At 48.1% G+C, this 72089-nt stretch overlaps 1 long non-coding RNA gene and 1 pseudogene across 2 annotated transcripts; both read right to left on the reverse strand.

The window, feature by feature from the left end:
• LOC138382565 (zinc finger protein 195-like) overlaps positions 1-4004 on the reverse strand; it is a 20884-nt pseudogene extending 16880 nt beyond the window's left edge.
• A 15522-nt stretch (positions 4005-19526) lies between these two features.
• On the reverse strand, positions 19527-25794 carry LOC138382566 (uncharacterized). 2 transcript variants are annotated; one of them, XR_011233462.1, is made up of 4 exons: positions 25634-25794; positions 24905-25056; positions 22543-22754; positions 19527-19677 (listed from the first exon to the last, which is right to left on the reverse strand). It is a non-coding gene; the product is annotated as an uncharacterized lncRNA (long non-coding RNA). The 2 variants fall into 2 exon arrangements; XR_011233461.1 differs by lacking the exon at positions 25634-25794 and having other exon boundaries at positions 24905-25088.
• Between the last annotated feature and the right edge of the window lie 46295 nt (positions 25795-72089).

A 72089-nucleotide genomic window follows, 5' to 3' on the forward strand; every position in this document is an offset into this window, starting at 1 on the left:
AACAACAAACATGTAATTTAGTGATTACTTCCATGAAAATAAATCATTTAGTAAACAATCATATGTGAACATTTCTAGGAGTTTTCAAGTGCCATCTCACAGGATTGAGCATTAAACTCTAACTTTCAGATAATAAAAAACAGAATAGAGTTAACCACTGTCACAAATCCTCCATTCTGCAAAAAAGAGGAAATGATGTTTTCATGAATCTGTTTAATTCACCAATTTATGTACCACACTTTCTTGTGGAAATCTATTCATCTTTATGCAGCCACAATGTAAAATGAACTTTGTCTTTTTTTTTTTTTTTAGCATTCCAAAGCTAAGCTCCAGGATTCCATTTGAAATCACCCCCATCAGCCTGAGCAAGAGCAAGACCTTGTCTCTACTGAAAAAAAAAAAAAAAAAAAAATAGAAAGAAATTAGCTGGACAAGTAAAAATATATAAGAAAAATTAGCCAGGCATGGTGGCACATGCCTGTAGTCCCAGCTACTCAGGAGGCTGAGGCAGTAGGATTGCTTGAGCCCAGGAGTTTGAAGTTGCTGTAAGCTAGGCTGGCGCCATGGCACTCTAGCCTGGGCAACAGAGTGAGACTCTGTCTCAAAACAAAAAAAAAAAAAAAAAAAAAAAGAAAAGAAAAGAAATCACCCCCAAAAAAGAACAGATCTCAGAAATTTATTACACTCATTCTGGGGTGGGGGGGAAGGTAAATAAGATTTTTTTCTGAAATGGAATATATGACTACATATTTAATTCCCTTTTCTGAATTCCACTTCTGCCTTGCCTTTTGAGAATTTTTTTAAATTTTTCAAGCTGTATGGAAGAATTGCATTTTACAGGTAATGTAAAACTGGAGCTGAAATTGAGCAACAAAGCTTTTCAAGGCAACAAATTCAGGGAGTGGCACTGCTGACTAGAACACACGGACATGTCTGACTCAAGTGTCAAAGGTCATCCTATCCCTTGGGACTCCCACCCCACCCTTCTCACTGAAGTGCTCAATGACCACCCTCCCCACAGAAACTGCACTGTGCCTTCCAGTGGGCATGAAGTGTGTATTGCTTTGCAGGTTTTTGTACCAGCTTGCTGGGGTGCATTATCCTCATCATTTGGGAAAGCTTTTCTCCCTTCACATGTCTGAGAGAAGCCAGAAGGAGAGAATGATTTGTGCATTTTCCCTTGAATACCAGCATCTGATGGGCTGACAAGCAATGTGTCTCCAAGAAATGAAAACTGAAGCTGGGACAATAAAATCTTAAAGTACCAATGGGTTAGCTTTTTAGGTGAAGTGTATACCAGGAGACTCCTCTCAAATTCAAGGGCATTCAACTCTTTCCCTGAAAGTCTCCACCTCCATATCTCTGGCTGTCTGTCCTCTTGGAAGAGATTACCCAGAGACAGATATTCACTGGACATTCCAAAAAATATGGCTGCTATGGGAATCTTGGGTGATCCCCAGACAAGTGTGAAGCCCAGGACCAGGAAAAGATAGGAGAGTGGCCAAGAACACATCATCCTGTAAAGTTTCCAAAGGGGAAACCTCAACACGAAGACAGCCTGGCAAGATGTGTACGCCTAAGGATGATAAAAGGAGGAGAGGCAAAAAGACTTTTTACAGCACAGTGTCATGAGATTATCATCTGCTTTCTTTTCATGTGAAATGTTCAGAAACAGCAAACAAATATTTTTAAAACAATCACCCACTGTTATGTAAAGAAATGACAAACAACTAAATACTGCATCTGTTTGAAACAGGCCATAAAGGAAAAACAGTCAATGTGAATTGCATGAGAACTTGGCATTTGGAAATGTGGGAAAGAAACAGAAAATTTGGGATTTTACTGCTTGACCTAAGAGTTAGGCTGAGGGAACTAGGTGGTAGATTCAGACCCAGCTTGCCATACATTAGAAAGTGCAGGGAAAACCAGTGCCACTGTGGAGTGTTAATGTAAGTAGAAGGCAATCAGGCTGAAATGGTTCTAGTGCCCTGCATTCCTTCCTAAGGAAACCAAAATCTAACTCAAATTTATTTCTTATACATTACCAATGTAGGGGCCAAGAAAAAAAGCTTTCCCTTCATTCTTTGAAGGTTCCCTGAATACCAACTGACAAAAGGCAGATTAATAAGAGAAAAGGTATACAAATTTATTAAGATGTGTGGGGAAATCACAAAGGGATTACCTCAACCTCCCACTGTGGTACCCTTAAATATCATTTTTTATGAAAGAGGGAGGAGATGGGGAATGTAGGCCATCCTTTGAGAAGCAAAATGATTATTAGGGAGAGTGAACAGACCAGGGAAAAGAAATTCACTTGTAAATGATTATTTCTGGAATTTGAATGAACCCCGAGTAGCAGGCATTATGTTGAGAAAAAAAACTATTCAGGAGTGGTAGTATTATCTATCTGTACTAGATAATGAGGTAACAGGAAGGCAACAGAAGGCAACTGTGTTTATTCTGGCAAGAAGTTTTGTTTGTTAGATAAAGAAATTTCAGAGTCCATCTCTGCTCTTGGGGTAGGGGTAAAAAAACAAAGTTAGAAGAATCTTAATTTTCAGGCTTATTTCTGAAGCTTTCTAATGTTAAAAAGCACTCAGCTTTTGAATGCCTAAGCTACATTTTTTTCTGAAGAATTATTTGCTGTACCCCAACATTAACTTAGAGAGAAAAAAAATGTGAGCTAAAATAAAATTTTAAGGCTCGTCCCCCCGACGGGCTGATTAAATGGACCCCCTCATGGCCAAAGGAATATCCTAAAGCTAAATTGCCTTCCAGGAGGAAGGAGATCAGATGTCCCCCTCCCTTCTTGGGGACATCCTTTGTAACCCATTAACAGGCCTAAGGGTATGCAAGGCAAATCTACAGGTCCTCAATTTGCACAACAAATATATGTTCTGTGGCTTATCTCTGATAAACAGCAACCATGTTAAAACATTCCAAGCCTTTAGGCAAAGCTTCAAGTCCTTAAACAATTACAAGCCAAAGAATGTCCAAACCCACCAATAACCTATAAGCCCCCGCTTCAAGATGGCCCACCTAAACCGATGTATGCCTCCCACGTATTGATTTATGATTTTACCTGTAACCCCTGTCTCCCTGAAATGTATAAAACCAAACTGTAACCCAGCCACAGCGAGTCCACTTGCTCAAGGCCTCTTGGGCGTGGCTCCAGGTCATGGTCCTCAAATTTGGCTCAGAATAAGTCTCTTTAAAATTATTTTACACAGTCTGGCTTTTTTTCCGTTGACAAAAATTTAGGCTTAACCAACCACAAACAGGCAATTATCCTGATTACAAAAACAGGAAATTTCCACCTGGATAGTCCAAATAAGGTAAATACATAACTGTAAGCAATCAGTTACAGAATTTGGTTTGCTTCCTCATGCACCTTGTAAGAGCCTTTCCTTCAAGCCCTCAACCCCAGGGGATCCTAAAAGTACAAACTGGCTGGGGGACTTACGATTCATGAATTGCTATTTGCTCAATTAAAATAAACTCTTTTCCACTTCAATGATGCCTTACTTTGTTTTTAACAAGAGAAAGGAGGGATGGGGACCCCACGGATCACAGCTCCTTCCACGCACGACCCTCCCCCCCCAAATCAGGATCCTCCTCTGATGACCCTCCCATCATCATCTCACAGTGAGGGAGAGACGCGGGGCTGTGGGCGCAGATCTGCCCAGACAGGGCTCCAGGCAGGGCAAAGTAACCGCTCAGAGATGATCCAGTACGCCCGGGTCCCAGCTGCCCGCCCAACCCCACCCTGTGGCCAGAGGGAATGAGGATGATGGTGTGCCAGTGGTGAAATTCCGTCTTAAGGCTCCAGAGCTGAGACAGGGAGGATCGGGTCCCACCACAGCCACTTCAGACCAGCTCCAACTAGACCCCTCTCAGCCCCCACAGCCACCCAGCCCCCACACTCACCATTTTCAAGCTTCTGGGGTGTCCTGGTGTTCTCCCTATGGATCTCCCAGTATCTGCAAGTCATAGGATGACAGAGGTTGCGGAAGAGACACCTGGGAGCTCCTGGAGACGCAACAGTGGAAAGAAAACCCCAGGTGGGTTCCCGGAGCAACAGACAAAGGCCGAACCAGATCCTGGAAGCCGCCTTCTTCTTTCTGGCCGAGCATCTGATTGGGCAGTTCTCAATGCAGCGTCTCTGATTGGATAGGGCCCAAGGCCCCACCCCTCTAGCCATGAGCGACAGGAGATGCGATCAGACAAAGGGCTGCACGAGGCCAGAGCAACAGATTCTTGGTTGGAGCTCTTTTTAGGCAGGGCTTTCTCCCTGCTCTGGGACCTCACCCTGCCTGGGGCTCATTTGTATTTAACCTTGAATGTAAATTGTATCCATTTATGAAATATATATATATATAGTAAATATATGTTATTCACAAATGGAAACCTCATAATGAAAATTATTTTAAAGGTTGAGATTTTGCAAGCTTCTTGGCCTCTAGTTTTTTGAGCAGACAGCCTGAGCATTGAAAATAGAGGCACTCCTCTAAGGCAGCAATATTAAATTGAATAAAATGTGAGCTACATTTTTCACTTAAAATTCTCTAGTAGCCACATAAAAGAAAAAGAAACAAGTAAAATTGATTGCAATAGTTTAACCCAAAATAACCAAAATGTTACTGTTTTTATATTTGGTAAATAAAAAAATTATTAATGAAGTTTTGTTTTGGTTTTTTTTTTTTTGGTACTGTATCTTGGAAACTCAGTGTATGTTTTAAGTGTGCAGCACATCTCTGTTCAGACCTGCCAAATTCCAGGGACTCAGTAGCCTCCTGTGACCAGTGGCTGCCAAATTGAAGTTCAGCTCTGAGGGCTCTGATTCCCCTGACCTCAGAGCGGTGAAGGGCCTGAACCATGCTTTTTTGCGAAAGGCAAGGGAACGCCCTCTCTCTACCATCAACTCTCCTCAGGCCCACGGGTGGGAGAGACTGTGCACCAAGAGAGCGGGGTCTGCAAGCAGGAAGTGTCGACAGGTAGACCACCACTTGCACCTGCTGCTTGGTGGGGGCCCATCCCTCTTCCAGAAATCATACACTGAACAAAAAATAAGGGGGCCCCAGGAGGAGAGAACCCTAAAATTGTGGTTACATAACTGCAAATACACTACAAAGTGTGAAATATATACTTAAAGCATGTGATTACTGTGACTGGGCAGGTTGATTGTGAAACTCAAGCTTTTGAGAGGTGTCTGAAGTCTGATAAGTGTATTCAGGGCGTCCAGGGATTAGTGGACCCCACATACTGATCTGAGGACCGGGCCTTGAGTCTCCAACAAGGGCACTGGCAGCGGCAACAAAACTAGTTCCTCCTCTTCCTGTGGCCTGCACAAAGCAGCAGGGAGCTCAGGGCTGGGCTGGGAAGCAGGGCTGTGGAGCCCAGGAGCAGCAGCAGGTAAGGGCCTGGCCAGCATCTGCCCTTCACTTGAGCAGGACTTCAGCACCTAAGTGTGGGCCTGGCACATCACACAGGGGAAAACCTGATGGTCTTGTCGCCACAGAGCACATGCTCTCAGGCTTGGGACATTTCTACTTTAACTTATAGAAGACACACTGCTCTAACTCACAGATTGTTAGGAACATGTAATCGAGGTAAGAATGACAGTTCTCAGTAACACCCACAGACATAATCTTGCACAAAGATTGTGGTAGCACCATTGTCTGTACTCGGAGGGATAGATAGAGCGCTCTCTTTCAAACTGTAGTGCTGCACTGTCTTCTACACATTCACCTGCAATTGTCACACCCCCATCTGATGATGGAACTCAGAATCCATCACTACAATGTGCAGGAAGATGTTTGTCTTTTTTTTTTTTTTTATGGAATTGGGCTGATGTGCTGTATCTTAGATATTTTTATAAAAAGATGTATGTACTTTTTCTAAATATTACAATAGAAATGTAAACGTCTTGCACAATAGTAGAGATAATTGTATAATAAAACCCCTCACAAGTAGTACCAATCAAGAAGCTTCCAAAATTTTTATTATTTTGCCATCATTTTCAAGGACCAGTATCAGTCATCCTAGTGGCATTTTATTTTATTTTTTATTTTATTTTTTATTTTTATTTTTGTTAAGAATGCCAGCATTCCAACCTAGTGGCATTTTAAAGTAAATATAGGCCGGGCGCAGTGGCTCACGCCTGTAATCCTAGCACTCTGGGAGGCCGAGGTGGGCGGATCGTTTGAGCTCAGGAGTTCGAGACCAGCCTGAGCAAGAGCGAGACCCCCCATCTCTACTAAAAATAGAAAGAAATTATATGGACAACTAAAAATATATATAGAAAAATTAGCCGGGCATGGTGGCACATGCCTGTAGTCCCAGCTACTCGGGAGGCTGAGGCAGGAGGATTGCTTGAGCCCAGGAGTTTGAGGTTGCTGTGAGCTAGGCTGACACCACGGCACTCCCTCTAGCCTGGGCAACAATGTGAGACTCTGTCTCAAAAATAAATAAATAAATAAATAAAGTAAATATAACAGGCCAAATTATTTAGTTTATAGTAATTTCCGTAACCATATCTAATGAATCAGGAAAATCTAATGCAAATACTGCTATCCTACCTAAAAATTAAAAATAATTTCTTTTTTTTTTTTTTTTTTTTTTTTTTTGAGACAGAGTCTCACTCTGTTGCCCAGGCTAGAGTGAGTGCCGTGGCGTCAGCCTAGCTCACAGCAACCTCAAACTCCTGAGCTCAAGCAATCCTCCTGTCTCAGCCTCCCGAGTAGCTGGGACTACAGGCATGCACCACCATGCCCGGCTAATTTTTTCTATATATATTTTTAGCTGTCCATATAATTTCTTTCTATTTTTAGTAGAGATGGGGTCTCGCTCTTGCTCAGGCTGATCTCGAACTCCTGAGCTCAAACGATCCGCCCACCTCGGCCTCCCAGAGTGCTAGGATTACAGGCGTGAGCCACCACGCCCGGCCTAAAAATAATTTCTTGATATTAAATAAAAACTTGGTTTCAGTAATTTTTATGATTGACATTCTAGGGGTCTACAACCACCATAGACTTTGCATGATACACCTTAAGGCTCTTCATACAAACTATATTTAGCCTAAAGACTCAAGTGACAAAATTGAATATATGTATTGGAGATAAAAGGCCACAGATAGACCATGATTACTGACAAAATTGTCAATTGAATGGACAAGTATTCCAAAGCACTTTATTCTGAAAACAGCTACAAGACAGAAAAAAAGATATATACCCTTGAAAATAATGTATATAAAGAAAGATGAAAATTTTGCTCAGTTTTCAGAGGAAGAGGAAGAGAACGCAGTGTCTGACCAAAATGTTGGTTCCACTGGACATGGAGAGAGGAAAAGAGAGAGAGAGAGTGCCAGTGATAGAGTGAGATTGTTTCAGAGAGAACAGCCTCAAATTTTAAAATGTTAGGAAGAAGCAGAATGTGGTATTCTAGGAATTGGTGGCCAATGTCCTCTTACCATATAACAGAGAACACTTAGGTTGATGAGAAAGAGAAGACACTACCTAATGGAGAAAATGAAGGAAACAAAGTGTTAGAAAAAATGGTGACTTTTTATTTGGATCAGATCTCATAACAGAATGTGCAAAGATTACTTAATGTTATAGCTAAATCTTGTCATGGGGTCAAGCCTTCAGGTGAAGATGGCCAATCATGTCACACTAATCCCCAGGAACTGTGGGATTGAAACAGTGCACAGGCTCACCTGGGCAAGCTGGCTTACACATGGCCACGTAACTGTGTTTCCCCTTCTCATGGGCTGTAGAGTTATGATCTCATTCTCTCTCATACCGTTAGGCTAACATGTTTACTCAATTAAAATGTGAATGTTCTTCATGCTTGGGCTAATGGCATTAATAAGTAGGAAAAATAATAAATTTAGAGAAGAGAAACCAGCAGGAGCCCAGTCAGGAGACTGATGAAGGCACCACTGTGAGAGCCATTGTGGCCCAGACCAGCGTGGACCCAGTGGTAATAGTGAGAAGTGGTCACATGTTGTGTATATGCTGAAGTACTTGCTACTAGGTGGGTTGTAGAATGTGAGATAAAGATAATAGTCCAGGATTAATCAAGTCATTTGGTCTGTGCTAATAAAAACGTGAACTTGGAGGGGCGCAGTGGCTCACACCTGTAATCCTAGCACTCTGGGAGGCCAAGGTGGGAGGATCACTCGAGGTCAAGAGTTTGAGACCAGCTGAGCAAGAGTGAGACCCCATCTCTACTGAAAATAGAAAGAAATTATATGGACAGCTAAATAATATCTATAGAAAAAAATTAGCCGGGCATGGTGGCATGTGCCTGTAGTCCCAGCTACTCGGGAGGCTGAGGCAGTAGGATTGCTTAAGCCCAGGAGTTTGAGGTTGCTGTGAGCTAGGCTGACGCCACGGCACTCACTCTAGCCCGGGCAACAGAGCGAGACTCTGTCTCAAAAAGGAAAAAAAAAAAAAAAACATGAACTTGTTGGTCTGCTCTAGATAAACATTTAGGCATTGCTAATATTAAAAAGCTTTGATTTTCATGTTGTAAAGGAGGGAATGTTGATTTGAAAGTTTCAGTATTCTTAAGGTGTAATTAAAATTAAATGAGGTCATAATGATGGGGCCCTAATCCAATAGGACCAGTCCTTATAAGAAGGGGAAGAGACACAGACACATGTGTGCACAGATAAATGTCATGTGAAGAGGCAGCAAGAGGGGCCATCTGCAGCCAAGGGGAGAGACCTGAGGAGAAACCAAACCTGCAGACACTTCATGGTAGACTTTCAGCTTCCAGAACTTTGAGAAATGTTTCTTTTGTTTAGGCCATCCAGTCTATGGTATTTTTTCATAAAACTGTTGTTCAGAAGGAGGTATTTTTTAATGGAAGCCCTTGCAGCCTAATACATAAAGCTAAGCCTATGTATATTCAACATTCAATATGAAGCTAAAGTAATCAAGATAGTATGATATTGGTATAAAGATAAGCAAATCAACCAATAGAATCTGATATAGAATCCAGAAACAAACTCTCACATATATGGGCCCCTGATTTTTGACAAAGGTGCAAAGGCAAATAGTTGAAGAAGAATAGGCTTTTCAATACATGATACTAAAACAACTGGATAACAGCGTTCCAAAAAGTGAACTTGGATCCATACCTCACACCACATAGAGAAATTAAATCAAAATGAATCAGACATAAATTTGGAGCCTAAAAGTGTAAAATATCAAGAAAGTAGTTATTTTTAATAGCCTCAAACTAGACACAACCCAAATGTCCATTAACAGATGAGTGGATAAAATGTATTATATTTCAATGTATAGTGTAATACAATACACATTGTAATACCACTCAGCAATAAAAAGAAATTAATTATTAACGCATGGAAAAACACAGATTAATCTCAAAATACTGTTGAGTGAAAGAAATTAGACCAAAAAGAGTACTTACTATATAATACTTCCATTTTGTAAAATCCTTCTAAAAAAAAAACTAATCTATAACAATGGCAAGCAGGTCAGTGACTGGGCAGGGCAGTAAGTGGAGAGCTGGGAGGCTGGAATCATGAGGGACGTTAGAAAATTTTGGGAGGATGGATATAGTCACCATCGTAATTGTAGTTATGGTTTTACAGGTGTCTACGTATCAAATTTTGTCAAGCTTATCAAATTATACGTTTTAAATGTGTACAGTTGATTGTATGTCAATTATACCATAGTAAAAATGAAGAAAACCGGCACTCTAAAGTAGAACAAAAAAAACAAAAGAAGGCCAGGAAAAGTGGCTCACGCCTGTAATCCTAGCACTCTGGGAGGCCGAGGCAGGCGGATTGTTTGAGCTCAGGAGTTCGAGACCAGCCTGAGCAAGAGCAAGACCCCGTCTCTACTAAAAATAGAAAGAAATTTTCTGGACAACTAAAAATAGATATAGAAAAAATTAGCCGGGCATGGTGGCGCATGCCTGTAGTCCCAGCTACTCGGGAGACTGAGGCAGGAGAATCCCTTAAGCCCAGGAGTTTGAGGTTGCTGTGAGCTAGGCTGACGCCACGACACTCTAGCCCGGGAAACAGAGTGAGACTCTGTCTCAACAACAAAAAAATAAAAAATAAATAAAAAAATAAAAGAAGAAAAAACTATATGTGAAAGTATCTTCTCTGCATATGATCTCCATAATTAATGAAAAACTAAAATAAATTAGTAGAACAAACACAATATTCTGTATTGATTTTAACATCTAGGAAAAAAGTCATCAATAATATAAGCTTAAGAGGGCCAGCATCTCTTCTTGGGGGGGTCTGATGAAGAATTATGCTACAGACTATGAGCAACAACGATGAAATATTCCTGGGACCCAGACTTTTATCTGTTGTTAGGCTTAACATCAAGTTCATTACAGTCACATTCTAAAACAATTACACCAGCGTTACACAGGAACTAAGGTTAAAATAAGATAGCAAGAGAAGTGGGCCATCATTCAATTCCTAAGGAGAAGCTACTACTTCCTAGCACATGGTAGATAAATAAACATTTTGGATTGAATAATGTAAGAACTCTAGCATTGAAACTTCACTTTCTATATGATCATAAGAAAGAACAATGAAGACAACCTTTAGCAGGCCAGAAAGAAACAATGCTATATGCATAGTTAAAAATCCTACTTAATATAGTGCATTATAACTGGATACCAGAGACATGTGAAAGAAGAAAAAAAAATCAGAAACTAGTTTCGTTTGAAGCAAAGCATCCAAAAATAACTGTAGTTTGCAAACTGCAGGAAAATCCACATAATTACTTACATTTAAAGATTCAATTTTATTTGAATATATTTTTGTAAATTCTCTTATAACGGCTATGTACAGCATAGAGACTTTCATTTTTACATGTCAGCATAGTAGAGTGTAGAATCTCTGATGGGTGTTCTGTTACAGTCTGAACTTCATTTTATATTATGACTAAAAAAATATGGTGTTCCAAGCAGATTTCTAAATTTTCACCCTTATTTTCATTGTATTATTCCAATACTTGTATCGCTGGTATCTCTGTGATTCCAATTTCACTTCAATGTTAAATGATCATAGATTCATTTAAAATATTTATCGAGCATGTAACAAATGAAAAGTAGTCTCCTAGATAATAAAGAAACAGTAGTAATGAAACAGACACACTTCCACCCCCATAAAATTTACAGTCTGGCAGAAAAAGCTGAAAGACTACAGGGTGGGACAGGTCTCAGTCAGAATGGATAAATATAGAGAGATGTAGCCCTAAATATAGGAAAGGCCTCATTCAGGTGTTAGATCCGGTTCCCCTCGGCCCCAGGAACAGAGAGGCAGAGTCACCGAGGCTGCACAAAGGCAAAGGAGTTTTTTGGCTAGTTTGAGCTAGGGTCCAAATTCCAGAGCACCAACACAGTGGCCTCTCCACGAACTAGGACCCCGCCCTGGGGTAAAGGTTAAGCTTTTATACTTTTCTGTATGCTAGTTTTCACACGACACGTTAGTCTGCACACGACACATTAGTCTGTACATGACACACTAGTCTGAACACAACACACTAGTCTGCACTTTATCCCCCTTCAGTTTATTTGTTCTTTTTTTAGAAGTGGCTGATCGCGTTGGCTTCTGGTTTGTTGACTCTAAGCTTAGGGCTTTTCGCGCTGGCGCCAGTTGTAGTTAACGTCATCCAGGGGAAGAGGAGGGTCTCCAACGGGGGAGGGGGGGGCTGTTGTTGCATACCTTCTAGTTTTTGGTTACAAGCGATACTGGGAACACACGCCCTGCACAAGCCGTTCATGCGCTGATCATGTCTTGCTCTTCTTATCTACTAAGTTGGTTGGAGGACACCTGGATTCTCCAGCCCTTTATCAGGAAGTAACTTGCCGTTACCTCCCTGGGGCTTTGCTTTCCTTTACTTTAGTGAAGCCTGCCATATGCTAAGCACCAAGCCAGCAAGCCATATATACAGAAGCAGAACTAGGCTTCTCACATCCAGGAAGCCTAGCCTATCATGGAGTTACCTTTGCTCTTATCCCTGTTTTTCATTCTGATTAACTATATTTATCAAACAACTAAAAGCAAGCATAGTCACAGAAGCGAATAGCATCAGTTAGAATCAAAGAGAGCACACATTTTCCTACTATCAATTCCTGTTCTTCTTCAACTGGACTAAAGATTCCACTGAGTCCTTAGCATCAATTTCCAAAGCATTTAGATATAATAACAATGCAATTCTACATAATTTAATTAAACAAATATATTATCTGCTATTTAAATAATTGAACTGATGTCAGAATAATTTATTTTCGGATAATTATATTCATGGTTCACTTGTTAAAAATCTATGACACTTCTGTCGCGTATTTTGCAGAATATTGATAATCCTTTTATCAGAACTGACTAGTACCAAAGGACTGACAATGGCATAGACATTGCCCAAAAGACCGTGGACACCACGGATTACTGAGTCATGCACCCAGGATAGGACTAAGGAGGATGAGATGCTGAAGTCCACCCAGTACATGACCACAAAGCAGCTCACCAGCAGCAGGATGGTCTGGGTGGCCCTTTGCTCTGGGGAGGCTCTTGGAGAGAGGCTGGTGCTGTGAAGGTGCTGGGACCTTCTTTTATGCCTGAATAAGAGAAGCACCATGTATGCACTTGAGAGCAGCATGATTCCCACAAGGAAGACATGCCTGGATAACATGAGGGTGAATATAAGGCCCCTAATGATGGACTTCACTGGGGAAATTAAGCAGCGTTTATTGAACAGCAGCATATCAGTCTGCGTCACATTGGAGGAAGCCATAGTGTAGAAGATTACATAACCATTGCAGGACAAACTGAGGGACCATAACGAGGCAACAATATGGAAAGTATAATTCGTAAACTTATGTTTAAATCTTGCCAAGCAGGAGGTGCTGGGGCTGATGGTGATGGCTTGGAGCACACTCAGGAGGGAGGTGGTGCGGATGGAGAGGCCCCTCATCACCCTGTTCATGTAGAAAAGCACCTTACACTTGAAGCCATCTTGAAAATTCAGTGATTCAAAGAGGTTTGGTGACACCAAGAACACTACAGTAAGAAGCAACATGATGTGGACAAGAGCCAAGTGACTGGTGGTCATGTCAGTGTGCTTAGGCCTGTGATCCAGAAGGACTGTGAAGATGCAGAAGAAAAGGAGGAAGGTGTTGGCTGAGATTCCAGTACCAGCTTGGAAAAGAAATGTGCTCCTTAATGACCTCATAATTGGGAAATGTGTTCATCTTAATGGCAAAAAGGAAATGTGTATTATGTATCTGGGGAAAAAAAGCAATAGATTTTCCATCATCCACATTGTTTCATAGTCAAAATTATTAATATCACAACAGTCATTTTAATTCCACTCATTAGTCTTGATTAACCCTTTCTCACAAAAATTCTTAAAAATACAGCCTGAACTTTATACACAAAATTATTGATTTAATATATCAAACACTCACACATTCACTGTCACACCTGCATACGGTGCACATTAGCTAGACTCCTACGGTACCTGGGGCCATTTAGAAAGTATTTCTTTACTTTCTACATTTCTGTATTTAGTTTGCAGCATCCAGGTCAGTAATGTGGTATAAAAATAAATCATGGGTGTTTGTACAATTGAGCTGAAAAAAAATTATGCAAATGGAAAAGAAGTACCAAAAACATCTTGAAAAATAATGTTCCATTGATTTGACCTCACAGCACACCACTGACATTTTTTCTCCTTCCTCCCTCTTCTACATGTATGTACCCTTGTAATTGCCTGGGGCCTACCCTGGCAGTGTAGGATGATCATTCTGTCATAAAGTCAGCTACTTATTAATGTTGATGGCATCTGCACCTTAATTCTCTTAGATTGTATTACCTAATGTAGTCCCAGGGCCAGGGAATTAAAATGTACACATTTTTACGATTAACTGTATCTCTTCAAAATGTTCCTGTCTCTCTCTGAGCTTAGTTTCCATGTGATAAACCCTGTATATAAACTCTCTTTATCTCAGGAAGGAATTGGTAAGACTCTGCCCTCAATTTAAAAAAAAAAAAAAAACCCCAAAATAACCAAATGACATGTTTCCCAATATTATGATATCCATGAGGTTGCATCAAAATGCTCACATGTAAACCTTTTCTTGATACTTCAATGAACTCATGCATGCCCCCTTTGCCTTTAAAAGCACTTAGGTCTCCATTAGTAAAGATGGCTCCCCAAGTGTCTAAATCAGGAGATCTCTGTAGGGATCATCCCTGAGCAAGAATTGGATTGAGCTCAGAGTCAGCCAAGCTGGACGAGCTTCTTGGGTCCAAAGGTCAATGGGTCCAGACCGCTCCTTGAGGCTAGAAGTCAATGGGTCCGGACAAGGCCCATTGACTGCTGAGTGCTTCTTGGAGCTGAAGGTCAATGGCCTATTGAAATAGACAAACTGTTTCCTATGGCAAATAGCCAAGGTGTATCTCATTGTCCTGCACAGGGGTAATGAGGTCCAAAGGTTAAGATGCAAACATTTGCCTTCCCTTGAGCAATTTCCATAAGAAATGGAACATGTCGCCTCAGGGCTCTAAAGATAGTCACGTACCAGGAAGTAGTTACTGGACAAAAGGAGTATAAAAATAAAGCAACTGCTGCTTTCCATACTGCAGTCTTTACCATCTCTGTGTGTCCGTGTGTTTTTTCCATGTGTCTGTATGTATGTTTATGTGTTCATCCCCTGTTCTGTAATCGGGCCACAACAGATCTCTGTATTGGAATCTTTTGTGAAATCTCACTGAATAATTTAGAAACTATGTTCTCATGATATTAGTTCCAAATACAGGCATCTTTTTTAATCGAATCAGTTCAATACTGGGCTTAGAGCAATGCAGCTGTATGATGCTGAAAAAAGAAATTCCCCTAAACTCACTCTATTTCTCTTGTGACATGGAAAAAGTTTCGATTGTTTTCAAGGTTACTTAAAGCTACACTAAGGCCGGGTGTGGTGGCTCACGCCTGTAATCCTAGCACTCTGGGAGGCCGAGGCAGGTGGATCGCTCAAGGTCAGGAGTTCGAGACCAGCCTGAGCAAGAGTGGTATCCCGTCTCTACTAAAAATAGAAAGAAATTATCTGGCCAACTAAAATATATATAGAAAAAATTAGCCGGGCATAGTGGCGCATGCCTGTAGACCCAGCTACTCGGGAGGCTGAGGCGGTAGGATCGCTTAAGTCCAGGAGTTTGAGGTTGCTGTGAGCTAGTCTGATGCCACAGCACTCACTCTAGCCCGGGCAACAAAGCAAGACTCTGTCCCAAAAAAAAAAAAAAAAAAAGCAAAAACAAAAACAAAATTACACTGGCCCATAAGTATAAATCTGTAAAACAATGCAGATAACATGACAGTGTTGTTGGCTCATACTCAGACAATCATGGCTGAGGTAGAACATTGCTCTAGAATCACCTGACATGTATGACTTTATAAGAAAAATTACACGGTTCATTACATATGTTTTTCTTACTCTTTCTCCAAGTTCTTTTTTTCTTTTTTAATTTAATTTTTTTTTTTTTTTTTTTTTTTGAGACAGTGTCACTTTGTTGCCCAGGCTAGAGTGCCGTGGTGTCAGCCTAGCTCACAGCAACTTCAAATTCCTGGGCTCAAGCAATCCTTCTGCCTCAGCCTCCCAAGTAGCTGGGACTACAGGCGTGTGCCACCATGCCTGGCTAATTTTTCTATATATATTTTTAGCTGTCCATATAGTTTCTTTCTATTTTTAGTAGAGACGGGGTCTCACTGTTACTCAGACTGATCTAGAACTCCTGAGCTCAAACGATCAGCCCATCTCGGCCTCCCAGAGTGCTAGGATTACAGGCGTGAGCCACCATGAACTGTACTATTTTTTTTTTTGTCAGAGTCCTCTGTCACCCTGGCTAGAGTGCCATGGCATCAGACTAGCTCACAGCAACCTCAAACTCCTGGGCTCAAGCAATCCTACTGCCTCAGCCTCCCGAGTAGCTGGGACTACAGGCATGTGCCACCATGCCTGGCTAATTTTTTCTATATGTTTTTAGTTGTCCAGCTAATTTCTTTCTATTTTTTTTAGTAGAGACGGGGTCTCGCGCTTGCTCAGGCTGGTTTCGAACTCGTAAGTTCAAACAATCCTCCTGCCTCAGCCTCCCAGAGTGCTAGGATTACAGGCGTGAGCCACCACGCCCAGCCCAAGTTCTTAAACTAGTAAATGGACATATTTATCTCAATTGTTAGAATTAAGAAACTGAATAGTTCCCAATAACATACATCTGCAGCCTCACCTTGGCTGGAATCTGTTCCCATGTTGCCCTCAGGAGAAGCACCAGGAGGATATTGACTTCAAGGCTCAACGGTCTCCACATCTCTTTTTTTTTTTTTTTTGAGACAGAGTCTCACTCTGTTGCCCAGGCTAGAGTGAGTGCCATGGCGTCAGCCTAGCTCACAGCAACCTCAAACTCCTGAGCTCAAGCGATCCTCCTGTCTCAGCCTCCCGAGTAGCTGGGACTACAGGCATGCACCACCATGCCCGTCTAATTTTTTCTATATATATTTTTAGCTGTCCATATAATTTCTTTCTATTTTTAGTAGAGATGGGGTCTCGCTCTTGCTCAGGCTGATCTCGAACTCCTGAGCTCAAACGATCCGCCCACCTCGGCCTCCCAGAGTGCTAGGATTACAGGCGTGAGCCACCGCGCCTGGCCCGGTCTCCACATCTTAAGGCTCACGATCCAGTACAAGTTAAACTATTTGGGCATGAATTACCAATGTATGTGGAATTATTTATAACTACATACTTGAATCAATTTATTATTGTCCTGCATATATTGCAAGCCATATACCAAAAAGAGTTAAGAAAAATATTGGGAAAAGTAACAGAGATAAGAATTTTATTAGTTTCTTTTCTCATGCCAAGGAATATTCAGCTCACCACAACCTCTAATTCATGCCCTCACTCTGTAAATGACTCTCACATACCACAAGAAAAAGTGTATCTGCTTGGTCACGTGACCTCCTCCAGGAAGACTGTGGAGGGCGTTGGTGCTGAGCTCAAACTGGGGAGGCAGATGAATCTGTTTGAATGAGATCAACAGAAAAAGTACAAGAAAGTCTCTTAAATATAAATTTCAAATAATCTTGTGTGTGTATATAAATATATACATATTCATTCTACATAATATCTAGGAAACTTCTAAAAGTTTCCTCATGTCCTTCCGTGTGTGTGTGTATGTGTGTGTGTGTGTTACTTGTGGTAAGAACATTTAACATGGATGTGTTTATCTTGATTGTGGTGAGGTTATAATAGATATATGCACAAATCCAAACTTAAACTGTATGCATTAAACATTAGTGGGGTTTTTGTATATCAATTATACAGAGGGGATGGGTGTATACCTATATGATTAGTGTGATGTGCACTGTCTGGGGAATGGACACGTTTGAAACTCTGACTCAGGGGGATGGGGGGGCATGGGCAATATATCTAACCTGAACTTTTGTACCCCCATAATAAGCTGAAATAAAAATAATTAAATAAATAAATAAAATTATTAAACACATTAATGTAAAATTGTTAAATACATATTTATAAAAGGAAATCAATATGTGATACTCTCAATTGACACAGAAAAAAATTTGACTAAATCCATCACCCACTTATGATTAAAATCCTAACCAGCATGGTGGCACATGCCTGTAGTTCCAGCTACTTGGGAGGCTGAGGCAGGAGGATCGCCTGAGCCCAGGAGTTTGAGGTTGCTGTGAGCTAGGCTGACACCACGGCACTCTAGCCTGGGCAACAGAGTGTGACTCTGTCTCAAAAAATAAAATAAAAAATAAATAAAATCCTAAGCAAACTAGGAATTGAAGGGAACTTCTGCAACCTGATAAATAATGCATAATAAAAACCTACAGTAAATATCATACTCAATGGTGAAAGCAGAATGTTTTCCTTATAAGACTTGGAACAGGACATGGATATTCACTTTTACCACTTCTATTCAATATTGTACTAGAGTATTTACTTAAAAAATCAAAGAAGAAATTTGAGGCAAAGGACTCTAGATTGCAAAGGAAAGAGTAACATTGCCTTTTAATGTCCCTGACATACTACTGTATGTAAGAGAAATCTTAAGGAATCCACTAAAAACGCACTCAAAGTAATAAACAAATTCAGAAATGTTCCAGAATATGCCACTGAGATATAAAAATCAATTGTTTCTATACAATAGCAAGGAATGTTCTGAGAATGTAATTAAGAAAACAATAGCAATCAAAATTACATCAAAAAGAATGAAAACACAGAAAGAAATTTAAGAAAAAAGTGCACTGATTTTATAGTAAAAACTACAAAGTACAATTTAAAAATAAAGTTTAAAAACAAAGTCATGATTTTGGTAGACATTTTACCAAAAAGACATACAGATTGACAATATGTAAAAATAATGTTAATATTAGTCATTAGGGAAATGAAAATCAAAACTACAATGAAATACCACTTCATACACAGGAGAATAATTCTAATATAACAACGGACAAAAAAGGGCAATGATGTGGAGAATACAGAACTCCCACACATGGATACTGGGAGTATAAAATGGCGCAGCCACTTTGAATAACAATTTGAGTTTCTCACAATGTTTTATACGGAATTACCATATTGACCCAGCAGCTCCACTGCCAGTTATGTGCTTAAAAGTTATGAAAACCTACGTCCACACAAAGGCGCAACAAATCAAATACCATTCAATGAGTAAAAGGAAAAACAACATGTGGTATACCTTTATAATAGAACACCTTTCAGCAATCAAAACGAATAAAATGATACGTGCTACAACAGGAATGGGGCTCAAAAACATTAAGCTGACAGAAAGAAACCACACACAAGAGACCACATTCTATATGATTTTGATTACAAGACATGTCCAGAAAAAATGAATCTCTAGGGACAGGATGGAGACTAACAGTAGTCCAGCGCTGGAGGGGAATGGGGAGTGACTGCAAACTGTATGAAATTTTGGGGTGGGGTTAATGGAAATGTGCTTAAATTAGAATGGGATGATGGCTCCACACCTCTGCAAATAGACTAGCAAGCATGGAACGCACACTCACAAGGGATTACATTACTGTGGCTCAGCAGGCAGGGGCTCCAGATCATCCAGGCTTCTGAGAGGTGCCTGAAGCCTGAGAAATACATCCCAGGCGACCATGGAGCATCAGCTGCTGCCTGCATGGACCTCTCAGCCTGGACTCCCAGCACTTCCCACAAACCTGGCTTCTGGGAGGTACTTGAAGTTTCATGAATATATCTCAGGCGGCCATCACGCTGTCCAACACCATTTGCATCTCTTGTCCTTCTGCCTGCCAGCAGGCCTGAGGCTCCAAGGGTGTGGGAGGGCGCAGCGCCAGCTCCTCTTCCCCGGAGGCCTGGGCGGAGCAGTGGAGAGGGGCGGGTCTGGCTGGGCCACCAGGGCCATGGAGCTGATAAGTGGCTGCAGGGGAGAGCCTGGCGGGACTCTGCCTGCCTCTGCCTGCCTCTGCCTGGCACCAGAACAGGACTGCAGCACCGGGGCTCCGGGTCCAGCAGATGACAGAGTGCGGCCTGATGCTTCTGGGGCTGCCAACCTCGCTGGCTCGCTCGCTCTCAGTCAGTGCCTCCTCCCTTGGCTGCGGTAGGAAACTGAACATCCACATGCAAAAAATTAAAATTGGACCCTCACCTTACACCATACATAAAAATCAACTCAATGGCTGGGCAAGGTAGCTCAGAGCTGTGATTCCACCAATTAGGGAGGCGGAGTCAGGAGGATCGCTTGAAGCCAGAGTTGGAAAGTAGCCTGGGCAACACAGTGAGACCTATCTCTACAAACAATTTGTTTTTTTTTTTTTTAAATTAGCCAGGCATGGTAACACACCCCTCATAGTCCTAGCTACTCTGGAGCCTGAGGCAGACAAGTTCCTTGAGCCCAGGAGTAGTCTGCACTGCAGTGAGCTACAATCCTGCAGTAAGCCACTGCATTCAAGCCTGGCAACAGAGTAAGACCCTGTCTCTAAAGAAAGAAAGAAAGAAAGAAATACCCTGTCTCTAAAATAAATAAATACCAATCAACCCAAAATGAACTAACGGTTTACACATATGACCTGAAGACATAAAATTCCAAAAGAAAGCATAGGGGAAAACTTCCATGATATTGGTCTTAATCATTTTTTGGATATGACATCAAAACAGACAATGAAAGCAAAAATAAACAAGCAGAACTACATCAAATGAGAAAGTTTCTGCACAGCAAAGGTAATAATTAACAGAATGAAAAGGAAACTAAAGGGATGGAAGACAATATTTGCAAGCCATATATCCCATATGGGAGCAATATCCAAAATACATAGGGAACTCATACAACTCAACTGGAAAAAAGCAAATAATACCATTTAAAAAAGGACAAAAGATTTAAACAGTTTTTCAAAAACAAACAAACAAAAAATACTAGTTGCCAACAGGAAATTGAAAATGTACTCAACCTCACTAATCATCAGAGAAATGTAAATCAAAATCACAATGAGATATCATTTCACAACTGTTAAGGTGGCTATTCTCAAAAAACCAAAATGAAAAAATAAGTGTTGGCTAGGATGCGAGGAAAAGGGGGCACTTATACACTGTTGGTGAGATATTTACATTGGCAGAGGCATTAATGAAAACAGTATGGATGTTCCTCAACTAAAATTAAAAATAGAAGTACCATATGATCCAGAAATCCCCCTTGTGAATATATATCCAAAGGAAATAAAATTACTATCATCTGAAAGAGATATCTGCATTCCCATGATCATTTTCAAAAATAGAAAGTTTGGAAACAAGTGTATGTATGTTGGCTGATGGATAAGGAAAATGCGATACACACGCACAATGTTAATACAACTCAGCCTCTAAAAAGGATATCCTGCCATTTGTGATAACATGGATCTAAAAGGATAGACCTGGAAAACATTATGCTAAGTCAAATAAACCCGACACAGAAAGATAAATACCATATGATCTCAATTATATGCAGAATTTTTTTAAAAGCCAAACTCATATAAGTAGAGTGTAGAATGGTGCTTGCCAGAGGCTGGGGATAACGAAAATGAGATGTTGGTCAAACAGTACAAACTTGCAGTTATCACATAAATTAAGTTCTGAAAATGGATATACAGCATGGTGACTATAGTTACCAATACTGTATTGTATATTTGCAATTTGTTAAGAGAGTAGATCTCAAGTATTCTCACCACTCACACACACAAAACTAACTACGTGAGATGACGGATATGTTAATCAGCTTGATTGTACTAATTGTTTCATAGTATGTAAGTGTATTAAAACATTAAGTTGTACACCTTGAATATATACAATTTTGTCAGTTATACTGCCAAAAGCATGAAAAATAAAATAAGCAAAAATATGTTATGTTAAAAATAAATCTATGAAACTAGACTTATTTCCTGAGGATTGGAAAACTTTCATGGAACAAAAATAATTTTTAAAACATTCATGTATTTGACTACATTCATGTATTTGAAATATTTTGTATTTCAAAAAGTTAAAAGATAGATGGCAGCCTATGGAGTGAATATGCAAGAGCTAAGAAGATAATATCCATGCAGTGAATTAGAATCTCCCCCAAAATGAAAATCCAAAAACATAGGAAGTATCCCCTTAATTTATAAAAGGATGTGCAGGTAACAAGAACAAGAAAAATGAACACTTAAATTGAAATAAAATACCATTTTTCCCAACAGGGAGTTGAACTAGTTCTTATTTTTCAAAGATCCGTGGTGTGTTCATGTAGGAATTCTTATATGATAGGTGGTTGTAAATTAACCTGACCAATCTATTGAAATGAAGATGTAGGGCCAGGTTCATGGGTGTGTGGCCAGCATAATTTTACTGGGCCCCATGCTAAGAACAGGAGCCTCATACTTGGGGCTTAATGTTCTGTGGCTGTTTTCTTAAAATTCTTATTAAATTTAACTTGGGTTTGCATTTGGTAAGTGAAGTCCGAAGAGACAATTTAGCAGGTTCTAGGACTTGGAGCCAGGGCTCATGCAGTTTGATCTCTCACTGCCTCCCTGGTATGGGTCCCGGCCACCGGCTCCTCTGTGACCTGGCTCTAAAAGGCCTTCCTTTTCCCTTCCTCACCTCTGGGGAAGGTTGGGTGTGGGTATTGTGTTTGGCGGTTATATCTATGTGCATTCACAGTGGCATCGTGGCAGAGACCATGGGGGTTTCTCAGCTAAGCTCAATCTAGATTCCCAGTATTTCCATAATTAAATGCTTTATAATTTGTAAATATGTTCTGTATATTCATTTTGTACTGGGCCTCATAAATTATGCTGATAGTCCTGTGGATATGAAAAAATCAATTGTAAAATTTAGGGAAAAAATATATTAACCAGCTTGAGACAGCATATACCCAAATCAGAAAACAAAGCAAAACACAGGAAAACAAAATGCCAAAAAACAAACTAAGCCGTCACCCCAAAAACAGAATCTGTGAGGCCTTACCTATGACAGAAAGGACAGTGGAGCTCAGCAGGAGCAGTCTTATCACGAGTGGTGTGGCTTCTGCTGGGCAGCAGGGGCTGTTCTCGCGAGACTCTCTCGGGCCTTGGCTCCAACTCCACGATGAACATGCAGTTCTCTGTCTCCCAATCAGGGTGATCTGTTGCCCTAAACCATAAACACTGGGACCACAATAGATCCCATGAAGTATTTCGCTGGAAAAGTGTAGCAACCATTAGCACTTGTCATATTTTTAGCACTTAGAAGTTACCTCTAAGAATCTCAATAACCTTAGATTCCCTAGTAATCACCTAGATTTTGGACCTGCAGAGCAGAGGGCCACATTTCTCTGAAGACAGGTCTCATTAAACAAACTGTCTCTCTCTATGACACTAATATGTCAGCGACTACAGAGTCACCATGAGACAAAATAAAGCAATGTTCTTCATTGGGGTGAGAAGTGTCACCCAAATGTTAAGAACTCAGTAAGTATTTGTTGAATTAGTCGATATATAGCTTTTACAAAGTTAAGATAACACTGCATGTGTATGTCTGTATGTATATACATGTATACATATATATAAATGTGCATCATTTAATACACATATTTGAAACTTAACATTATACATATGAACATTTTCTCACATAATTTAAATGTTTTAAAAATAGCACTATTTCATGCAGGGATTTACTTGACAACACATCTGTTCTCTCACTAGAAGAATACTAAGTTCTCAAATATTAATATTCGCCACTTTGAACTGAAATTCATAGTTTACTTGCCCACTTTTATATTTTGAGATTTATACTGTTTACTAAGTCACTATTATTGACAAAATGAACCTGTCTATGTGTAACTCTCCATCTACCTCTAAGTTTTCCCATGGCACTGATCCCCAAAGGTAGATGCCTGGGTAAAAAAGATGCTTGGTACAAAATACTAAAATATTTTACAAAAAAGCATGTACAGTTTAACTTCCTACTACCATTTCACTGTGTTTGTTTAGTGTCCAAAGCTGTTAAAAGTCATCATAAGAAAAGGTGGAGAAAAGGTAATGGAATTGAGACTCATGAAAGTGAAAAAACAAAAGAATCACATGTCAGTTTGTCTATGAGCAGTTAGTGGAATATTTTACTGATACAGAACATCAGGAGACATTATTTTTCTTGTCGGTTTTTGTTGTTAGAATTTTTGTTTGGTCTTATTTTTGTTGAGGAAGGCAGCATTATAGTTTTCAGCAGATAAGTTTAATATAACCAGCTGAGAAGAGAATCTCGGGAGTTGTAGGACAAGTTCTGGACGAAGACAGGAGAAAACCCAGGAGAAACCTGAAACTCTGGGCAGGGGTAAGGTCAGGAACAGACACCAAGTCTCAACATAGGGTCATTTAAGATTTCGGATTTGAACCCACTAAAGGGACTAAAAGGAAGGGGAAAGGGGGCTAAAGAGAAATGGGGACATCAGTGTTGATTTAAACCATGGAGGAGTTTCTATAGCTACTGAAAGTTACGTGGTAAGATGAAAATTAATGTGTAACACTTGGATGGAGCCACAAAGTTATTGCTGACCGAAATGAGCTAAAGTTTAGTTCCTCCCACCCCCAGGAAGAGAATGCCATAGAGCTAACCAAATCTTGACAATGTCTTGTTAATTTAATCAAAATATGGATAGAGTTTAATTGCATTTGATAATAGTATTGCATTAATTATATGCCATACATTGTAGATACAACGGTGAAAAACACACTACTGGTCCTTTCTCACACTTAACATGGACCTAAAAATATTATATTTAAAACTATTTCAAAATTATACAAATATATTTTAAAATAAACATAAAACAAGTATTGAGGCATCCAAAAGATTATATATTACAAAGGTCTGTAGCAAAATCCACAGTAAGTGACATCATTAATACTAACTTTTTTCCAACAGTCCTAATAAAATGAGAATTAACATAGGTTACACCTAGGATAAATAGACAATAACACAATCCTGGTTTACCTAAGCAGAGTGGTGTAAAACATGTGATGTCCAAGGTATTATATGTGACAGTTAACATATTACAATAAACACACTAATGAATATTATGAAAAAACAGATGAGTCAAATGAAATATGCTCCTCAGAAAATAACTAAAACAGGTAAGGAAAAAAGTCTATAAAACAACCACAAACAAACCACAAATCTACACGAACACACACACACACAGACACACACACGAACACACAGGCACCCAGACACTTCCTGATACAGCAGGGAACGGGAACACGCCAGGAGAGACCCGTGGGTACAGAGGGGCACACGGGAGGTCCAGCCTTGCCACTGAAGAGCAAGATGACTTTGCGCTACACAGGAGACTCACCTACAAAGCCAGAAGGAGGGCCTCAGGCAGAGATCTACCATCCATTCCTAGATGACACGGTGCTTCCCAGCGCCGCAACGCAGCCTTCTTCAGCCCGCTGGGCCCTCCTCCTCCTTGTCCTGCGAACCGAGGACTACCTCCTGGCTGGGATCCTGCAGAGGACGGGCCAGAGCCTGACAGGGAAGCCCCTGACAGACACAGCTCCCGCCTTAGGGACACCCCAAATAGGCAAAGGTCGCTGTCACCCTGACAGAGACAGGCGCATGCGCAGTTGTAAGGTCGGCCCTCGCTCCTGGCAATTCTGTCAGGCTGCTGCTTTGGAGCCTAGGACAGCTTTGGTCCGCAATCTGCCAATCAGGGAGGTCAGGGTCATGCCTGGACAGCGGTAGCTTGCATGAAGGGTGAGACTGCACTGGCTGAGGCGTCTGGGACGGCGGAAGAACGCAGCACGACCCGGACCCAGACCTGGACTGGGAACATGACATGGGGGCACAGCCTACCCGTCCTGTTCTCAGGACCCCTTTGAGCAGAGGGCAGGGTGGGATCCCAGCTCCCGGGGGAGGGCCGGCCTCAGGGCGAGAGGCGAACATTGTGATCCCTCCCGTGGGATCTGAGCTGGCATGAAATACCGGGGAGAGGCGTGGAGGCCTTGGCGGGGGGGGGGGGGGGGGGGGGGGGGGAATGAAGTCTAGTGAGTGGCGATGGGGCCTGCGGGGCACAGGGAGTTACCTGAGGCCCCGAGGGAAGGTGCCAGGTGACAGTTCACCGACTTAGGTGTCCTGTGCCTCCATGGACCCGTGCCCACCAGGTACTGCTCCAGTCTTAATCGCCAGGGGCTGCTGCCTGTGTCCCCACTGCTCTTCCGGGTAGGCCCAAAGACAGAGCCACGGAAATCCCAGGGAGAGCCAATTTGAACAGTGGGTGTCTGGCTAAGACCTGACATGCCAGTAGGGTGCTGTGAGGGAGAGGGTTATTTCGTGATCCCCTCCAAGACCGACCCTGAGGAGAAGGCACTCTTCCCAGGGATCCTGAGGACCCCAAGACAGCCGGGACAAAGCAGAGCCTACCTAGGACCACAAGCACAGGCCCTCTTCTGGAGGCCTGGGCAAGCCTGGTTATTCTTTCCAGAGCAGAACAGGGTTACCCCAGCAAGTGCACTCACCCCCACCCCATCCTCGGCCAAGCAGAACACTGCCAACACCCCCTCTGCACCCACACAAACCCCAGTCCCTCCTCCTCCTCCCCTACACCCTGAGTGTAAACAGTGGCAGGCAATGGCTCCTGCCAGGCTTGCCCCTGTCCCACACTTCTCCAGGAACAGGCCAAACGGGTATCCCCCTCAACCACCCCCAAGAACCACACGGAAGGAAAGTGGATGCCAAGTGAAACAGCGTCTTCTTCCTTAGAAGGCAAAGGCCAGGCAAGGTGTGCTACCGCTCAGCCCATGGGAATCATGGGGAACGACCGATGGGGCACTGACACCGAGGCTTGGTCGTCTTGCTGGCAGACGAAATGGCTGGGAGGATGGGCACGGACGTCAGGCCTAGCCAGTCACTAAGAAGGCACTGTGGAGAAGGAAAGCCTCATGCAGTGGATGCCCCACAATGCTGTCCTTGATGGAGTGGGAAAGTTTCCTGGCCCAGAAGGTTCATCCAGAAGAAGAAAGATCCAGGCCCTCGGAAACCGTGGAGGATGAGAAGAGATGGGGGGTTCAGGGGCAAGGTGTCCGTCTACAAGCTGGCACCCAGCCAGGACAAAGCCACTGCCAACCGCCAAGGGGGTGCTACTTTGGATGGCTGAGCTGGCCAGAAAGGCCCCTGCGGAGGGCAAGATGGTCTGCCACCATAGCCTCTGCTTCCCCGCCATCCGGCCTCAGTCAGAGAAGGCAGGCATGACCGTGGGTAGGGCAGGAGTCCGAAAGGTGGTAGACTCTGCTTCCTGGGCTTCTCTGCCTCCGTCTCCCTGGCATCCAGACTTCCCAGTGAGGTGGTGGTGGCCGCCGGTTTGGGTGTCGTCCTTTTCCAAAGGGAAGGGTGACTCACCTCCTGTCCGCGAGGTCGTTCCCACACTTGTCCGTCTCAGCTGGACACCCGCTCCCCCTCGACGGAAACAGACCGTGCCACCCCCAAGCACTCACCCTACGGAAAACGAAAGGCACCCGGCCCCACAGCCCCAGCGGAACTGCACCGAGGGGCTCGGCACCAGGAAAAGTGACTTCAAGGGGCCCCGAGACCCACGGGGCAGACGAGTTGCTCAAAACAGGCAACACACATACATACACGCTCTCTGTCTGTCTCTCTCTCTCTCTCTCTCACAAGCCACGGACACACAGGCACGTCCTCATACTGCGGGGCTCGGCAGCTGGCGAGGAACGATCCCTTGGTAAAGAGGAGCACATGGGCACAGGGGCAGTCCAGCCTTGCGGGTCGCAGGCAGGCGACTCAGGACCCTCGGGGAGACTCACGGACGCAGCCATCAGGCAGGCATGAGGCGGCGACCGGTGACCTGTCCATGGATCCAGCGCTGCTTCCTGGACGCTGCGATGGAGGGTTCTTCAGCCCTCTGGGCCCTGGTCCTCCGTCCCGAGGAACTGCGGATGCTCCCCTTGGCTGGCACCCTAGAGAGGAGACGCTAGAGCCTGACAAGAGCCTGACACGGACGCAGCTGACCTGGGCACAGAGGGCTCCTGCCACGGGGACGCCCCGCTAGGCAATGGTGGCTGTCATGGTGACAGCGACCTGCGCATGCGCAATTGTAAGCTCGGCCCGCGCTCCTGGCAAAGCGGAAAGGCTGCCGCCTTGCTGGCTCTGGGGCCTGTGGCGGCGCCATCTGGCGATCCTGGAGGTCGGGATCATGCTTCGGTGGCGGCGGTGGAGGCAAAAGTGAGAAAGGGCGAGCCTGGGCTGCATAGGGTGTCCCGGAGTGCAGAAGGAGGCTGCACGGGACCTGGAACCGGACCACGACCGGCACTGGGACCCGGTCCTAGGGGCACAGCCTCCCCGTCCTGTACTCAGGACACCTTTGAACCTAGGGCTGGGTGGGATCCCAGCTCCCAATGGAGGGCCGGCCTTAGGGCTACAGGGGAAAATTTAGATCCCTCCCCTGGGATCTGAGCTGGCATGAAACACAGGGGAGAGGAGTGGCCGCCCTGGCGGGGGGGATGAAATCTGGTGAGTGTTGGTGGCCTGCGGGGCACCGGGGGTGACCTCAGGACAAGAGGGAAGCGGCCAGGGGACAGTTGACGAACTTAGGTGTCATGTGCCTCCATGGACCCGGACCCAACAGGTACTGCTCCGGTCTGAATCGCAAGGGGTTGCTGCCTGTGTCCCCACTGCTCTTCCGAGTAGACCAAAAGGCGGAGCCACGGAAATCCCAGGGACAGCCAATTGGAACAGTGGGTGCCTGGGTAAGATCTGACATGATAGCGGGCGCAGGGAGGGAAAGGGTTATTTCGTGAACACCTCCAAGACCGACTTTAAGGAGAAATCACCCTTTCCAGGGGCCCAGAGGGCCTCAAGAGAGCTCGGGGAAAGCAGAGCCTACCTAGGACCACATGCACAGGACCGCTTCTGCAGGCCTGGGCAAGACTGGGCATTCACGCCCCAAGAGAAAACGGTTACCCAGGCAGTGCACTCAGCCCCCCAACCTCAGCGAAGGGGAACAGGACCACCACCACCCTGCAGCCACACAAAACGCAGTCCCTCCTCCTCTTGCCTCACCCCCTCAGGGCAAACAGTGGCCCGCAATGGCCCCTGCCAGCCATTGCCCACCCCTGCCCACACTTCCCCAGGAACAAGCCAAGCATAGATCTCCCTGCAAGAAAGGAAGGGATGGAGAGCGGACGCCAAGGGAAACAGCCTCTTCCTCAGCAGGCAAAGGCCAGGCAAGGGGTGCTGCCGCTCAGCCCATGTGAATCATGGGGAACGACCGATGGCGCACTGACACCAAGACTTGACTCCCTTGCTGGCAGAACAAATGGCTGGGCGGATGGGCACGGACGTCAGGCCTACCCAGTCACTAAGAAGGCACTGTGGAGAAGGAAAGCCTCACGCAGTGGATGCCCCCAGTGCTGACCTTGATGGAGTGAGAATGTTTTCTGGCACAGGCGGTTCATCCAGAAGAAGAAGGGTCCAGGCCCTCGGAGACCATGGAGGAAGAGGAAAGATGTGGGGGCATGGTGTCGGGGTACAAGCTGGCACCCCGGCAGGAGAAAGCGCTGTCAAGCACCACGGGGATGCCGCCTTGGATGGCTCAGCTAGCCAGAGAGGCCCCTGTGGAGGGACAGATGTGCTCCCTCCATAGTCTCTGCTTCTCTGCCCTCCGGCCTCCGTCAGAGAAGGTAGGCGTGAGCCTAGGTAGGGCATGAGGCCCAAGGGTGGCAGAATCTCCTTCCTGGCCTTCCCTGCACACCTCTCCCTGGCATCCAGAGTTCCTGGTGAGGTGGTGGTGGTGGTCGTCGGCTTGGCTGTCGTCTTCTTCGGGTGGGAAAGCTGGCTCACCTCCTGGCGGCGAGGATGTTCCTGCTCTTGCCGGTTTCAGGAGGCGTTCCCCCCCACCACCCCCCGCCCCCCGACCACGACGGAACCAGACCATCCCACTCCCAAGCAGGAACCCCACGGAAAACGAATGGCACCCGGCTCCCTGGCCCGAGCGGAACTGCACCAAGGGGCTCACCACGAGGAAAGGTGACTTCAAGGAGCCCCGAGGCAAACGGCGAACACGACAGACCGTTTACTCCCACTTGCCAACACACATACATATAATCTCCCTCCCTCTCTCTCTCTGTCCATCTCTCAGAAGCCACAGGCACTCAGGCAGGTCCCGACAGGGCCAGGCTCTGCGGCCGGCGAAGGAGGACCCCTGAGGACAGAGGGACACACGGCCATACGGGTAGTCCAGCCTTCCGAGTCACGGGCGTGAAGACTCTGGACTCTCGGGAAGACTCACATACACAGCCAGCAGGCGGCCGTGAGGTGGCGATGGGAGACCGGTCCATGGATCCCGCTGCTGCTTCCTGCAGGCTGCGACGACAGAGCCTCCTTCAGCCCGCTGAGCCCACCTCTTCCTTCTCCTTGGAAGCGCGGACGATCCCCTGGCAGGCATCCTGGAGAGGACAGGCCAGAGCCTGACAAGGACGCGCCCGGCCTGGCCGCAGAGGGCTCCCGCCATAGGGACGCGCCCTTGGCAACGGCCGCTGGCATAATGACAGCCACTTGCGCATGCGCGGTTGTAAGGCCGGCTGCCCGCGCCGGCCAAGGCTGTCTGCAGGCCATGGCGGCTTTGGCCTCGCGATCCGGCGATGGCGACGGGGGTGTCCACCTGCGGCGGCGGCGGAGGGCGAGACGGTGCTGCCTAGGGTGTCTGGGAGGGCGGCAGGAGGCTGGGAGGGAACGAGACCCGGACCGGACAGGGACCACGATGGGGGCGGGGGGCACCGCCTCCCCGTCCTCTTCTCAGGACCCCTTTGCGCAGAGCTCTGGTTGGGATCCCAGCTCCCAGTGGAGGGCCGGCCTCAGGGTGAGAGGCGAATATTGCGATCCCTCCTCCTGGGATCTGAGCTGGCATGAGACCCACTGGGGACAGGCGTGGCTGCCCACGTCGGCGGCGATGAACTGTGGTGAGCGGGGACGGGGCCTGTGGGGCACAAGGAGTTAGTTACCTGAGGCCCGAGGGAAGGCTCCAGGTAACAGTTCGCCAACTTAGGTGTCCTGTGCCTCCAAGGGCCCCGAGGGCCCACCAGGTACTGGCCCGGTCTTAATCGCCGTGGGCTCCTGCCTGCCCCCACTGCTCTTCAGGGTAGGGGGAAAGGCGCAGCCAGACAAGACGCAGGGAAAGCAAGTGTGACCTGAGCGGTGCCTGGCTAAGACCTGACAGCCCAGCAGGGCGCAAGGACGCAGGCGGCGGTGATTCCCGCGCAGGACCGGCCGGCTCCAAGACCGTCCTAGGGGAGAAGGCACCCTTTCCAGGGGCCCAGAGGGCCTCAAGAGAGCTCGGGGAAAGCAGAGCCTACCTAGGACCACATGCACAGGACCGCTTCTGCAGGCCTGGGCAAGACTGGGCATTCACGCCCCAAGAGAAAACGGTTACCCAGGCAGTGCACTCAGCCCCCCAACCTCAGCGAAGGGGAACAGGACCACCACCACCCTGCAGCCACACAAAACGCAGTCCCTCCTCCTCTTGCCTCACCCCCTCAGGGCAAACAGTGGCCCGCAATGGCCCCTGCCAGCCATTGCCCACCCCTGCCCACACTTCCCCAGGAACAAGCCAAGCATAGATCTCCCTGCAAGAAAGGAAGGGATGGAGAGCGGACGCCAAGGGAAACAGCCTCTTCCTCAGCAGGCAAAGGCCAGGCAAGGGGTGCTGCCGCTCAGCCCATGTGAATCATGGGGAACGACCGATGGCGCACTGACACCAAGACTTGACTCCCTTGCTGGCAGAACAAATGGCTGGGCGGATGGGCACGGACGTCAGGCCTACCCAGTCACTAAGAAGGCACTGTGGAGAAGGAAAGCCTCACGCAGTGGATGCCCCCAGTGCTGACCTTGATGGAGTGAGAATGTTTTCTGGCACAGGCGGTTCATCCAGAAGAAGAAGGGTCCAGGCCCTCGGAGACCATGGAGGAAGAGGAAAGATGTGGGGGCATGGTGTCGGGGTACAAGCTGGCACCCCGGCAGGAGAAAGCGCTGTCAAGCACCACGGGGATGCCGCCTTGGATGGCTCAGCTAGCCAGAGAGGCCCCTGTGGAGGGACAGATGTGCTCCCTCCATAGTCTCTGCTTCTCTGCCCTCCGGCCTCCGTCAGAGAAGGTAGGCGTGAGCCTAGGTAGGGCATGAGGCCCAAGGGTGGCAGAATCTCCTTCCTGGCCTTCCCTGCACACCTCTCCCTGGCATCCAGAGTTCCTGGTGAGGTGGTGGTGGTGGTCGTCGGCTTGGCTGTCGTCTTCTTCGGGTGGGAAAGCTGGCTCACCTCCTGGCGGCGAGGATGTTCCTGCTCTTGCCGGTTTCAGGAGGCGTTCCCCACCACCACCCCCCGCCCCCCGACCACGACGGAACCAGACCATCCCACTCCCAAGCAGGAACCCCACGGAAAACGAATGGCACCCGGCTCCCTGGCCCGAGCGGAACTGCACCAAGGGGCTCACCACGAGGAAAGGTGACTTCAAGGAGCCCCGAGGCAAACGGCGAACACGACAGACCGTTTACTCCCACTTGCCAACACACATACATATAATCTCCCTCCCTCTCTCTCTCTGTCCATCTCTCAGAAGCCACAGGCACTCAGGCAGGTCCCGACAGGGCCAGGCTCTGCGGCCGGCGAAGGAGGACCCCTGAGGACAGAGGGACACACGGCCATACGGGTAGTCCAGCCTTCCGAGTCACGGGCGTGAAGACTCTGGACTCTCGGGAAGACTCACATACACAGCCAGCAGGCGGCCGTGAGGTGGCGATGGGAGACCGGTCCATGGATCCCGCTGCTGCTTCCTGCAGGCTGCGACGACAGAGCCTCCTTCAGCCCGCTGAGCCCACCTCTTCCTTCTCCTTGGAAGCGCGGACGATCCCCTGGCAGGCATCCTGGAGAGGACAGGCCAGAGCCTGACAAGGACGCGCCCGGCCTGGCCGCAGAGGGCTCCCGCCATAGGGACGCGCCCTTGGCAACGGCCGCTGGCATAATGACAGCCACTTGCGCATGCGCGGTTGTAAGGCCGGCTCCCCGCGCCGGCCAAGGCTGTCTGCAGGCCATGGCGGCTTTGGCCTCGCGATCCGGCGATGGCGACGGGGGTGTCCACCTGCGGCGGCGGCGGAGGGCGAGACGGTGCTGCCTAGGGTGTCTGGGAGGGCGGCAGGAGGCTGGGAGGGAACGAGACCCGGACCGGACAGGGACCACGATGGGGGCGGGGAGCACCGCCTCCCCGTCCTCTTCTCAGGACCCCTTTGCGCAGAGCTCTGGTTGGGATCCCAGCTCCCAGTGGAGGGCCGGCCTCAGGGTGAGAGGCGAATATTGCGATCCCTCCTCCTGGGATCTGAGCTGGCATGAGACCCACTGGGGACAGGCGTGGCTGCCCACGTCGGCGGCGATGAACTGTGGTGAGCGGGGACGGGGCCTGTGGGGCACAAGGAGTTAGTTACCTGAGGCCCGAGGGAAGGCTCCAGGTAACAGTTCGCCAACTTAGGTGTCCTGTGCCTCCAAGGGCCCCGAGGGCCCACCAGGTACTGGCCCGGTCTTAATCGCCGTGGGCTCCTGCCTGCCCCCACTGCTCTTCAGGGTAGGGGGAAAGGCGCAGCCAGACAAGACGCAGGGAAAGCAAGTGTGACCTGAGCGGTGCCTGGCTAAGACCTGACAGCCCAGCAGGGCGCAAGGACGCAGGCGGCGGTGATTCCCGCGCAGGACCGGCCGGCTCCAAGACCGTCCTAGGGGAGAAGGCACCCTTTCCAGGGGCCCAGAGGGCCTCAAGAGAGCTCGGGGAAAGCAGAGCCTACCTAGGACCACATGCACAGGACCGCTTCTGCAGGCCTGGGCAAGACTGGGCATTCACGCCCCAAGAGAAAACGGTTACCCAGGCAGTGCACTCAGCCCCCCAACCTCAGCGAAGGGGAACAGGACCACCACCACCCTGCAGCCACACAAAACGCAGTCCCTCCTCCTCTTGCCTCACCCCCTCAGGGCAAACAGTGGCCCGCAATGGCCCCTGCCAGCCATTGCCCACCCCTGCCCACACTTCCCCAGGAACAAGCCAAGCATAGATCTCCCTGCAAGAAAGGAAGGGATGGAGAGCGGACGCCAAGGGAAACAGCCTCTTCCTCAGCAGGCAAAGGCCAGGCAAGGGGTGCTGCCGCTCAGCCCATGTGAATCATGGGGAACGACCGATGGCGCACTGACACCAAGACTTGACTCCCTTGCTGGCAGAACAAATGGCTGGGCGGATGGGCACGGACGTCAGGCCTACCCAGTCACTAAGAAGGCACTGTGGAGAAGGAAAGCCTCACGCAGTGGATGCCCCCAGTGCTGACCTTGATGGAGTGAGAATGTTTTCTGGCACAGGCGGTTCATCCAGAAGAAGAAGGGTCCAGGCCCTCGGAGACCATGGAGGAAGAGGAAAGATGTGGGGGCATGGTGTCGGGGTACAAGCTGGCACCCCGGCAGGAGAAAGCGCTGTCAAGCACCACGGGGATGCCGCCTTGGATGGCTCAGCTAGCCAGAGAGGCCCCTGTGGAGGGACAGATGTGCTCCCTCCATAGTCTCTGCTTCTCTGCCCTCCGGCCTCCGTCAGAGAAGGTAGGCGTGAGCCTAGGTAGGGCATGAGGCCCAAGGGTGGCAGAATCTCCTTCCTGGCCTTCCCTGCACACCTCTCCCTGGCATCCAGAGTTCCTGGTGAGGTGGTGGTGGTGGTCGTCGGCTTGGCTGTCGTCTTCATCGGATGGGAAAGCTGGCTCACCTCCTGGCGGCGAGGATGTTCCTGCTCTTGCCGGTTTCAGGAGGCGTTCCCCCCCACCACCCCCCGCCCCCCGACCACGACGGAACCAGACCATCCCACTCCCAAGCAGGAACCCCACGGAAAACGAATGGCACCCGGCTCCCTGGCCCGAGCGGAACTGCACCAAGGGGCTCACCACGAGGAAAGGTGACTTCAAGGAGCCCCGAGGCAAACGGCGAACACGACAGACCGTTTACTCCCACTTGCCAACACACATACATATAATCTCCCTCCCTCTCTCTCTCTGTCCATCTCTCAGAAGCCACAGGCACTCAGGCAGGTCCCGACAGGGCCAGGCTCTGCGGCCGGCGAAGGAGGACCCCTGAGGACAGAGGGACACACGGCCATACGGGTAGTCCAGCCTTCCGAGTCACGGGCGTGAAGACTCTGGACTCTCGGGAAGACTCACATACACAGCCAGCAGGCGGCCGTGAGGTGGCGATGGGAGACCGGTCCATGGATCCCGCTGCTGCTTCCTGCAGGCTGCGACGACAGAGCCTCCTTCAGCCCGCTGAGCCCACCTCTTCCTTCTCCTTGGAAGCGCGGACGATCCCCTGGCAGGCATCCTGGAGAGGACAGGCCAGAGCCTGACAAGGACGCGCCCGGCCTGGCCGCAGAGGGCTCCCGCCATAGGGACGCGCCCTTGGCAACGGCCGCTGGCATAATGACAGCCACTTGCGCATGCGCGGTTGTAAGGCCGGCTCCCCGCGCCGGCCAAGGCTGTCTGCAGGCCATGGCGGCTTTGGCCTCGCGATCCGGCGATGGCGACGGGGGTGTCCACCTGCGGCGGCGGCGGAGGGCGAGACGGTGCTGCCTAGGGTGTCTGGGAGGGCGGAAGGAGGCTGGGAGGGAACGAGACCCGGACCGGACAGGGACCACGATGGGGGCGGGGGGCACCGCCTCCCCGTCCTCTTCTCAGGACCCCTTTGCGCAGAGCTCTGGTTGGGATCCCAGCTCCCAGTGGAGGGCCGGCCTCAGGGTGAGAGGCGAATATTGCGATCCCTCCTCCTGGGATCTGAGCTGGCATGAGACCCACTGGGGACAGGCGTGGCTGCCCACGTCGGCGGCGATGAACTGTGGTGAGCGGGGACGGGGCCTGTGGGGCACAAGGAGTTAGTTACCTGAGGCCCGAGGGAAGGCTCCAGGTAACAGTTCGCCAACTTAGGTGTCCTGTGCCTCCAAGGGCCCCGAGGGCCCACCAGGTACTGGCCCGGTCTTAATCGCCGTGGGCTCCTGCCTGCCCCCACTGCTCTTCAGGGTAGGGGGAAAGGCGCAGCCAGACAAGACGCAGGGAAAGCAAGTGTGACCTGAGCGGTGCCTGGCTAAGACCTGACAGCCCAGCAGGGCGCAAGGACGCAGGCGGCGGTGATTCCCGCGCAGGACCGGCCGGCTCCAAGACCGTCCTAGGGGAGAAGGCACCCTTTCCAGGGGCCCAGAGGGCCTCAAGAGAGCTCGGGGAAAGCAGAGCCTACCTAGGACCACATGCACAGGACCGCTTCTGCAGGCCTGGGCAAGACTGGGCATTCACGCCCCAAGAGAAAACGGTTACCCAGGCAGTGCACTCAGCCCCCCAACCTCAGCGAAGGGGAACAAGACCACTACCACCCTGCAGCCACACAAAACGCAGTCCCTCCTCCTCTTGCCTCACCCCCTCAGGGCAAACAGTGGCCCGCAATGGCCCCTGCCAGCCATTGCCCACCCCTGCCCACACTTCCCCAGGAACAAGCCAAGCATAGATCTCCCTGCAAGAAAGGAAGGGATGGAGAGCGGACGCCAAGGGAAACAGCCTCTTCCTCAGCAGGCAAAGGCCAGGCAAGGGGTGCTGCCGCTCAGCCCATGTGAATCATGGGGAACGACCGATGGCGCACTGACACCAAGACTTGACTCCCTTGCTGGCAGAACAAATGGCTGGGCGGATGGGCACGGACGTCAGGCCTACCCAGTCACTAAGAAGGCACTGTGGAGAAGGAAAGCCTCACGCAGTGGATGCCCCCAGTGCTGACCTTGATGGAGTGAGAATGTTTTCTGGCACAGGCGGTTCATCCAGAAGAAGAAGGGTCCAGGCCCTCGGAGACCATGGAGGAAGAGGAAAGATGTGGGGGCATGGTGTCGGGGTACAAGCTGGCACCCCGGCAGGAGAAAGCGCTGTCAAGCACCACGGGGATGCCGCCTTGGATGGCTCAGCTAGCCAGAGAGGCCCCTGTGGAGGGACAGATGTGCTCCCTCCATAGTCTCTGCTTCTCTGCCCTCCGGCCTCCGTCAGAGAAGGTAGGCGTGAGCCTAGGTAGGGCATGAGGCCCAAGGGTGGCAGAATCTCCTTCCTGGCCTTCCCTGCACACCTCTCCCTGGCATCCAGAGTTCCTGGTGAGGTGGTGGTGGTGGTCGTCGGCTTGGCTGTCGTCTTCTTCGGATGGGAAAGCTGGCTCACCTCTTGGCGGCGAGGATGTTCCTGCTCTTGTCGGTTTCAGGAGTCGTCCCCCCCAACCCGCCCGCCCCCCGACCACGACGGAACCAGACCATCCCACTCCCAAGCAGGAACCCCACGGAAAACGAATGGCACCGGGCTCCCTAGCCCAGCGGAACTGCACCAAGGTGCTCACCACGAGGAAAGGTGACTTCAAGGAGCCCCGAGGCAAACCAGTTGCTCCCACCTGCCCACACACATACATATCCTTTCTCTCTCTCTCTCTCTCTCTCTCTCTCTCCCCGGGGTCAAAGGCACTCAGGCAGTTGCTGAGAGGGCCAGGCTCCACGGTGGGCGAAGAAGGACCCGTGAGTACAGAGGGGCACACGGCCATCGGGCAGTCCAGCCTCCCGAGTCAGGGGCGTGATGACTTTAGAGTCTCGGGGAGACTCACGTACGCAGCCAGCAGGCGGGTGTGAGGTGGCGATGCTGGACCGATCCGTGGATGCTGCTGTTGCTTCCTGGAAGCCTGCACAGAGCCTTCTTCAGCCCGCGAGGCCCAGTCTTCATTGCCAGGGGCTGCGGCCTGTCCCCTCTGCTCTGCAGCGTAGGAAGAGAGGCGCAGCCAGGCACGTCCCAGGGACATCAAGTATGACCAGAGAGGGGTGCCTGGCTAAGACATGACATCCCAGCAGGGCGCAAAGAGGGAGGGGCTGTTTTGCCAGCAGGACCGGCCCGCTCCAAGACCGACCTTGGGGAGAAGGCACCCTTTCGAGGGGCCCAGAGGGCACCGAGAGAGCTCGGGGAAAGCACAGCCTACCTAGGACCACATGCACAGGCCCGCTTCCGCCGGCCTGGGCAAGACTGGGCATTCTCGCCCCAAGAGAAAACGGTTACCCAAGCAGGGAACTCAGCCCCCCAACTTCTGCGAAGGGGAACAGGGCTACCACCACCCTACAGCCACACAAAACGCAGTCCCTCCTCCTCCTATCTCACCCCCTCAGGGCAAACAGTGGCCCGCAATGGCCCCTGCCAGCCATTGCCCACCCCTGCCCACACTTCCCCAGGAACAAGCCAAGCATAGATCTCCCTGCAGGAAAGGAACGAACGGAGAGCGGACGCCAAGGGAAACAGCCTCTTCCTCAGCAGGCAAAGGCCAGGCAAGGGGTGCTGCCGCTCAGCCCATGTGAATCATGGGGAACGACCGATGGCGCACTGACACCAAGACTTGACTCCCTTGCTGGCAGAACAAATGGCTGGGCGGATGGGCACGGACGTCAGGCCTACCCAGTCACTAAGAAGGCACTGTGGAGAAGGAAAGCCTCACGCAGTGGATGCCCCCAGTGCTGACCTTGATGGAGTGAGAATGTTTTCTGGCACAGGCGGTTCATCCAGAAGAAGAAGGGTCCAGGCCCTCGGAGACCATGGAGGAAGAGGAAAGATGTGGGGGCATGGTGTCGGGGTACAAGCTGGCACCCCGGCAGGAGAAAGCGCTGTCAAGCACCACGGGGATGCCGCCTTGGATGGCTCAGCTAGCCAGAGAGGCCCCTGTGGAGGGACAGATGTGCTCCCTCCATAGTCTCTGCTTCTCTGCCCTCCGGCCTCCGTCAGAGAAGGTAGGCGTGAGCCTAGGTAGGGCATGAGGCCCAAGGGTGGCAGAATCTCCTTCCTGGCCTTCCCTGCACACCTCTCCCTGGCATCCAGAGTTCCTGGTGAGGTGGTGGTGGTGGTCGTCGGCTTGGCTGTCGTCTTCATCGGATGGGAAAGCTGGCTCACCTCCTGGCGGCGAGGATGTTCCTGCTCTTGCCGGTTTCAGGAGGCGTTCCCCCCCACCACCCCCCGCCCCCCGACCACGACGGAACCAGACCATCCCACTCCCAAGCAGGAACCCCACGGAAAACGAATGGCACCCGGCTCCCTGGCCCGAGCGGAACTGCACCAAGGGGCTCACCACGAGGAAAGGTGACTTCAAGGAGCCCCGAGGCAAACGGCGAACACGACAGACCGTTTACTCCCACTTGCCAACACACATACATATAATCTCCCTCCCTCTCTCTCTCTGTCCATCTCTCAGAAGCCACAGGCACTCAGGCAGGTCCCGACAGGGCCAGGCTCTGCGGCCGGCGAAGGAGGACCCCTGAGGACAGAGGGACACACGGCCATACGGGTAGTCCAGCCTTCCGAGTCACGGGCGTGAAGACTCTGGACTCTCGGGAAGACTCACATACACAGCCAGCAGGCGGCCGTGAGGTGGCGATGGGAGACCGGTCCATGGATCCCGCTGCTGCTTCCTGCAGGCTGCGACGACAGAGCCTCCTTCAGCCCGCTGAGCCCACCTCTTCCTTCTCCTTGGAAGCGCGGACGATCCCCTGGCAGGCATCCTGGAGAGGACAGGCCAGAGCCTGACAAGGACGCGCCCGGCCTGGCCGCAGAGGGCTCCCGCCATAGGGACGCGCCCTTGGCAACGGCCGCTGGCATAATGACAGCCACTTGCGCATGCGCGGTTGTAAGGCCGGCTGCCCGCGCCGGCCAAGGCTGTCTGCAGGCCATGGCGGCTTTGGCCTCGCGATCCGGCGATGGCGACGGGGGTGTCCACCTGCGGCGGCGGCGGAGGGCGAGACGGTGCTGCCTAGGGTGTCTGGGAGGGCGGCAGGAGGCTGGGAGGGAACGAGACCCGGACCGGACAGGGACCACGATGGGGGCGGGGGGCACCGCCTCCCCGTCCTCTTCTCAGGACCCCTTTGCGCAGAGCTCTGGTTGGGATCCCAGCTCCCAGTGGAGGGCCGGCCTCAGGGTGAGAGGCGAATATTGCGATCCCTCCTCCTGGGATCTGAGCTGGCATGAGACCCACTGGGGACAGGCGTGGCTGCCCACGTCGGCGGCGATGAACTGTGGTGAGCGGGGACGGGGCCTGTGGGGCACAAGGAGTTAGTTACCTGAGGCCCGAGGGAAGGCTCCAGGTAACAGTTCGCCAACTTAGGTGTCCTGTGCCTCCAAGGGCCCCGAGGGCCCACCAGGTACTGGCCCGGTCTTAATCGCCGTGGGCTCCTGCCTGCCCCCACTGCTCTTCAGGGTAGGGGGAAAGGCGCAGCCAGACAAGACGCAGGGAAAGCAAGTGTGACCTGAGCGGTGCCTGGCTAAGACCTGACAGCCCAGCAGGGCGCAAGGACGCAGGCGGCGGTGATTCCCGCGCAGGACCGGCCAGCTCCAAGACCGTCCTAGGGGAGAAGGCACCCTTTCCAGGGGCCCAGAGGGCCTCAAGAGAGCTCGGGGAAAGCAGAGCCTACCTAGGACCACATGCACAGGACCGCTTCTGCAGGCCTGGGCAAGACTGGGCATTCACGCCCCAAGAGAAAACGGTTACCCAGGCAGTGCACTCAGCCCCCCAACCTCAGCGAAGGGGAACAGGACCACCACCACCCTGCAGCCACACAAAACGCAGTCCCTCCTCCTCTTGCCTCACCCCCTCAGGGCAAACAGTAGCCCGCAATGGCCCCTGCCAGCCATTGCCCACCCCTGCCCACACTTCCCCAGGAACAAGCCAAGCATAGATCTCCCTGCAAGAAAGGAAGGGATGGAGAGCGGACGCCAAGGGAAACAGCCTCTTCCTCAGCAGGCAAAGGCCAGGCAAGGGGTGCTGCCGCTCAGCCCATGTGAATCATGGGGAACGACCGATGGCGCACTGACACCAAGACTTGACTCCCTTGCTGGCAGAACAAATGGCTGGGCGGATGGGCACGGACGTCAGGCCTACCCAGTCACTAAGAAGGCACTGTGGAGAAGGAAAGCCTCACGCAGTGGATGCCCCCAGTGCTGACCTTGATGGAGTGAGAATGTTTTCTGGCACAGGCGGTTCATCCAGAAGAAGAAGGGTCCAGGCCCTCGGAGACCATGGAGGAAGAGGAAAGATGTGGGGGCATGGTGTCGGGGTACAAGCTGGCACCCCGGCAGGAGAAAGCGCTGTCAAGCACCACGGGGATGCCGCCTTGGATGGCTCAGCTAGCCAGAGAGGCCCCTGTGGAGGGACAGATGTGCTCCCTCCATAGTCTCTGCTTCTCTGCCCTCCGGCCTCCGTCAGAGAAGGTAGGCGTGAGCCTAGGTAGGGCATGAGGCCCAAGGGTGGCAGAATCTCCTTCCTGGCCTTCCCTGCACACCTCTCCCTGGCATCCAGAGTTCCTGGTGAGGTGGTGGTGGTGGTCGTCGGCTTGGCTGTCGTCTTCATCGGATGGGAAAGCTGGCTCACCTCCTGGCGGCGAGGATGTTCCTGCTCTTGCCGGTTTCAGGAGGCGTTCCCCCCCACCACCCCCCGCCCCCCGACCACGACGGAACCAGACCATCCCACTCCCAAGCAGGAACCCCACGGAAAACGAATGGCACCCGGCTCCCTGGCCCGAGCGGAACTGCACCAAGGGGCTCACCACGAGGAAAGGTGACTTCAAGGAGCCCCGAGGCAAACGGCGAACACGACAGACCGTTTACTCCCACTTGCCAACACACATACATATAATCTCCCTCCCTCTCTCTCTCTGTCCATCTCTCAGAAGCCACAGGCACTCAGGCAGGTCCCGACAGGGCCAGGCTCTGCGGCCGGCGAAGGAGGACCCCTGAGGACAGAGGGACACACGGCCATACGGGTAGTCCAGCCTTCCGAGTCACGGGCGTGAAGACTCTGGACTCTCGGGAAGACTCACATACACAGCCAGCAGGCGGCCGTGAGGTGGCGATGGGAGACCGGTCCATGGATCCCGCTGCTGCTTCCTGCAGGCTGCGACGACAGAGCCTCCTTCAGCCCGCTGAGCCCACCTCTTCCTTCTCCTTGGAAGCGCGGACGATCCCCTGGCAGGCATCCTGGAGAGGACAGGCCAGAGCCTGACAAGGACGCGCCCGGCCTGGCCGCAGAGGGCTCCCGCCATAGGGACGCGCCCTTGGCAATGGCCGCTGGCATAATGACAGCCACTTGCGCATGCGCGGTTGTAAGGCCGGCTCCCCGCGCCGGCCAAGGCTGTCTGCAGGCCATGGCGGCTTTGGCCTCGCGATCCGGCGATGGCGACGGGGGTGTCCACCTGCGGCGGCGGCGGAGGGCGAGACGGTGCTGCCTAGGGTGTCTGGGAGGGCGGCAGGAGGCTGGGAGGGAACGAGACCCGGACCGGACAGGGACCACGATGGGGGCGGGGGGCACCGCCTCCCCGTCCTCTTCTCAGGACCCCTTTGCGCAGAGCTCTGGTTGGGATCCCAGCTCCCAGTGGAGGGCCGGCCTCAGGGTGAGAGGCGAATATTGCGATCCCTCCTCCTGGGATCTGAGCTGGCATGAGACCCACTGGGGACAGGCGTGGCTGCCCACGTCGGCGGCGATGAACTGTGGTGAGCGGGGACGGGGCCTGTGGGGCACAAGGAGTTAGTTACCTGAGGCCCGAGGGAAGGCTCCAGGTAACAGTTCGCCAACTTAGGTGTCCTGTGCCTCCAAGGGCCCCGAGGGCCCACCAGGTACTGGCCCGGTCTTAATCGCCGTGGGCTCCTGCCTGCCCCCACTGCTCTTCAGGGTAGGGGGAAAGGCGCAGCCAGACAAGACGCAGGGAAAGCAAGTGTGACCTGAGCGGTGCCTGGCTAAGACCTGACAGCCCAGCAGGGCGCAAGGACGCAGGCGGCGGTGATTCCCGCGCAGGACCGGCCGGCTCCAAGACCGTCCTAGGGGAGAAGGCACCCTTTCCAGGGGCCCAGAGGGCCTCAAGAGAGCTCGGGGAAAGCAGAGCCTACCTAGGACCACATGCACAGGACCGCTTCTGCAGGCCTGGGCAAGACTGGGCATTCACGCCCCAAGAGAAAACGGTTACCCAGGCAGTGCACTCAGCCCCCCAACCTCAGCGAAGGGGAACAGGACCACCACCACCCTGCAGCCACACAAAACGCAGTCCCTCCTCCTCTTGCCTCACCCCCTCAGGGCAAACAGTGGCCCGCAATGGCCCCTGCCAGCCATTGCCCACCCCTGCCCACACTTCCCCAGGAACAAGCCAAGCATAGATCTCCCTGCAAGAAAGGAAGGGATGGAGAGCGGACGCCAAGGGAAACAGCCTCTTCCTCAGCAGGCAAAGGCCAGGCAAGGGGTGCTGCCGCTCAGCCCATGTGAATCATGGGGAACGACCGATGGCGCACTGACACCAAGACTTGACTCCCTTGCTGGCAGAACAAATGGCTGGGCGGATGGGCACGGACGTCAGGCCTACCCAGTCACTAAGAAGGCACTGTGGAGAAGGAAAGCCTCACGCAGTGGATGCCCCCAGTGCTGACCTTGATGGAGTGAGAATGTTTTCTGGCACAGGCGGTTCATCCAGAAGAAGAAGGGTCCAGGCCCTCGGAGACCATGGAGGAAGAGGAAAGATGTGGGGGCATGGTGTCGGGGTACAAGCTGGCACCCCGGCAGGAGAAAGCGCTGTCAAGCACCACGGGGATGCCGCCTTGGATGGCTCAGCTAGCCAGAGAGGCCCCTGTGGAGGGACAGATGTGCTCCCTCCATAGTCTCTGCTTCTCTGCCCTCCGGCCTCCGTCAGAGAAGGTAGGCGTGAGCCTAGGTAGGGCATGAGGCCCAAGGGTGGCAGAATCTCCTTCCTGGCCTTCCCTGCACACCTCTCCCTGGCATCCAGAGTTCCTGGTGAGGTGGTGGTGGTGGTCGTCGGCTTGGCTGTCGTCTTCATCGGATGGGAAAGCTGGCTCACCTCCTGGCGGCGAGGATGTTCCTGCTCTTGCCGGTTTCAGGAGGCGTTCCCCCCCACCACCCCCCGCCCCCCGACCACGACGGAACCAGACCATCCCACTCCCAAGCAGGAACCCCACGGAAAACGAATGGCACCCGGCTCCCTGGCCCGAGCGGAACTGCACCAAGGGGCTCACCACGAGGAAAGGTGACTTCAAGGAGCCCCGAGGCAAACGGCGAACACGACAGACCGTTTACTCCCACTTGCCAACACACATACATATAATCTCCCTCCCTCTCTCTCTCTGTCCATCTCTCAGAAGCCACAGGCACTCAGGCAGGTCCCGACAGGGCCAGGCTCTGCGGCCGGCGAAGGAGGACCCCTGAGGACAGAGGGACACACGGCCATACGGGTAGTCCAGCCTTCCGAGTCACGGGCGTGAAGACTCTGGACTCTCGGGAAGACTCACATACACAGCCAGCAGGCGGCCGTGAGGTGGCGATGGGAGACCGGTCCATGGATCCCGCTGCTGCTTCCTGCAGGCTGCGACGACAGAGCCTCCTTCAGCCCGCTGAGCCCACCTCTTCCTTCTCCTTGGAAGCGCGGACGATCCCCTGGCAGGCATCCTGGAGAGGACAGGCCAGAGCCTGACAAGGACGCGCCCGGCCTGGCCGCAGAGGGCTCCCGCCATAGGGACCCGCCCTTGGCAACGGCCGCTGGCATAATGACAGCCACTTGCGCATGCGCGGTTGTAAGGCCGGCTGCCCGCGCCGGCCAAGGCTGTCTGCAGGCCATGGCGGCTTTGGCCTCGCGATCCGGCGATGGCGACGGGGGTGTCCACCTGCGGCGGCGGCGGAGGGCGAGACGGTGCTGCCTAGGGTGTCTGGGAGGGCGGAAGGAGGCTGGGAGGGAACGAGACCCGGACCGGACAGGGACCACGATGGGGGCGGGGGGCACCGCCTCCCCGTCCTCTTCTCAGGACCCCTTTGCGCAGAGCTCTGGTTGGGATCCCAGCTCCCAGTGGAGGGCCGGCCTCAGGGTGAGAGGCGAATATTGCGATCCCTCCTCCTGGGATCTGAGCTGGCATGAGACCCACTGGGGACAGGCGTGGCTGCCCACGTCGGCGGCGATGAACTGTGGTGAGCGGGGACGGGGCCTGTGGGGCACAAGGAGTTAGTTACCTGAGGCCCGAGGGAAGGCTCCAGGTAACAGTTCGCCAACTTAGGTGTCCTGTGCCTCCAAGGGCCCCGAGGGCCCACCAGGTACTGGCCCGGTCTTAATCGCCGTGGGCTCCTGCCTGCCCCCACTGCTCTTCAGGGTAGGGGGAAAGGCGCAGCCAGACAAGACGCAGGGAAAGCAAGTGTGACCTGAGCGGTGCCTGGCTAAGACCTGACAGCCCAGCAGGGCGCAAGGACGCAGGCGGCGGTGATTCCCGCGCAGGACCGGCCAGCTCCAAGACCGTCCTAGGGGAGAAGGCACCCTTTCCAGGGGCCCAGAGGGCCTCAAGAGAGCTCGGGGAAAGCAGAGCCTACCTAGGACCACATGCACAGGACCGCTTCTGCAGGCCTGGGCAAGACTGGGCATTCACGCCCCAAGAGAAAACGGTTACCCAGGCAGTGCACTCAGCCCCCCAACCTCAGCGAAGGGGAACAGGACCACCACCACCCTGCAGCCACACAAAACGCAGTCCCTCCTCCTCTTGCCTCACCCCCTCAGGGCAAACAGTAGCCCGCAATGGCCCCTGCCAGCCATTGCCCACCCCTGCCCACACTTCCCCAGGAACAAGCCAAGCATAGATCTCCCTGCAAGAAAGGAAGGGATGGAGAGCGGACGCCAAGGGAAACAGCCTCTTCCTCAGCAGGCAAAGGCCAGGCAAGGGGTGCTGCCGCTCAGCCCATGTGAATCATGGGGAACGACCGATGGCGCACTGACACCAAGACTTGACTCCCTTGCTGGCAGAACAAATGGCTGGGCGGATGGGCACGGACGTCAGGCCTACCCAGTCACTAAGAAGGCACTGTGGAGAAGGAAAGCCTCACGCAGTGGATGCCCCCAGTGCTGACCTTGATGGAGTGAGAATGTTTTCTGGCACAGGCGGTTCATCCAGAAGAAGAAGGGTCCAGGCCCTCGGAGACCATGGAGGAAGAGGAAAGATGTGGGGGCATGGTGTCGGGGTACAAGCTGGCACCCCGGCAGGAGAAAGCGCTGTCAAGCACCACGGGGATGCCGCCTTGGATGGCTCAGCTAGCCAGAGAGGCCCCTGTGGAGGGACAGATGTGCTCCCTCCATAGTCTCTGCTTCTCTGCCCTCCGGCCTCCGTCAGAGAAGGTAGGCGTGAGCCTAGGTAGGGCATGAGGCCCAAGGGTGGCAGAATCTCCTTCCTGGCCTTCCCTGCACACCTCTCCCTGGCATCCAGAGTTCCTGGTGAGGTGGTGGTGGTGGTCGTCGGCTTGGCTGTCGTCTTCATCGGATGGGAAAGCTGGCTCACCTCCTGGCGGCGAGGATGTTCCTGCTCTTGCCGGTTTCAGGAGGCGTTCCCCCCCACCACCCCCCGCCCCCCGACCACGACGGAACCAGACCATCCCACTCCCAAGCAGGAACCCCACGGAAAACGAATGGCACCCGGCTCCCTGGCCCGAGCGGAACTGCACCAAGGGGCTCACCACGAGGAAAGGTGACTTCAAGGAGCCCCGAGGCAAACGGCGAACACGACAGACCGTTTACTCCCACTTGCCAACACACATACATATAATCTCCCTCCCTCTCTCTCTCTGTCCATCTCTCAGAAGCCACAGGCACTCAGGCAGGTCCCGACAGGGCCAGGCTCTGCGGCCGGCGAAGGAGGACCCCTGAGGACAGAGGGACACACGGCCATACGGGTAGTCCAGCCTTCCGAGTCACGGGCGTGAAGACTCTGGACTCTCGGGAAGACTCACATACACAGCCAGCAGGCGGCCGTGAGGTGGCGATGGGAGACCGGTCCATGGATCCCGCTGCTGCTTCCTGCAGGCTGCGACGACAGAGCCTCCTTCAGCCCGCTGAGCCCACCTCTTCCTTCTCCTTGGAAGCGCGGACGATCCCCTGGCAGGCATCCTGGAGAGGACAGGCCAGAGCCTGACAAGGACGCGCCCGGCCTGGCCGCAGAGGGCTCCCGCCATAGGGACGCGCCCTTGGCAATGGCCGCTGGCATAATGACAGCCACTTGCGCATGCGCGGTTGTAAGGCCGGCTCCCCGCGCCGGCCAAGGCTGTCTGCAGGCCATGGCGGCTTTGGCCTCGCGATCCGGCGATGGCGACGGGGGTGTCCACCTGCGGCGGCGGCGGAGGGCGAGACGGTGCTGCCTAGGGTGTCTGGGAGGGCGGCAGGAGGCTGGGAGGGAACGAGACCCGGACCGGACAGGGACCACGATGGGGGCGGGGGGCACCGCCTCCCCGTCCTCTTCTCAGGACCCCTTTGCGCAGAGCTCTGGTTGGGATCCCAGCTCCCAGTGGAGGGCCGGCCTCAGGGTGAGAGGCGAATATTGCGATCCCTCCTCCTGGGATCTGAGCTGGCATGAGACCCACTGGGGACAGGCGTGGCTGCCCACGTCGGCGGCGATGAACTGTGGTGAGCGGGGACGGGGCCTGTGGGGCACAAGGAGTTAGTTACCTGAGGCCCGAGGGAAGGCTCCAGGTAACAGTTCGCCAACTTAGGTGTCCTGTGCCTCCAAGGGCCCCGAGGGCCCACCAGGTACTGGCCCGGTCTTAATCGCCGTGGGCTCCTGCCTGCCCCCACTGCTCTTCAGGGTAGGGGGAAAGGCGCAGCCAGACAAGACGCAGGGAAAGCAAGTGTGACCTGAGCGGTGCCTGGCTAAGACCTGACAGCCCAGCAGGGCGCAAGGACGCAGGCGGCGGTGATTCCCGCGCAGGACCGGCCGGCTCCAAGACCGTCCTAGGGGAGAAGGCACCCTTTCCAGGGGCCCAGAGGGCCTCAAGAGAGCTCGGGGAAAGCAGAGCCTACCTAGGACCACATGCACAGGACCGCTTCTGCAGGCCTGGGCAAGACTGGGCATTCACGCCCCAAGAGAAAACGGTTACCCAGGCAGTGCACTCAGCCCCCCAACCTCAGCGAAGGGGAACAGGACCACCACCACCCTGCAGCCACACAAAACGCAGTCCCTCCTCCTCTTGCCTCACCCCCTCAGGGCAAACAGTGGCCCGCAATGGCCCCTGCCAGCCATTGCCCACCCCTGCCCACACTTCCCCAGGAACAAGCCAAGCATAGATCTCCCTGCAAGAAAGGAAGGGATGGAGAGCGGACGCCAAGGGAAACAGCCTCTTCCTCAGCAGGCAAAGGCCAGGCAAGGGGTGCTGCCGCTCAGCCCATGTGAATCATGGGGAACGACCGATGGCGCACTGACACCAAGACTTGACTCCCTTGCTGGCAGAACAAATGGCTGGGCGGATGGGCACGGACGTCAGGCCTACCCAGTCACTAAGAAGGCACTGTGGAGAAGGAAAGCCTCACGCAGTGGATGCCCCCAGTGCTGACCTTGATGGAGTGAGAATGTTTTCTGGCACAGGCGGTTCATCCAGAAGAAGAAGGGTCCAGGCCCTCGGAGACCATGGAGGAAGAGGAAAGATGTGGGGGCATGGTGTCGGGGTACAAGCTGGCACCCCGGCAGGAGAAAGCGCTGTCAAGCACCACGGGGATGCCGCCTTGGATGGCTCAGCTAGCCAGAGAGGCCCCTGTGGAGGGACAGATGTGCTCCCTCCATAGTCTCTGCTTCTCTGCCCTCCGGCCTCCGTCAGAGAAGGTAGGCGTGAGCCTAGGTAGGGCATGAGGCCCAAGGGTGGCAGAATCTCCTTCCTGGCCTTCCCTGCACACCTCTCCCTGGCATCCAGAGTTCCTGGTGAGGTGGTGGTGGTGGTCGTCGGCTTGGCTGTCGTCTTCTTCGGATGGGAAAGCTGGCTCACCTCTTGGCGGCGAGGATGTTCCTGCTCTTGTCGGTTTCAGGAGTCGTCCCCCCCAACCCGCCCGCCCCCCGACCACGACGGAACCAGACCATCCCACTCCCAAGCAGGAACCCCACGGAAAACGAATGGCACCGGGCTCCCTAGCCCAGCGGAACTGCACCAAGGTGCTCACCACGAGGAAAGGTGACTTCAAGGAGCCCCGAGGCAAACCAGTTGCTCCCACCTGCCCACACACATACATATCCTTTCTCTCTCTCTCTCTCTCTCTCTCTCTCTCTCTCCCCCCGGGGTCAAAGGCACTCAGGCAGTTGCTGAGAGGGCCAGGCTCCACGGTGGGCGAAGAAGGACCCGTGAGTACAGAGGGGCACACGGCCATCGGGCAGTCCAGCCTCCCGAGTCAGGGGCGCGATGACTTTAGAGTCTCGGGGAGACTCACGTACGCAGCCAGCAGGCGGGTGTGAGGTGGCGATGCTGGACCGATCCGTGGATGCTGCTGTTGCTTCCTGGAAGCCTGCACAGAGCCTTCTTCAGCCCGCGAGGCCCAGTCTTCATTGCCAGGGGCTGCGGCCTGTCCCCTCTGCTCTGCAGCGTAGGAAGAAAGGCGCAGCCAGGCACGTCCCAGGGACATCAAGTGTGACCAGAGAGGGGTGCCTGGCTAAGACATGACATCCCAGCAGGGCGCAAAGAGGGAGGGGCTGTTTCGCCAGCAGGACCGGCCCGCTCCAAGACCGACCTTGGGGAGAAGGCACCCTTTCGAGGGGCCCAGAGGGCACCGAGAGAGCTCGGGGAAAGCAGAGCCTACCTAGGACCACATGCACAGGCCCGCTTCCGCCGGCCTGGGCAAGACTGGGCATTCTCGCCCCAAGAGAAAACGGTTACCCAAGCAGGGAACTCAGCCCCCCAACTTCTGCGAAGGGGAACAGGGCTACCACCACCCTACAGCCACACAAAACGCAGTCCCTCCTCCTCCTGTCTCACCCCCTCAGGGCAAACAGTGGCCCGCAATGGCCCCTGCCAGCTATTGCCCACCTCTGCCCACACTTCCCCAGGAACAAGCCAAGCATCGATCTCCCTCCAGGAAAGGAACGAACGGAGAGCGGATGCCAAGGGAAACAGCCTCTTCCTCAGAAGGCAAAGGCCAGGCAAGGGGTGCTGCCGCTCAGCCCATGTGAATCATGGGGAACGACCGATGGCGCACTGACACCAAGACTTGACTCCCTTGCTGGCAGAACAAATGGCTGGGCGGATGGGCACGGACGTCAGGCCTACCCAGTCACTAAGAAGGCACTGTGGAGAAGGAAAGCCTCACGCAGTGGATGCCCCCAGTGCTGACCTTGATGGAGTGAGAATGTTTTCTGGCACAGGCGGTTCATCCAGAAGAAGAAGGGTCCAGGCCCTCGGAGACCATGGAGGAAGAGGAAAGACGTGGGGGCATGGTGTCCGGGTACAAGCTGGCACCCCGGCAGGAGAAAGCGCTGTCAAGCACCACGGGGATGCCGCCTTGGATGGCTCAGCTAGCCAGAGAGGCCCCTGTGGAGGGACAGATGTGCTCCCTCCATAGTCTCTGCTTCTCTGCCCTCCGGCCTCCGTCAGAGAAGGTAGGCGTGAGCCTAGGTAGGGCATGAGGCCCAAGGGTGGCAGAATCTCCTTCCTGGCCTTCCCTGCACACCTCTCCCTGGCATCCAGAGTTCCTGGTGAGGTGGTGGTGGTGGTCGTCGGCTTGGCTGTCGTCTTCTTCGGATGGGAAAGCTGGCTCACCTCCTGGCGGCGAGGATGTTCCTGCTCTTGCGGGTTTCAGGAAGCGTCCCCCCCCCACCCCCCCGCCCCCCTACCACGACGGAACCAGACCATCCCACTCCCAAGCAGGAACCCCACGGAAAACGAATGGCACCCGGCTCCCTGGCCCGAACGGAACTGCACCAAGGGGCTCACCACAAAGAAAGGTGACTTCAAGGAGCCCCGAGGCAAACGACGAACACGACAGACCGTTTACTCCCACTTGCCAACACACATACATATAATCTCCCTCCCTCTCTGTCTCTGTCTCTCTCTCTCTCTTTCTCTCTCTCTCTCTCTGTCCCTCTCTCTCTCAGAAGCCACAGGCACTCAGGCAGGTCCCGACAGGGCCAGGCTCTGCGGCCGGCGAAGGAGGACCCCTGAGGACAGAGGGACACACGGGCATACGGGTAGTCCAGCCTTCCGAGTCACGGGCGTGAAGACTCTGGACTCTCGGGAAGACTCACATACACAGCCAGCAGGCGGCTGTGAGGTGGCGACGGGAGACCGGTCTATGGATCTCGCTGCTCCTTCCTGCAGGCTGCGACGACAGAGTCTCCTTCAGCCCGCTGAGCCCACCTCTTTCTTCTCCTTGGAAGCGCGGACGATCCCCTGGCAGGCATCCTGGAGAGGACAGGCCAGAGCCTGACAAGGACGCGCCCGGCCTGGCCGCAGAGGGCTCCCGCCATAGGGACGCGCCCTTGGCAATGGCCGCTGGCATAATGACAGCCACTTGCGCATGCGCGGTTGTAAGGCCGGCTCCCGCGCTGGCCAAGGCTGTCTGCAGGCCATGGCGGCTTTGGCCTCGCGATCCGGCGATGGCGACGGGGGTGTCCACCTGCAGCGGAGGCGGAGGGCGAGACGGTGCTGCCTAGGGTGTCTGGGAGGGCGGCAGGAGGCTGGGAGGGAACGAGACCCGGACCGGACAGGGACCACGATGGGGGCGGGGGGCACCGCCTCCCCGTCCTCTTCTCAGGACCCCTTTGCGCAGAGCTCTGGTTGGGATCCCAGCTCCCAGTGGAGGGCCGGCCTCAGGGTGAGAGGCGAATATTGCGATCCCTCCTCCTGGGATCTGAGCTGGCATGAGACCCACTGGGGACAGGCGTGGCTGCCCACTGGGGACAGGCGTGGCTGCCACCTCGGCGGCGATGAAATGTGGTGAGCGTGGACTGGGCCTGTGGGGCACAAGGAGTTACCTTAGGCCCGAGGGAAGGCTCCAGGTCACAGTTCCCCCATTCTCGTGCTTCTAATGTTGGTTTTGTAGGAGAACCCTTCGAGAATTAATGTCTTGTTGCATATTTCATATTGCTTTCTCTCGTAAGTTCCTTGGTCCCAGGGGGTGCTGTTAGATATACAGATAATTTTGAATGGTTTTATGTGGACTCTAGTATTGGTTATCGCGATGTCAAAGTTGCTTCACATATTGGTTGGATTTCTCCTTTCATTTTACCTTGGAAGCCTGAATAGTTTCGCTTGTCTACAGAAATATGTTCAATATGTACTCAGGATAATAATGTGTAGCCTGGGCTGGGATCTAAACTGTGAAGTGTCAGGGCCTCGTGGTCTGGTATGTGTGAACACACCTGGATGAACCACTGGGAGTCCAAGAGAAAAGAGAATTTAATAATAAGGTCCTTGAGGGAGTAGTTAATCAGAATTCCTCCTGCTGCCATTGGAGTACAGGGAGAAGTTGTGGGGAAGATGGTGGTAACACCACTGGAGACTTAGGGGATGGAGTCACACCCAGATGTGCAAGACGGTCCTCATTTCTCTTGACTCTGATCCTTACAAGTGAGCTTTCTCAGATTCCAGTTTCTCTAAATAGCAGAATCTTATTCAGGAGATTTTTGCCATTTTTTATAGCTTTAAAATTCTTTCAATTGACACCCTCACAAATATGTTATGAAAATTTTTACTGCCTATTGATTGGGTAAAATTCAGTAAATACACACGTAAACTTGTATCTGATCACACTTTTGAAATTATTAATGGGTTTCACATTTTTAGTTTTAGTCAATATTTGTTTTTATTTCAACTAATTTGAGTTTTCATGAGTTTTTCTCTGTTGGAGAATTACTTAAAATGAATTATCCCTTTACAAAATAATATAACATTCTCACTATCATATGTGTTTGATAAATTTCACCATAGAGTTATAACTAACAAGCAAATGATTAAACAGCCCTTTATGCACCCTTCCAAAGAATAAGCATTCCATTTGCATACACAATTAAATTCTTGTGCATCAGGTATGGGTGTATTCTAAATTTCAGGGGTATTTATTTATTTTTTTGGAATGGGGCCTCATTATGTGTCCCTGGCTGGAGCGCAGTGACTATTCACAATTAGGCACAGTCACAGTGCACATCACCCTCTAATTCCTGAATTCAAATAGTCCTCCCATCTCAGCCTCCTGAGCAGCTGGGATTACAGTCATGTACCACCACAACTGGCTTTGGGGTTTTTTTTTAATAAATCCACATTCAAGTGCACAAGGTAATAGCAAGTGGACAAGGTGTTACAAGTGTCAGATCTTATAAAACAATTCAGGTAACAACAGCCATCACCAATCATGTTCTCATGTGTTCTTCTATGCTTCAGATATATGTTTTTGCATAGGGTGGCCGTAGGATAGAATTCTGATCAATGTGACTTAGAAGTGCCTGGGAGAATGGCCTTCTTTGAAGTAAAAATCAATGGCTTCCAATCTAATTCCCAGTGTCCTATCAGATTCACATTTTCTCCTTGTTACTGTTTGGATTGTGGATTGATGCCTGGAGGTGGGGCAGCCAGCTTGTGGCCCACAAGGAGTAAAGATGAGCAAAGTGCCTAAGTATAGATGATATCAGAGAGAGTAAATAGAAACAAACTAGTACCTCATAAGATCACTGCATAATTTCATCACTTTTGTGCTTCTACGTATCCATCATGTTCATGACACAAAATACATACATTATCTTCTGATACTATAGATACTATACAGCGGTCTTTTCTTAGTATACCTGAATGCAAACTAATAGCTGCAGAATGGGATGCAATATTATATTTCAATAGCACCAATGTTAAATGTGTGAGCATAATCTAATACCCAACTTCATTGTATTTATTTTCACAATTGACACTCCAATTTTCACTCTGCACAGATTGGGTAGAAAGAAAGCATGGGCTGTGAAAGAACTTAGAGACTTCTAGACTAACAGCCGGGTGTAAATTTTGAGGCTGAAATGCTCACTGCCTCTGACTGGCAAACTGCTGGCTCACCTTTCCCAGTGCCTCTCACAGAGCCAGAACCACATGACAAGACTGACCAATGGGCTGAGCGGAAGTGAAGGTGGTCCCAGCCACATGTGATTCAGCTTCCATGGAAGGACACCCATCTACAGTTGATGTAACCTAAATTGGGGTTATGCTTTTGTTTGCTCCCTGAGATACTGGGGCTGTGGGTAACCACAGCACACACCCTGATTCTGCCTAGTACACTCTCCCAAAGGCATCTTCATCTCAAACATCTAGACTGACAACCTGACATTTAACCTCATCTCCTGCCCACTGCCGGTAACCTAGGCCTCAAAAAGTACAACAATCTCTGTCTCCCCACAGTAGCTGCTCTGCACCATGGCCCAGTAATTCCTCTATATTGTAGAAACAGCATCCCCTTCCCTGATGCTCAGACTGCATTCCCCAAGTCCCCATCTCATCTCCATCATATTTGTCTATAAAGTGACACCACCTGTAGCTACTCTAAGGCCTCAGAGTCATTAAAGTGGGCGTATTTCCAATACTCTCACCACATTTCAAAACTGTTTTCCATATTTTCTTTCAGCAGGTCCCATCAACCTAAGAAAGATCCCACCATCATGTCTTATCTGTCTCCACATCTGCCACCATGCTGACTGCCTGGCTTAATGGTCTGGACCATGGGACTACTTTCCTCTTGTCTGAATTAAGTGGTCAGACTTTTGTATTTAAAACGAAAGGACTGATAACAAGAATCTTTTTTTTTTTTTTTTTTTTTTTTTTGAGACAGAGTCTCACTCTGTTGCCCAGGCTAGAGTGAGTGCCGTGGCGTCAGCCTAGCTCACAGCAACCTCAAACTCCTGAGCTCAAGGGATCCTCCTGTCTCAGCCTCCCAAGTAGCTGGGACTACAGGCATGCACCACCATGCCCGGCTAATTTTTTCTATATATATTTTTAGCTGTCCATATAATTTCTTTCTATTTTTAGTAGAGATGGGGTCTCGCTCTTGCTCAGGCTGGTCTCGAACTCCTGAGCTCAAACGATCCGCCCACCTCGGCCTCCCAGAGTGCTAGGATTACAGGCGTGAGCCACCGCGCCCGGCCGATAACAAGAATCTTTTAGAACTCAGGAAAATCAGTAAGAAAAAATCGAACAACCCTATCAAAAAGTGGGCAAAGGACATGAATAGAAATTTTTCAAAAGAAGATAGAAGAATGGCTAACAAACGTATGAAAAAATGCTCAACATCTCTAATCATAAGGGAAATGCAAATCAAAACCACAGTGAGATATCACTTAACTCCAGTGAGAATGTCCTTTATCAAAAAGTCCCAAAACAACTCATGTTGGTGTGGATGTGGAGAGACAGGAACACTCATACACTGCTGGTGGGACTGCAAACTAGCACAGCCCCTATGGACAGCATTATGGAGATACCTTAAACAGATTCAAGTAGACCTACCATTCGATCCAGCAATCCCATTATTGGGCATCTACCCAAAAGAACAAAAGTCATTCTATAAAAAAGACACCTGTACCCAAATGTTTATAGCAGCATAATTCACAATTGCAAAGATGTGGAAACAACCCAAATGCCCATCAATTCATGAGTGGATTAGTAAAATGTGATATATGTATACCATGGAGTATTACTCAGCTATAAGAAATAATGGTGATATAGAATCCTCTTTGTTCTCCTGGAGAGAGTTGGAACCCATTCTATTAAGTGAAGTATCTCAAGAATGGAAAAATAAGCACCACATGTACTCACCAGCAAATTGGTTTCCATGATCATCACCTAAGTGCACATTTGGGAATAACACTAATTGGGTGTCGGGCAGATGTGGGGGGCGGGGAGGAGGGGATAGGTGTATACCTACATGATGAGTGCATTGAGCACTGTCTGGGGAATGGACACGCTTGAAGCTCTGACTCGGGGGGATGGGCGGGACACGGACAATATATATAACCTGAACTTTTGTACCCCCATGACAAGCTGAAATAAATAAAAATTTGTGGAATTACATCTTTAAATATCTGAATATCATTAAATTTTATAAAAGCATTATTAAAATCCATGAGCAGGTTATAGAAACAATACTTTCTGAATGCTGGAACAAGTAAATCATGACAGTTGTTGCAATGAGTAACAGGCAAAAAACACACACACAGTATTTGCAGTAGGAAATTCTGGACAAGGAGCCATGATATTTTTGAGAAATGAATTTAGTATAGAGAAAATATATTTTCTTTCAGGATCTGTGAGGTTTCTAGTTTCTAGTTTGCTAGTATACCATCAACCGTTTTAAAATTATATGTTTTGTTTCAATATTTTCATTTTCCTCCCTTTTTCTCCCTCCTCCTCTCCATTTCTCTCTCCCTCTTTTTCTTTCTCTCTTTCTCTCTCTCACACACATTCACACATACAAATAACTTTCTCCATAGTTCTTGTACTCCTAAAATTTATCTCTAGATTGATATATGTGTATTTTTTTAGTATAAATCAAAACCAAAAGTCTGTGTGTGTTTTGTAGGCCCAGAGTGTTGGCATGCAAAAAGGAAATTATGGGATAAAATGTTGTAAGTAGTCATACCTGATTAATAAAGATACCAATTATTACTGCACTCATAAAATTTGTGTTATAACCATCATTATGCCACACAAGTTACAAAAAAGGTAAAAGAATTTTAAAAACTTATGAGATAAATGTTCTCCAAATTATTTGGAGTTTAATACCACTGGGAATAAGGATTGCTAGAAATATCACTGGACTGTATTACCCAATAGTAATTATTGCCGTATAATAATACTACCTACAACTTTGAGCAAGGTGGAACAGGCTAATATTTGGGGCAGGATAATATGTTATTCTACATACAACAGTGTTAAAACATCAAAAACCATTCAATTTTATTTATTATAACAACTCAGTTCACACATAGACTGAAGAAAGCATTTTAAAATGCACTGTATCTTCAATGGCTAGTATAGAGATTACAAACACTCAAGAAGCATTCTTGTTCTTCTGATACCATGACATATGTGAAAAGTGTGCTTCCTTTATTTTTTAAGGCGAAGTATTTAGAAAATTGGATTCACAATAACGCCATGTCCAACCAGAGGAGTTTTCTGTACCTATTTCTGATATTTGTAAAGATTTCTTTATTGCTACCATATGAACAAATACTTATTACTTCTAATTATTGCTACTACGAATATATATTAATATCTATATATTAAAGCAATGGCTAGACTCTTCTCCTAAATGAGTAATTGGTAAAAGCATTTATTTCTAAAACTCAGTGTTCCTATCTGATACTTCAGTAAAGAAGAATGATACCCTGAACACCTAACTTATACATGACTTATAAGTCAAGACTTATACATGTTAGAAGTCAAAGAAAAAGAGCAGCTTCTCTATTCAGATTTTCATCTTACACCCTATGTTTCAGTGCTCTTAATCTTCCACGAGAGAGTTGATGTGAATGATGCCCACCTAATATAGAATAACCTCTCATAGCTCAGAGGTATCAATAATCAACCACATGCCTTTACATAAATAGTAGAAATGAAAGAATGGCATCAAATTTAATTACATCAATAGTATTTGTTCAAATCTCAAATACTGTCATTACAAAAAATATACATTGAATATAGTTATACCCACTGAAACATCAATCTTTTTGTTCCTTTGACACATACAGTAATTTAATTGTATAATTTAATCTAATTTAATCTAATTGTTTTAACTTTGGATTATTCTTTATACTAAGCATTCCAATGTAGAGTAATTTGTAAGAGTGTTAGTGTGTTAGTCCTTTCTAGGGTGATTCCTCTGATTTTTATTTAGACATAATTTTTTATTAAATAAGTTCCCACATATATTGCACCTATAAAATTGCTTCTGAGTATAAAGTCTCTGCTGTTTTCTAAGGTGTATATTTTGTACAAAGGTTGTTCCATATTTATAACATTTTTTTTTTTTTTGAGACAGAGTCTCACTCTATTGCCCAGGCTAGAGTGAGTGCCGTGGCATCAGCCTAGCTCACAGCAACCTCAAACTCCTGGGCTTAAGCGATCCTCCTGCCTCAGACTCCCAAGTAGCTGGGACTACAGGCATGCGTCACCATGCCCGGCTAATTTTTTCTATATATATTTTTGGTTGGCCAGATAATTTCTTTCTAATTTTAGTAGAGATGGGGTCTCGCTCTTGCTCAGGCTGGTCTCTAACTCCTGACCTCGAGCGATCGACCTGCCTTGGCCTCCCAGAGTGCTAGGATTACAGGCGTGAGCCACCACACCTGGCCTCATATTTATAACATTTTTAAGAGTTCTCTTCTACAGACACATCTGTCAAGTAAGGTATGAGCAAGAGTTAAAGATTTGCTATCTGCTTTACATTTGTAATTTTTTTCCTCCAGTATAAATACTGTGGTGTTATCTAAGGTATATATTTTGGACAAAGATAAATTATTACATGTATAGGGCTCCTATCTGGTATTAATTCTTTGATGTTGAGTAAGGTATGAGCACCATTTAAGGGTTTTGACATTTTCTTTATACTTGCAGAGTTTGTAAGTGGTATGAATTCTCTTGTGCTTAGTAAGGTCTGATCCAAAATTAAGGCTCTGTCACATTTTTTACACTTGTATGGTTTATCTCCAGTATGGATTATCTGATGTTGTTTAAGGTGTGTGCACTGCCTAAAGCCTTTGCCATATTCTTGAAATTTAAAACAAATCTCTTATGTTGTGTAAGGTTTGAGTGCCAGTGAAAGGCTTTCACACATTCTTTACATTAGTATGGCTTCTCACCAGTATGGATTTTATGACATGTATAAGGGTTTGGTACTAGTTAAAGGCTTTGCCACATTCTCTACATTTGAATGAGTTCTCTCCAGTATAGAATTTCTTATGTCTAGGTAGATGTGATGACTGATTAAAGATTTTTCTTCATTTATTACATCTGTATGAATTTTCTCCAATATGAATTCTCTGACGTTGAGTAAGTATTGGGGACTGATTAAAAGTTTTACCACATTCATTGCATTTGCAAGTCCTCTCTTGAATATGGATATCTCTTCAATCTAGACAACAGTTTGACGAGAGCATTTAAAAACATATTTATCAAATGCTATCTTCTTGGTAGAATGTGGACATGTTCTTGCCTTGTAGACTTTGCTAACTTTTTTATTCTAGGGTAAAAGCAGCTCACTAGGCTCAACCCTAAAAGCTTTAATGACAGCAGAATAGGAGGACCCCACCCCTTTTGGGGGCAACGTCTCTCAAGAGTGGAAAATCCCTGGCATTCTTGTGGAACCCTGGGATTTAAAAAAGAAGTCTGCAAAGAACCACATCAAAAACCCACAAACAAAAACAAACCTGAGTCTGCAAATATCTACAGTACGGACCTTGTGCCCCATGTCTGAGTTCTCAGGGGTCACCTTCTCTTGAAATCACTTTAATGTAGGGCAAATCAAAAGGACTCACCCTCTTTGACAATAAAATAGATGCTTTCTACTTCTCATTCTCTTGTACTTTCTCTGTTACTGGTCCTGCAGTTTTCTCTGTGGTTACAGATCAAGTTCTGTCAAGAAGCCAGTTACAAATGTAGAGGATGCAGGCTGGCTGATCAGACATGAGAGGATAGGATCAGACCATCTAGAAAAAGTAAATTGTTAAAAGTTTCTCTAGCATCCAAAGGGGATGAACAATATGGGGTGAAGGCAAAATATAGATAGTAGAAAGGTAATCAGGATGTGGTCATGGAAAAGGGGTTCTCTAGCTAACTGAGGCTTAATGTTAGTTTGCCATCATCTTGCATTTCTTGTGTCCACCAGATTAGGCTGCTGGGAATCCGCTGTTCTGGCTGTTATGAACAGCATCAGAACTGTCCCTCTAGTAGGGAAACCATCTCTCCAGGATGCAATTTGTGAATCATCAGGTGTCATTGGGGCGTGGGTACTGGAATAAGTGGACTAGAAAGCAGGGCTGGGAGGAGAAGGACAGGCATAAATAATGAAGTAAGAGGAATGCGGTGGCTGAAAACCATGGCAGCATCAAATGGACAATAATCTGGAAGGAAGAGAGGAAGAACTGGGCAGGGGGATCTTCAAGGTAGAGTAGTGGGAAGGAAGGACAGAGAAGGTAAACAGGTAGGGTAGAAAACAGAAGAAGTTGGACAAATATGGAGGCTAGACTGAAGGCCAGAAGATTGAGATAAAAGGGGAGGAAGGAGGGCTGGGTAATAAAAACATAAAGAAACAGAATAAGGCAGATGCTGGGGTTGAGAAAGAGATGCAGAATGTAGCTTTCTTGCTGTTTTTTCCACTATGAGCTCTAGTTACTCACTTGTTCAAAGCAGTCAAAATGAGTAGTGGGATATGCTCACACTTCAGCATTTCTCTCACACCCGGCCCTCATGTCATCCCATGACTGAACATTCATTATGACATGTACGTTTCCCTCCCTCAGGTCTGGTGAGTAGGACCCAACAGCCAGGAAAATGGTTCCAGTTTCTAGGTTTAAGTTCTGTCAAGAAGCCAGTTACAAATGTAGAGAATGCAGTATGGTAAATAGCAATGAGAAGAAATGGGGCTATAATGTTATTCTCTCTTCCTTAACTACCATGTAGTGTTGAGCCTAAGAATACTGAATTATAGAAATGCCCCCTGTATTTCTGGAGACAAGATTTGATTTCAGAAGTCAAATAAGGCTTTGCCTTAAAGAAAAAATGAATGTGTTAGTTCAAAAGCTGCCTCCTCTCAGGAGGGCGCCTTGCTGGTCAGTAGAAGCTGCATCTCAAGGAGACAGCTGTAAACTGGGCCTTTGGTTCTCACCTGTTTTGAAAGACAACGCAGGCCTCCCGAAGGACCAATGGTGCTGCTGACAGGTGGACCCCCGGAGATGAGAGCTAATCAGATAGATATGCTAATGGCCAAGCGGGGCCCAGATGGAACCATGCAGTTAAAGTAATTAATACAAAGCACAGCCCATGTTGACTTCTGGGATCATCTCTGTCTCCAAGAACACAATCACCAGAGCCAAGATGTCTCTGTTTGTTGCTAAAGTAATAGCCTTATCATAAAACTTAGAAGTTTGCCCCAAGACGATTTTATAACCCATTGTTCCCCTAGTTAGAGTTAGTTAAAGGATCTGTAGTAGCCTTTTAGGAGACTTTGACCCTAAAGCAAACTGCCTGTTAGTATGCAAATCCCGTTGCCCTTGGCAACGGGGAGCCTGTATGTACCTGTGTGGAGTTTCAGTCGGGGAGATATTTTATGCGCCCCGCAATGTAGCTTTGCCCCTCATGAGGCAAAGGTTGATCAAAGGGCTAGGAGAGAGTTAGGGGCTTGGTGCCTAAGGGAATGGTTCTGAAGCAGCAATTGGAAAAATGAGTGAAAGCAGGTGGCCCAGTTCTTCAACTTACTACATTTTTTCAGAGCCCTTCACATCATGTTATCACTGTGTAAATATGCATGATTAGGGAAGAGATGTTATATCAACTTTGCCAACGAAAACACTGAAGACCCAAGGAGGATCTATTATAGGCAAGGCAGTGGGTGACATAGCAGGTAGGATCAAAACTTGGGTCAAAAGGAGGGAGCAGATAGAAAGGAGAGCAAAATGGCACAACGTGCTGACCACAAGCATTTCCTCCTCTGATCCCTCCAGGCAAGATCCTGTAGGGGATTCTCCAGAGCAAAATTTAGCTTTTTGAAGCTTACTTCTTGGTCCCTGTTGTCTTTGGTAGATGCTTTACTTTGAACTGGAACCAAAACCATAGGGCCAAAGCTGAATGCTCACTCCTGAGTGTCTAATGACTAGATTTGGACTTCTTGCTCACTACCTGAGATACCTAACTTCATGTCAGAAGATGAAGGCGGCTACTGCATTCTCCTCTTTTCTTTTGTCTCATGTAGCAACCCTTTCTGCTTAACACTCCTGGTTTCTTTGATCACAATCCAAATCATAAGCCCCTTTTGTACCAAATTCTCTCCTGTATTAATACTATAATATTCTGATTTTTCTCCCGTAACCTAACATCCTTCTCCTCTCATATGACACAGAACTTTCTGTTGTAGTCTCTGGAAATCAAGCTACACGATTAGGAAACTTCTCCATTTTGTTAGACTTCTTCTTTATTGACAGTTTCTTCCATCTACTGGTTTTAAGTGTAATCTGGATTTCCCTTGAGGACATTGCTGCCTTGTGTCTCAAGTAAACAGAACTCATTCTCTCAAACTCTAAAGCACTAAGGTGGAAATGTGGTTTATAGACTCTCCTTGCTCCTTCTGATTTCTTGAAGATCATTATTCCTCTCTTCCTATTAAAATATATCTTGCTGCTTAGAAGTTCGTGCTACCCACCACCGTTTCCCTGGCACTGCCACCTTCAGAGTTCCTGGATGCTCTCCTGTGAAAACTTTCACACTTGTCTCAAAGTTTTATTCTTGAATCCATCATCCTCAGTCACTTCAATATCAATTTAGATGGCATCATTCAATTCTCTGGGTTCACTGTGAATCCTACCCAAACCCGATCTGTTGACTTTTGGATTTTTTAATTTATGTGCTTGCTTTTGTTTATTTTCTTCTCTACAGAGACACAGAATAAGGAGTTTACACAATTTCTAAGACAGGGGAAAGCAAGGGACCAGAGGAGGGTACAATAGGTGTGTGTAAGGGAAAGGGTCAGGACACGGGAAGGTGTTATTCTCTTTAAGATTGTCACCTTAAAGTCTGAGCTTTCCTCTTAGCTTTGTACCTTCCTATATTTGGAGAGCATTCAGGACCAGAAGCTTCTATCTTTGCAGCCATGCTTCACCCCACTGTCCTTGGCATTTTCACCCACCTTTATTACCTATTGTTCCTGCCCAGGGCACCATAGAAGACAGTGACTTGGGCACTTGTATGAAACAGAACTACAAAATTTTGAGTAGCTCCCTCCAAAAAAACCTCCCAATTAGATTCAACTTTTTCCATAAAGCTGATAAAATGGAGCATGCGTGGAGGGAAGGATCAGTGGGTACAGGGAGAGAGTGACTCCCTGCTAGTAGGCAAAACACCAAATGCCACATTTCCTTAGAGTTTGCTGCTGTCAGCAAAGCCACAACACTTAAAATATTTTTGATTTACCCAAAGTGCTATATCAGCTGTGGGGACTCTTTGTCCTCTTCTCCTCCTGACAGGAGGAGAATAAGCAACAAATGAAGCATGCTCAGATGGCTCATTTCAATCCTCCCGCTCACACAGCCTTCATATCAGGTCAAAGGGTGGATGGGTTACTTTCACTTCACTTTCACTTGGGTGAGAGACTTTGCTACTTGTTCCAGGGAGCTTTCTCATCTCCCCTAAGCATGCCTCTGAAGAATCTTTGCACTTTCCTTTTACACAACGTTATATTACATTAAATAGGAAATGTCTAGTTTTGACTCAAAAGTTTAGTTTACTATATCTCACACAAGAAACAGTACAGTTAATCAAAGTCTGCACCTAAACTATCAACACAGTTTTGCCATCCTGTTTTACCGCTTGTTTATGCCAGCAGCAAAGAAGCCTGGAGAGCTAGTGGTGATGAAATCATGAAAGGTGTTTTCCACAGCTTGTTGAGAATTGAATATTTTTCCTTGCAACAAGTGGTCCAAAGCCTGGAAGATGTGGTAGTGAGTTGGTGCAAGGTCTGGGGAATACAGTGGATGACAGAGAGTTTGAGCAGCATTGTTTGTGTGACATGTGCTCAAGCATTGTCTTGCAAGAGGATTGGCTTGTATCTATTGACCAATCTCAGCTGCTTAATTGCAAGCATCCTCATCATTTCATCCAGTTGGTTGCAGCAGACATCCACTGTAATTGATTGACCAGATTTCATGAAGCTGTAGTGGATTATACCAGTGCTGGGCCACTAAACAGACACTATTAGCTTTTTCTTAATGAATATTTGGTTTTAGACTGTGTTTTAGCACTTCATCTTTATCCAACCATTGTGCCAAATGCTTGTCATTGTCAAAAAGTACCCATTTTTCATCACACATAACAATATGGTGTAGAAATGGTTTGCCTTTATCTTGTGACAGCAAAGAAAGGCAAGCTTTTAGATGATTGCTCTTCTGATATTCATTTAATTTATGTGGTACCCATCTATCCATCATGTTTACCTTGCTGATTTGTTTCAAATGGTCCAATATTGTTGGAATAGTAATGTCAAACCTTGCTGCTAATTCACATGTGGGTTGAGATGAATTCGCTTCCACTACAGCTTTCAGCTCATCCCTATCCGCCTTGGTCTCAGGTCACCCACTTGGCTCATTTTCAAGATTAAAGTCACCAGAATGGAACTTCTCAAACCATAAACATACTGTGCGTTCATTAGCCACATCCTTCCCAAACTCTTTGTTAATATTTTGAGCTGTCTGCACTGCATTGGTCCCACAACAGAACCAATATGTGAAAAATAACACAAATTTTTGACTTATCCATGGTTTCACAAAAATTGTTCCAAAAATTTTTCAAAGAAAATCACAAGCCAAACTGTACCTTTGAAAGAATGAAGATGTACCTTCATAATAAAAATAAAACAAGGAGTGTCAAAGTGAAATGTCAGAGATGTCAACTATCAAACTTACTACTTAAGGAAATCAGACATTTCATACTTTATAACCTTAGTATCTTAGAAATCCACCCTCATCACCAAAATTGTCAAAAATGTGAAGCTCTTAGATTTTTTCCTATTTGCAAGCCAACAAGTTATACTATCAGTGTTATAGAAAAGCCAGCTCCAAGAGAGAGGTGAGGTTAAATTGGGTGAGGCAATGACAGGTGACAGCAAATAAAAAGAACCATAAGACAACATTTGAAGAATAAACTGAATTTTATTATCCTACTGGAAAAAAATTAAATCACTAGCCACACAACATCAATTCTGAATGGACTGTGAAAGCAAATTTTATATTTTATTTATTTATTTATTTATTTTTTATTTCAGCATATTATGAGGGTACAAAAGTTTAGGTTATGTATATTGCCCATGCCCCCCTACCCCCCCGAGTCAGAGCTTCAAGCGTGTCCGTTCCCCAGACAGTGCACATGGCACTCATTATGTAGGTATACACCCATCCCCACCCCCCACATCTGTGCAAATTTTAAAATGTCTTTTAAAAAAAGAACATCTCAGGCTGGGCGCGGTGGCTCACGCCTGTAATCCTAGCACTTTGGGAGGCCGAGGCGGGTGGATCGCTCAAGGTCAGGAGTTCGAGACCAGCCTGAGCAAGAGCGAGACCCCGTCTCTACTAAAAATAGAAAGAAATTATCTGGCCAACTAAAATATATATAGAAAAAATTAGCCGGGCATGGTGGCGCATGCCTGTAGTCCCAGCTACTCGGGAGGCTGAGGCAGTAGGATTGCTTAAACCCAGGAGTCTGAGGTTGCTGTGAGCTAGGCTGACGCCACGGCACTCACTCTAGCCTGGGCAACAAAGCGACATTCTGTCTCAAAAAAAAAAAAATAAATAAAAAAAAATAAAAAAATAAAATAAAAAATAAAAAAAGAACATCTCTATGGTCTTAGGAAAAAAAATCATTAAATGAAAGAAAAGATATTTAATATATTGGGGTGAATAAGAAATGAGATTTTAATAAATTTTAGAATTTCCCCTTGAAAGAGAAAGAAAGGGAGAGAGAGAAAGAAGGGAGAGGGCAAAGAAAGGACTCCTATCCAGCATATATAAAAAACTCCTACAAACCCATACAAAAACTATGGCTAAAACAATGGAGGATGGTTAAAACAAAACAGCATAGTCCTTCAAAAAGAGGTAATTTAATATCTTAAGAAATGTAAAAAAATCTCCAGTGAGAATGGCCTTTATCAAAAAATCCCAAAACAACACGTTAGCGTCAATGCAGAGAGACAGGAACACTCATACACTGCTGGTGGGACTGCAAACTAGTGCAACCCCTGTGGAAAGCATTATGGAGATATCTTAAGCAGATTCAAGTAGACCTACCATTGGATCCAGCAATCCCATTATTGGGCACCTACCCAAAGGAAAAAAGGTCATTCTATAACAAAGACACCTGTACCCGAATGTTTATAGCAGCACAATTCATAATTGCAAAGATGTGGAAACAACCCAAATGCCCATCAATACATGATTGGATTAGTAAACTGTGGTATATGTATACCATGGAATATTACTCAGCTATAAGAAATAACGAAGATGCGACATCTCTATGGTTCTCCTGGAGAGAGTTGGAACGCATTATATTAAGTGAAGTATCCCAAGAATGGAAAAACAAGCATCACATGTACTCACCAGAAAATTGGTTTCCCTGAACATCACCTAAATACACATCTGGGAACGACACCAATCGGATATAAGACTGAGGTGGAGGGTGGGGGGAGGGGATGGGTGTATGCCTACATAATGAGTGCATTGCGCACCGTTTGGGGAATGGTCACGCTTGAAGGTGCTGACTCGGGGAGGGGGGGGTGGGGAGGGGAGGAATATATACCTACATGATGGATGCAACGCGCACTGTTTGGGGAACGGACACGCCTAGAGCTTTGACTTGTGGGGACAGGTGGTACATGGGCAACGTATGTAACCTGAAATTCTGTATCCCCCATAATAAGATGAAATAAAAAAAAAAAAGAAATGTAAAAAAATGTTCAACTTTTTTAGTAATCAGAGAAATGTAAATAAAGCCTGATATAATCACACAGCAACCAGGAGACAAAGCACAAATAACAGAAAATACCATGTTAACAAGGATGTAGATACACCAGGAAACTTATATTACTGTTGGTGGGTGTGAAAAGTGGTACAAACATTTTGGAAAACTGTTTGGCATATTATTTACAGATAAGGAGATGTAAACATATGATGCAAAAATTTTACTTTACATATGTTCCCAACAGAAATTTTTACATGTGTCACCAATACCTTTTCTAGAATTTATATACTGGCACTGCTCCTAACAGCCCCAACTAAAGCACACTCACATGTGCACAGCAGTGGAGTAATTATGTTAGTTGTCTGATATTTACACAACAGAATTCAGTGCTAACAAATGACCCATAACAACATGCAAAAATACAGATAATCTTAAAACAACCTATGCAATTTAAAAAGTCACGTATTAAAGAGTTTCTGCTTCATAATATTTATATAAAGTATAAAAGAGGTAAAAGTGACCTCTGCCATTAGATGTCACTATAGTGCTTATTGTTGAGTATAGTCACTGGTGGAGATCATAAGAATATATCTGTGGCTAAGATGTCCTTTTAAAAAAAGCCTCTTACATAATTATGCCAGAGATGGCTTAATATTTCATTGTGCTTTGCACTTATGACCTGTGTATTTACCTTTAAATATTTTAAACACTTGAGAATTTTTTAAAAGTTGAAGAAAGGTAAATAGATTAATGTAATATTCTTCACAGGGCATAGGTATTGTCACTTGACACCGTGATTAGTGTTTCAAAGAAAGCTTTAATTTCTAGGTTTCAAACTAAGAGATAATAAAAAATGAGAAAATAGAGCAGGTTATCATGAAGAACACACCCCAAATATGCCCATTATTACATTTAACAAAAAACACAAACTAATAATTCCTATTAAAGACAACATACTTTGGCTATATTCAGTTGGATAATTTAAAGATAAATTAACAATCACCACAGTGATATAACTATCAAATGTAACAGACTTTATGGCAAAGCATTTGCCATTATTGTAATTGGTATTATTTTTACATTCTTTGTGTGTAATTTCCAATGTTATTGCTTGATAGATAAGAATAACCTGATTGTCACCAACACATGCAAATACATACACTCATATACACACACATTTACACTAACACAAATGCATTTATGTGTGTACAGTCAGTTTCTTGACATGAGAATATTTCATAGTTGTATTTACAATTCTATGAAGATGAGTCAATAAACAACTGAATGTTGAAAAAACACACACAATTCACATATTTCTGAGAAGATCAGGGATTTGTATTACTTACCCAGGCAATGCAAAGCTTCGATACATTGGAGTCTCTGCTCCTGAGAACAAACGGCTGACAGTTGGGAAACCTTCACTGGTTATCAGGGAGATGTGCACCATCAACTGACCAGGATTATTACAAAAAGCCAAACAAACTTGAAAGATGAAGGAGAGAGTGTAAAATGATACAAAAGTGCTCACCAGAAGAAGTTTCAGTAGCTCTGGACTCACAGAAGGATCTAGGGAAGAAATTAGTCATATGTATGAATTTGACCTGTTACTTGTGCCTGTACAGAATAAAAATCATGGAGCCACTTACCCAGGGCATAGTCCCCAAACATAAAGCACCAGGGAAGGATAACAATGCTGCATGCAGTATCTCCAGCTTTGCCGGGATGAACAATAGAACAGTATCCCAAATCTTCTGTCTTTGTGATTTTCTGTTACTTCCTTTGTCAGTCACATACATGGAAAAAACAATGTTTACCAGAATTTGGAGGATCCATCACAGGCATATGGAGGAGCCAATATAATTGGTAGTTTTCACTTTAAGCTCTGCCCACCTGGAATTCCTCAGACTAACTGTGACTCCTTGGAAGACACTCAAGAGGAAAGTGGTACCAGTGAACACACCCCTGCCCACTCTGTGAACATAGAAAAGTAGCTTTTATCTAAAATCACTGAGGGAATGTTTCCACCCCAAAGCTACCATTGTCAGTAGAACTCCTCCAGAGACAGGGAACAAGGATTTGGCTATAATAATAAGGTGCTTAATAATCAACTCTGTGGACCATAATGAGTGAAGTAAACCTTTACTGAGTGAAGTGAAAAAAAAAAATGGTAAAAAAGACAAAAATTTTCCAGGATTCAAAATATGGCCTGTGTTAGGATGGTCATTCCCATAGCCAAATCCCTGACAGCCATTCTTCAGGTCCCACAGCCTGGTATTTGCCTTCGGAGCCAGAGGACTTGCAGGGGAACGTGAGGCATGGGCTACATTGAAAATATCAACTAACATGCAACATTCTCCACTGACCATTAGTGCCTACTCAGAAATATTACTTAAATTTTCTCTAGTATTAACAGGTTTCCAATATGTATGTGTGCACCATTTAAAGGGTACTTGCGATGTACACTTTCATTGCCGTCAAGGGCAGGCATGTAGTAACTTTGTTAGTTTTCACTAATGTATGATGCATGTGCTGCCATCATAATGATGGGGAGGATTTAAGCACAGAGAGGGCAAGTGCTTTGTCTAAATTCAGACACTGGACAGGGGTAAAGTGGAAACTTGACCCCGTCTGGGCTGATTTCAAGGAGTGGTTTTACCCACCATGCTCTACTATCAAAGCTAGCTACCTGAATCCTTTCAATTGTCTAGATACATATTTAGTTTTGATTTTACACCTTGTCATTATATCTCACATTGAGGATATTTAATTTTATATTGCTGGGTTGACCAAGTTTCTATGAATGTGTAAAAAAGTATTCCAATGATAAATATTAATTATGAATAAACCTTTAAAATTTTAGATAAAATGTAGATACACTGATGGCAATATAATATCCCAAGAACCTGTACCATGATTAAGTTGGATTTAAAGACTACAAGATTGGTTTTGTTTTAGGATGGCCACAGAAAAACTCATTTTGTCTTATGCCAGGAACAAAAAGACAACAGCAACTACTATAAGAACTATTAAACAATCTCATATCATGTCCTAAACAATGGGACATAAAACACTAGTACATGATAAAATAGTGTAGGGTAGAAACTAAATTATTACCATTTAAGTTTATATACTCATCATTTGATTAATACGTAAGTAAAACAATTTGCAAAGAGGTGAGGCTTGTGAACAATATTAACATTAGACAAATATGCAAAATGAAATCTGTGAGCCATGGAAACGCGTGTGTTTTATAAATTGACATGGTAGATTTGGGAATTGATATTAGAAGTTTTTAATATAGACAATTAATCACTTGATTCATTGAGTCTAGAAAATGCTGTCTGAAACCCATTATTATAAAGTTACCTCTGCTTTCAATGCTGCCTCCCTAACTTCAAGACTGGAAATAGCCTCACCATAATCGACATGCCACTATGTTTTCAGTGGAGATATAAGTACCATCTACTAGCACTTTGTACACCAGAACTTGAGAAAATATTCTATTCCAACAATTGCCATTCAAATACATTGATTCTGCACAGAGAATCCAATAGTTATTATGGATTTATACTATTCTTTATCAGCAGCATGGAAGTGATACAGGTGCAACTATAGGAATTCTAACAATCGTGTCTATGATTAGTGTAAAGATTCCAGAGTTGCAGTTTTCAAGCACCTTAACACTCAGAGTTTATCATCACATGGATAAATATCAACAATCCCATCAGTGAGGATTATATTAAATTATATTTCTAAGAAGGACTTTCCAAAAGTTGCAAGTAAAAGGAAAAACACAATGTCAATAGTATGCATTAGAAATTATTGGACTCATGCACAAGCTCAATCTCAGTTAAGATAGAAATTTTGTAGGAAAATATACTCTACCAATACTTACATAAATAGTATTGTATTAACATATTAAATATATATAAATATGTATTTATATAAATATGTAAAATGTAGTATTACCAATTAAAGGGATAGAAATTATTAAAAAACAAGGAGAGATACTGGAGTTGGAAAAGGCAATAAATAAATTGAAAAATTTACTACAGGTATGCAACCGTTGACTTGAATAAGTAGAAGAAACAATCAGAAAACTGAAATAGGCCGGGTGCAGTGGCTCACGCCTGTAATCCTAGCACTCTGGGAGGCCGAGGCGGGAGGATTGCTCAAGGTCAGGAGTTCGAGACCAGCCTGAACAAGAGCAAGACCCCATCTCTACTAAAAATAGAAAGAAATGATCTGGATAGCTAAAAATATATATAGAAAAAAAATTAGCGGAGCATGGTGGCACATGCCTGTAGTCCCAGCTACTCGGGAGGCTGAGGCAGGAGGATCGTTTAAGTCCAGGAGTCTGAGGTTGCTGTCAGCTAGGCTGACGCCACAGCACTCTAGTTGGGGCAACAGAGTGAGACTCTGTCTCAAAAAAAAGAAAAAAAAAAAATTAAAAAAGAAAACTGAAATAGAGATAATTTGAAATTATTGGATCTGAGGAATAAAACGATTTAAAAAGAATAAAGGAAAAGATTGAACAAAGTCTAAGGGACTTTAAGGACATCATCCAATGGGCCAATACAGGCTTTATGGTGTCCCAGTATGCGAGGAGAGATTTAAAGGGGAAGAATATTGATTTAAAGTAATAATGGATGAAAACTTTTCAAATTTCAGGAAGAACATGAATAAACAAGTACAAGTTTCATAATTACCAATAAGGAAAACCCTGAGATGCACACCAAGACACATAAAAATCAAACAGTTAAAAGGAAAATATAAAAAGAATATTAAAACTAACAAGAGAAAAGTGATTCATAACATGCAAGGATTCATAGAAAAGATTGACAGATTTCTCAGTAGAAATATTGCAGGCAGAAGGCAGTGCAATGATATATCTAAAGGGATGAAGGGAAACAAACAAACAAAATGTGAACAGAAAACAACAGAAAAAGAACAATCAATCAAGAATTCTATATCTGTGAAATTATCCTTCAAAAATGAGGGCAAATTAAGACATTTCTAGACAAACAAAAGTTGAGAGGTTGTTTCCTACCCCTAGACCTGCCCTACAATAATGCTAAAGAGAGTTGTGTAGGTTGAAATAATGGCTGGCAAAAAGTATCTCAAAGCCATACAAAAAATAAAGTTATACAGTAAAGTTAAATACACGAGTAAATATTTTAAAAACTATTATAGTCATTTTGGTTGGTAACTTGATTTTTATTTCCTGAAGTATTTTAAAAGAAAAATAACAAATAGACATAAATCTATGTTAATGACTATATAATATATAAAGGTGTAATTTTTTTCCAATAAAATTTTATTTATGGACACTGAAATTTGAATTTCATATAGTTTTTGTATGTCAAGAACTAATTCTTTTGATTCTTTTCCAACCATTTAAAAATATAAAAAACATTCTTAGCTCTCAGGCTATACAAAACTATGGCTGTAGCATGTCAACCCTGCCCTAGACCCTGGACGGCATTTCTGAATTAGTAACATTCCAGGTGCCCCCAAAACCAGGTGTAGGATATGCTGTGTGTTAAGGTGCCCCTAAAAAAGTCACAGTACTACTTAGTATAATATAGGCTCTTAGTCTTGGGTTTGAGAAAGCAAGCTTTACTTCCTTTAGCTCAGATAGCCCTTTCCTTTTTCCTACTATTAAGTTGCAAAAGTTTGAAGAATATTGACTTAAATAAGAATAGTCATCAGGTCAAACTTTGGAATCACCTTCCTGGGATGACTAATATAATAGCTAGGGTTTAAAACAGATGTCCAAATTCCTGAAACTAATAAAGCCACAACATGACTTCAGCTATATCACCAGAAGAAACTATGAGAACAAAGATAATTGTATACATGCTCTGAAAAAAAATCACTTCAGTACTCTAGTTCTAAAGTATTTAAATTATATTTGAACTCACGGAAGTGAGAGGAAAATAGAGGTTCCTACAGAGTTCTAGTCAATCTCAATTTGGTAAGC

The sequence above is a fragment of the Eulemur rufifrons genome, chromosome 4 (assembly GCF_041146395.1).
Source record: "Eulemur rufifrons isolate Redbay chromosome 4, OSU_ERuf_1, whole genome shotgun sequence".
Taxonomy (NCBI): Eukaryota; Metazoa; Chordata; class Mammalia; order Primates; family Lemuridae; genus Eulemur; species Eulemur rufifrons.